Consider the following 72089-nt stretch of genomic DNA (forward strand, 5'->3'; position numbering starts at 1 on the left):
GGCTTATCTTTATAAAGAAGCTGTTCCATGGGAAATTCTAAGCACGCTAAGGTTATTTAAATGCTTTGGGAAAGTATTATCAATACGGTAAAAAATGGTTTAAAAGAGCTCTGTTTTACCACAAGAATAATGTTTCAATAGTATCAAATATCTTTTACAGCTCCCATTGCTCCTTCAGTCTGAACTTCTACCAGCTTAGAGCAGAAGTACCTCACACACACTTACAAATGGAGGATGTTGGCGATGCCTCCTCTTTCCTGAGTTTCCAAGTAACTTTTCAGATTGGAATACACTGATCTATATTTGCTTAGTACAGTATCAATTATCCAACCTTTGCTAATCTGACCATCTGGCCTGACAGACCCTCCCAGTGATGTCATTGCATTTAAAAATCTTTGCTTTAAGAGCAATTTTTGAAAACCGGGAACTCTAATCAGTGGCGTTCCTGGGGGGGGGGGCGATGCCGCGCGCGCCTGCCCTCCGTTGTTCCATGCTTCTTCTCTGCCCCAGAACAGGTTACTTCCTGTTCCGGGGCAGAGAAGAAGCATGGAACAACGGAGGACAGGCGTGAGCGGCACACCCCCCCCCCCCCCCCCCCGGGCGGCGTGCACCCGGCCGGGGGGGGGGGGGGCGGGGCGAATCGGCGATCCGCCCCGGGTGGCCAGCCCCCCTAGGAACGCCACTGACTCTAATGCCTTTGTTTAGGCATTGTTTTGAGGGCCTTTTGAAGTGTATTCCACATTAATCCAACTTTTCAGGTCAGTTCTGTTTATGTCCAGTAATTGAGACTGTACTGTATCTAGTTACTTTTTTTATATTTAGACTTTTTCCGCTTTATTTTTACTTCCAAATTTCCGCTTTATTTTACTTCCAAATTTGGATGAACTGAACCCCTACAGGCCATTATTAAGTAGGATTTCCAGCTTAAATCCTGTCAACTAATAACAGTTGTTTTTTTAGTCTGGCAAAACAATTCTACCACACAGTTTTACCTGGCTAAGCTGTGGCCTAAAGAAAATGCATAAATTAACTTTTTTTTCAGCTAGAATATCACCAGCTTTACTAAAAGTGTACGGAAGTCCTGGAACAGCAATCGGTTCAGGAAAATCACAAGAATCCTCCCCCCCTCCCCTCAGAACAAAGTCCCTCTTTGGTCTGTGTCAGGTCTGGACAGTTCTCCATCCAACTCCTTTAAAGTCAGAACAGCCCCCATCGCCCCCCGCCCCTCCTGAGAAAATCTATCCCAACTCCCCCAGCAGGACAACAATCCGCTTTCTTACACAGACTGGTTGTCTTGTGGGGTGTCCAAACCCCCTCCTGGACCACTGATGTTACTGAGTGATTAGAAGGCTTAGGGGGTCCTTTAACTACGTGGGCTTAGAGCGCGCCAATCTAGAGCTACCACTGGCCCGAGGGCACCAGTGGAAGTTCCACCCCCAGTGGAAATATTCAGAAAATATTTCTGCAGGGTTTAGCCGGCAGTAATCGAACAGCGCCGCATGGTGCGGGAGCCCTTACCGCTACCTCAATGGGTGGATTAAGTGCTCTGCCCCTGGCAATGCGGGACAGAGCAATCTTACCACACGGCCATGTGTTTTGTTAGTGTTTTTACTCACAGCGGTAAAAAGGGCCTCAGCGAGCAGGCAAACACAGCCCCACCTTTTTTTACTGCAGGTTAGTAAAAAGGGCCCCTTAGAAAAGCTGAATGCCTATCCAGCAGCTGTGGTATAGTGGTCTAAGAATAAATCCACTATTTCTGGGATAAGCAGTATAAAATGTTTTGTACATTTTTGGGATCTTGCCGGGTATTTGTGACCTGGATTGGCCACTGTTGGAAACAGGATGCTGGGCTCGATGGACCTTTGGTCTTTCCCAGTGTGGCAATACTTATGTACTTGGGATTCTGAATGGAATCTTGCTATTCTTTGGGGTTCCAAATGGAATGTTGCTACGATTTGAAATTCTGCATGGAATGTTGCTATTCTTTAGAATTCTAGAATCTTGCTACTCTTTGGGGTTCTACACTGAATGTTACTATTGTTTGGGTTTCTGCCAGGTACTTGTGACCTGGATTGGCCACTGTTGGAAACAGGATGCTGGGCTTGGTGGACCTTTGGTCTTTCCCAGTATGGCAATACTTATGTACTTACGTAACCCATTGAAAATCCATCCTGGAAAAGCTGAAGCTACACTAACTGGGAAAACAAGATACCTTTCAAAATTAAACCCCTACAGGCACAGTCAAGTTGAAAGCGTAGAATCATACATGACTCACAATCATTTTCCGGCAATCACCCTTTTAACTCTAAGGCAGCTGCACTGCTACTTGATTAACACCTCTTTAGCTAACTACTATAGGCCAATACTCAAAAGGGCTGGCTAACACTTACCAATGCTATCCATTTTTTTTCTTTTATTTATTTCTCTCACTTATAGCCCATTTATGGGTTAAGGAATAGATTCGGTCTATGAGGAAAGGCTGAAGCGTCTAGGGCTCTTCAGCTTGGAGAAAAGACGGCTGAGGGGAGATAAGATAGAGGTCTATAAAATGATGAGTGGAGTGAGATGTGAATCGTTTACTCTTTCCAAAAATAATAGGACTAGGGGGCATGTGATGAAGCTACAAAGTAGTAATTTAATACGAATCGGAGAAATGTTTCTTCACTCAATGTGTAATTAAACTCTGGAATTCATTGCCAGAGAATGTGATAAAGGCGGTTAGCTTAGTGGGGTTTAAAAAAGGTCTGGACAGCTTCCTAAAGAAAAAGTCCATAGGCCATTATTAAATTGACTTGGGGAAAATCCACTGCTTATTTCTGGGCTAAGCAGCATAAAATGTATTGAACTTTTATGGGATCTTGCCAGGTATTTGTGACCTGGATTGGCCACTTATGTACTTATAGCAGTGCTGAAAAGACGGTGCCAAGTGCTAGTCTATAAATGTTGCTCAGAGTTGTGCACCAAATTCCTGTACCAAATTTTGGTCACAAGGATTTACACTCCTGGCATGTAAGTTAGGTGTGGATCCCCCAAATTCTACAACACTGCATGCATCTTTTGAGAATGCCCATGCCCCCCCTTTTGGGGGAGGGCACTGTTTGATGGTGGTGTGTTTATATCAGACTTTAAACAGCACAAGGGATTTACAAGTCCAGCTGAAGTTCAGACTCCTGAGGCAGGAGAACTGCACGATGAAACTCAGGACTGCATCAAGTCTTGGTATCATTTTTATAGATCTCTATGGGCTGTATGTTTTTCTTTTTTTTTTTTTACTTGATCTTTGTTTGTGACCTTTTTAATAAATATCCCTTCGTTGGCACTTTGGTCGCTCCCCCTTTCATTTTGTTTTTTCTCATTTAATTCTGCAAAGGAGTGGCTTTTTTTTGTTGTAATTGTTATGCTATTCATTTACCTCCCTGTTATGCTGTTTGATTTTGGTTATTTCTAATCCTAATGCTTGTAAACCGTTTTGATACTGTCCTTGACAGGAACTATACCAAATAATTTTAAACTAAAATTTGCCCCTCTTACCTCTACAACCCAATGTTTAAATCTTCAAAACCTCTTCATCTAGCTTCCTAACTCCACTGTTAGGAACGAGAGGACTTTGAAATTTTACCTCTATGTATGTGCCAGATTAACTGTTGCAGTCATGCTAGAGGGCTGGATTAGATTCTGGCTTGTAATCATCAGGTCACGGCAGATGATGTGGTGGAGACATTATCCAAGGAAGGGAATTCCAGCCATTACACAATTACAACCCTTAACTAGCTAGACTCAGCGTGCATATGAATCAGCTTTCCTGAGGGAGATGAAATGTGTGGCCCATGGCCAAGGACCGTTTATACAATGGTACAATGCTAAACCCTCCCCCCCCCCCCCCCCCACCCCCAAAAAAAAAGAGAGAAAAAAAGCCCAAAGGTATAGAGCAATTAAGAATCAAGATCTGTTCAAAAAGGCACCAATTAAAGTCAAAATGATATGCAATATACACCCACCCCTCTGATTCACACCGACTCTGCAGGGGTATGACGAACTGCTAGGGAGAGAGAATTCCTGTATGTTATGAGCTGTAATATGCTGCATAAAGCAACCTGCAGAATACCAAAATAAGCAGCTACTAGGCATCTGCATTTGTTTGAACATTAAAAGCTAAATGTGATGAGTGAGGTCTTTTGGTGTGTTCCCTTTAAGAGGATCAAATGTAGATGAGGCTCAAATGACCAACAAATATCCATTTGTTTTCAAGGACATCACAGTTTATGAAAGTGGTTCCCAAGTCATTCCTTGGGGTACACCTAGGAATATCCTGAAAACCTGACTGGCTACAGACTCGGGAGTTGTACAATTCTAAATAGAAGCCAGTGAACAGATATCCACTTGGCAGCGGCAGCCTGAGACACCTCCCCCCCACCCCAAAAGAATCCACTAGACCAGCATTTGGTTTCTAATCAAGGACAACACCCATCCTGGTCCAATGTACTCCTCTGGGGAAAGGGTGTCTCCTTCTCGCTGCCAAGTGGACATCTGTTGACTGGCTTCTACCTTGACTGTACAGCCCTGGCTTTAAGGCTGATGAGCCTGACAGACGGTAGCCGCCTTGAAAGAAATAAGGAACTAAGAGTCACTCAGGTTTTACCATGCTGATTTTTTCTTCACAAGCAGACACACACGCCTATTTTCCACCCTCACCACGGGTCCCAAGATTCATGACATTTCTCTCATGGAATTCAGGGAGATAAGCTTGCATCAGGAAAGTGTAGGCTTCAGAAGAGTGAAAATTATCAGGTGTAGAAACACGGAATGCAAAGCACACATAAATGGCTCCGGTACAGCGGGGCTAGGCACTGACAGTCTGTTTCAAGTTTACACACCAAATGAATTGGTGCACGAGACACCATCCGAATTGGTATGACAGTCAAAGTTTGGCACACACTATGGGCCCACAACAACTACAAAATTAACTAGCTGTGCTATAGTATCCACTGTATCTCTAATACCAGGTATGGTGTGTACACTATGCTGTATATTAACAGTAAAATTCTTACATGTTACAAAATATATAGAAACTTTCTCTCACTGAGAAATAGCAATGGTTGATAGAGGGAGGGCATGGGAATGGTGGGGAGAAGCAGCAGGATAAGAATGACTAGGAGGGATATTTTCAAAGCACTTTGGGAGGCTAAGTTCCATAGGTTTCTATGGAACTTTGGGAGGCTAAGTGCTTTGAAAATGAGCCTATAGGTCTCTCTGGAGAATCAGAGCCAGAACAACGTTAGGGGTGGTGATCACAAAACTGGCTCTTACAATCCCTGAAGTCCACCAGCCAAGATAAAGAGAATTTTTGCAGGTTTCAGTGAAACTCTGAAATACCAGCTGTCTCTAACCCTCTCCACACAGGAACAAAATCATTGCAGAGGTAACAGAGGGCGGGGCAGGTGGCCAGCAAGCAAAAGCCAGCAGAGTGCAATAGTAAGCACACCCCGATCCTTCCTGACAAGTGTATGGAGAAGGTTTGGGAAAAAGATACTGACTGAACTGAATGAATCATGAGAGATTTCTCAATCAGAAGACATTAGCAGGTTTAACAACTAAAGAGGGTTTGGATAAGCTACTTGCTAGCATGATAGCACCCCTCAGGGAGAGCTAGAGAATGAGGGACGTCCCTGGCATAGCCTTAGCACCCATTCTAGCAGCATCAGCCAAGAATGGATTGTACAGCACTTGAGGAACAGCATTTGCTGAACCCATTTACTGTTGTTGTTGTTGTTGTTATTATTTATTTTATTGAATTTGATATACCTTCCTCTCTGGTAACACCAATCAGAACAGTTTACAATGTTAATTAAAACCTATACTGCAAAAATATACATGACATTAAATAAATCTACAATGAAAACTGCAGTACACAAGACAATTTGGAAACAACTATCTAGTCAGAGTTGTCTGAACCTGGAAATACTAAGTAAAAAAAAAAAAAAAAAAAATTATATATATACTAGTAACAAAGGCCCATTTCCAAACGGAATGAAACAGGCGCTAGCAAGGGTCCTCTCCGTTCCTTCGTGTCTCCCTCCATGCCTCCCGAGTTGTAGACTCCCCTTCCTCCGATTACAACCCCCTCCGTTGGCATTACTGGCTGCCCCCCGTGGAGAGCACCCTTACGTCCGGAGAAGCTGGCCCGAAGCCTCAGCGTGCGTGTGGTGAGTGTGACAGAGGTGAACTTCTTTTCAGGGCTGCGGGGCGTTCCTTGTTGAAGGAGCATCTGTTGACGTGTCTGTGCGCGCGTCTGACGTCAGACGTGCGCACAGAGACGACAGATACTCCTTCATGAAGGCACGCCCCGCAGGCGAGAAGAGAAGTTGTTCGTCGTGAGGAGAGGTAGGCGAAGGGTTTGGGGGAGGGTTTTCGGAGGGAAGGGTGGTGTGCAGAGGGTCGCGGAGGGGGTGTGTTGGAATCGGAGGGAGGGGGGAGTGAGTAAATGGTTCTTAGGGGTGTGACAGGCGTCAAAGTGGGAGGGATGGAGGGAGTGACGTGTGTGGTTGGGGGCGGGTGTGTTGCTGGTCGTCTGTGTTGCGCCCTCGACGTCATCACGTTTGACGCGAGGGCGGGGAACACAGACATGGTGAGTTTCATGGCTTCACCACCATGAACTAACGAACCCTTGAGGGAGTGTGCAGTTGGCTTCAGGAGCTTTTGTCCTCAGAACGTTGAGGTAGCGTTTTATGTACGGATGGGACGTGGCTGAGGGCGGGTCTATGACTGAGGGTGACAGGTCCTGATACCCTAGCCTACCAAGACTACAGGAGTGCAGTGCTTCAGTGCCTAGCAGTGAGCTTCAGAACGTTCGAGGTGGGATTTATTTATATAGATATACACACAAATTTTTTTTTTTAAATAGCAGTTTTAGTACCCTGTAATATTTTTTTTACTGATCTTTTCTTTCAGTAATCTACATTTTACTTTTACTGCTTGTAAAGTCTGATATCCAAACAGTTATAAAGGCCAGCAGTACAGGAAAGCTACTAGGCCATCCGTCCAAACGGCAGCCTCTATCATTTCCACAACCACTATCCATTAGAACTGATTTTATTTCATCACTAAAGCTGGCCTCCTCTACTTTCGACCCCCCCCCCCCCCCCCCCGCCAGGTACCTTTGGGACCCCCGCCACGTTCGTGCAGGATGTCAGGAGTCAAGACTCACAAAAACAGATCAGCGAACGCACTGGAGACCAGCGCTGAAGAGGACTTCGGCTGGCGGGGGTTGGGCGTTCAAATGGCAGATGAAGTTCAACGTTGACAAGTGCAAAGTGATGCATGTGGGAAGGAGGAACCCGAATTACAGCTATGTTATGCAAGGTTCCGCTTTAGGAGTTACGGACCGAGAAAGGGATCTGGGAGTCATCGTGGATAGGACGTTGAAATCTTCGGCTCAATGTGCTTCGGTGGCTAAGAAGGCGAACAGAATGTTGAGTATTATTAGAAAAGGGATGGAAAACAAGCATGAGGATGTTATAATGCCGCTATATCGCTCCATGGTGCGACCGCACCTGGAGTATTGTGTTCAGTTCTGGTCGCCTCATCTCAAAAAAAAGATATAAAGGAATTGGAGAAGGTGCAGAGAAGGGCAACAAAAATGATAAAAGGGATGGGATGACTACCCTATGAGGAGAGGTTAAGACAGTTAGGACTCTTTAGCCTGGCAAAAAGGCGGCTGAGGGGTAATGAGTGGGGTAGAGCGGACAGATGTGAAGCATTTGTTCACGCTTTCTAACAATAATAGAACCAGGGGACACAAGATGAAATTAGAATGTGGTAGGTTTAAAACAAATCGGAGAAAGCTTTTCTTTACTCAGCACGTAGTTAGACTCTGGAACTCATTGCCGGAGAAGGTAGTGATGGCAACTGGCCTTGCTGAGTTTAAAGGGGGTCTGGACAGATTCCTGAAGGAAAAGTCCACTGATCGTTATTAAATTTTGGGGTTTTGCCAGGTTCTTGGGGCCTGGATTGGCCGCTGTCGGAGACAGAGTGCTGGGCTTGATGGACCTTTGGTCTTTTCCCAGCGTGGCAGTGCTTATGTACTTATGTACTAAGTTAACTGACAAATTAGCCATTAATTAGAACCACCACTTGTGATAATTGCATTAACATGCTAAATGTCATTAATTTGCAGCTATGCATGTACCTGCACTTGGTATTCTATTATGTACCAAGGGGCCCCTTTTACTAAAGGATTGCTGCATGGTAAAGGGCTTGCCATACGGCAAAATTTGAACTACCGCAGGCCTAACGCAGCCTCTAGCTGTCATTCCACCCCCAGAGTGCGGCATTTCTAGCACTGCTGGAAATTCCAGAAAAATAAATACCAGAGAGGGCTACCCGGCGGTAATGGGGCAGCACCACACACTGCTCAGTTACCGCCGGGTTAGTGCAGAAGCCCTTACTGCCACCTCAATGGGCTACGGTAAGTGCTCCCCCTGAAATGGCTATGCAAGTAAGTGCAAACTCAGCGTAAGGCCATTCCTTTTTTCAGGCTTTTCACTCGCTGCAGTACAAAGGGCCTCAAAGCGTGGCCCCTTTTACCATACCTTAGTAAAAGGGCCCCTAAAATATTTGCATGCTAACTGCAAAGGGGGTATGGACATAGGAGGGGCATGGGCAGGTCAGGGGTGTGACCAGCACTTAGGCACCAAGAGAATGGTATGGGACTTGCGTTACAAGACGTATGAGGAGAGACTTGCTGACCTGAACATGTATACCCTGGAGGAAAGGAGAAAAAGGGGTGATATGATACAAATGTTCAACTATTTGAAAGGTATTAATCCGCAAACGAACCTTCTCCGGAGATGGGAAGGCGGTAGAACTAGAGGACATGAAATGAGATTGAAGGGGGGCAGACTCCAGAAAAATTTCAGGAAGTATTTTTTCACAGAGAGAGTGGTGGATGCTTGGAATGCCCTCCCTCGGGAGGTGGTGGAGATGAAAACAGTAATGGAATTCAAACATGCGTGGGATAAACATAAAGGAATCCTGTTCGGAAGGAATGGATCCTCAGGAGCTTAGCCGAGGTTGGATGGCAGAGCCAGTGGTGGGAGGCGGGGCAAGTGCAGGGCAGACTTCTACGGTCTGTGCCCTGAAAAAGACAGATACAAATCAAGGTAAGGTATACACAAAAAGTAGCACATATATTGTTGAGCAGACTGGATGGACCGTGCAGGTCTTTTTCTGCCGTCATCTACTATGTTACTATATTATAAGCATACCAACAGCTAACATTTAGGCCAGTGGTTCCCAAACCTGTCACATTTTCAGGGTATCCACAATGAATATTCATGAGAAAGATTTCCATGAACTTCTACTACATGCAGACCTATCTCATGAATATTCATTGTGGATACCCTAACAACATGACTGGCTGGGTGTTTCCTCAGGACAGATTTGGGAACCCCACTAATTTAGACACAGACATTTACAGCAGCCATCGACATGGTGGAAGCAGATATGGAATTTGCGCTTGGCATGCAGCATCCCTTCACCTAAATTTAGGCAATCTGTACTGAATTGCCTCCCTTTGGGGGGGGGGGGGGGGATGGCACTCCTGAGTAGGCGCTGAGAAGATCAGCACTAAATAGCATTCTGCAAAGGGCGCTCTGCACAGAGCTTCCTTAATCTTGCACCTAATTTTGGGCTTGCTTGCTGAAATCTGATGTAAATGCTGGTGAGCAACTAATGCCAGCTGGATGCATAAATGACCCTAATCTATAACATCGCATCCACTTCTGAGGATGTCCTGACCCACCCATGCCCCTCCCTTGGCCACACCCCTCTCTGGCTGCATTTCATAGAATAGGTGCAGGACAGATCTGTGCCTAAACCCAAATGACTAGCAATGAATACCAATTATTGACTGTCAATGTCTCGTTCAGAGATGTTGGGGGTGGGGGTGGGGGGGCAAGATTCCCCAGGCCCGGCCTCCATGGAAGGTCCAGCACTAGTACTGGTCGATTTGTTTTGTAAAAATAAATAAAAACAACAAAAATATTGAGGACCCCCACGTACCTTTTAAAAACAGCAGTTCTTCGCCAGCAGCGAACACGAGCATCCAGTGACTGATACACACTGCTCGCACCAGCTGCATGGCCTCCCCTGTGACACAATTTCCTGTTTCTCCATAGGCCGGAACATGCCAGAGGGAAGGCTGTGGGGCTGGAGGGAGCAGTGAGTATCCGTCACTGGCTGCTTGTGCTTGCTGCTAGTGAAGATACCGGAGGAGGGGCAACGGGGGTAGGGGAGGGCTCCTTGTTTGCTCTGGGCCCGACCGTCTCTTGGCAGCCCCGGTCTCATTAACCTTGGCTATCTATAGAGAATCTGGGGATTAATGTCTTGTAGATTAATGTCTCTGGCAGATGCCTGCCAAAAAGATTTTAAACACATTTCATTGAAATGGATAGAAAATACCATTATTATTATTAACAGTACAAAATTACTTGCCCCACTAACTAACGGAAATTAATGAAACAAAATTCAAAAGCTGAAAAACTTTTTTTTTTATTTTACTGTGCACATTCCCAAAGGTCACTATAAGCTCTTAAGTACAAAATGCTAAAATCTCAAACATCTATAGATATATGGAAACCAATCACTGAAGTATTAGATTCTGAAAATAAACGTATGGCGTAATCTAGTGGAAGACAATACATTTACCTTCATCTGGCTTCTTCACAAAAGTTACTTCTAATTCTTCAAACCTCTTACAAGCTGCATGGACATCAGGGACTGCCAGGCCAATGTGACCTGAACAAGTAGAAAACAGTGAGGTGATGTCAAGATGCATAAAATGTGTCACTGTACTAATACAAGGTACTGGCAAAAATATACTCAAATCTGTAAAACAGGAAGCGATGTTAGCAAATGCTTGTGATGGAATAAAGAGTATCATGCCCTAAATAATCCCAGAGAAAGTAGGGAAGCCAGCGACAGAAACAAATGGGGTGCTCAAGGAGACAGACATAGACAAGAGGCAAATCCATTCACTAATGTTCTAGTCAGGGGCGTAGCCAGACAACAGATTTTGGGTGGGCCTAGGCAAGAGGTGGGTGGGCACCAAGTGTGCCCCTCCCCCCTCCCTCCCCCCCACCAACCACCCAAAAAAATATCTCAGCTGGCGGGGAAAATGCTTCTTTCCAGCTTGGCAGTCTGCAGCAGGCATGCCCTGAAAACTCAGCATGCACAGGTGCCGGTATCATGGAGAGTAGCGTTTTCGTTACCATCAGGGGGAAGTCTTCAGCTGGTGGAGCTTGGGATTCCCCACCAGATACCACTAAACGTGTGCTCCTGTTGGGTGGGCCTGAGCCCTAAATGGATGGGCCCTGGCCCACCCAAGCCCACCCGTGGCTACGCCACTGGTTCTAGTCAATGGATTCATTCACATTGATTTGTATTCTTTCCAACCCAATGGGGACTACCGCCGTGCTCCTGCGGTAACCCGGTAGTAGTACTGGATTGGCATGCACCAACCCTTTAGTAAAAGGGCCACTTAATGCCAGGGGAGCCAACTTTTCAAAATTATTAGGGGTGCTAAACCGAATAGAAATGACCTCTCCTTGGACACAATCAAGGAATTTGCTCAATATTGGGGGTGCTCAAGCACCCACAGAGCCGGCTCCAATGCTTAATGCGTAGAAGTGCAAACCTTTACTATACTTCAATAAAAGCGCCCCTAAGGGCTGAATTCTATCTCCCCTTATTCTCTAACCATGCCCCTGTTCCACACATGACCCTCCCATTTCAGTGCCCCCTTCTTTTTACTCCCACCTAAATGAATGCACATAAGTTCTAATTAAATCTAATCAGTGCCAATTGCTTGTTAAAAAGCCAACTGGCACTATTTAGCTCATTATTCAATTAAAATGCACGCACCAATTGTGCACAAGTTTTGGCGACTGTTACAGAATTAGGGGGCAAATGTATAACTCGGCCATTCACTGCAGTGGTGGTTATTGATGCCTTCTGTACACCTATGTACACAAAGGTAAACGCACTCTACATAAAAAAAGTACTATACACAATTAAACTTCACACATAAAATGCAAATTAGCACATTTTCAGTTTCTTATGAAAACCAAGCAGGTCACCAAACGTCCTCAATTCATTAGATAATGCATTCCAAGAACCAGAAGACACAGAAAGGCTTTGTGGTTTGAGTGATCTGTGAGCAACCAAAAGTTCAAAGGAGGCACCATCAGCGAGGTCTGTAAATATGACATTCCAGAACAATCAGAGGTATTACATTTGACACAAGCAATTAAAGGGTGTTAAATACTGCAGTTATCATGGCTTAATGTAAAAAAGTAACACACAAGAGCTGCAAATCTAACTGTCAGGAGCATGTCCAATCATTTTCCTTTGCAGGTTGTGCGTTAAAGTTGTATTAGCATCAGGCACTTAGAGCTCGATTCTATGTATGGTGCCTAAAAAAAAACACAAAAAGTTCCTCACGCACTTTCTTAAACCTCCATTACCCCAACTGTAGAGGACTTAAATACAAATCATTATATGCATCCAGCTTCTCCTACATCTGCACGCAACTATGGAACGCACTACCGAACGCCATAAAAACAACGCACGATCTGACAGCCTTCCAGAAGTTACTGAAGACTAACTTGTTCAATGAGACTTATAAAAAGAATCCTTCATAAAAGACTTACCATCAAAACTGTACCAGAACTAGTCAACATTGAACTCTTTAATCTGGTTACTTTAATCACATTGCTATTATTGAACGTTATACTTTATCCTAGATCTCACGTATCTGATATGATTCCTTTACTTCTAATTTACTTGATATTTTATGTACCTTAATTGTAATAATACTCTGTACTCCTCATTCCGTTAATGGCGATTGCCATTGCGGCATAATGTAAGCCACATTGAGCCTTACATTATGCAAAGAGGTGGGAAAATGTGGGATACAAATGTAGCAAATAAATAAATAAAGTTAACGCATGTGATTATGTCTAAGCGTATTATAAATACCGCGCAGAAATCTACGCACGGTATTTAGAATACGCTTAGACGTAGTTCGTGTGTGTAAATCTACGCCCATCCATTACACCAACAAAAAGCTGATGTAAATCCCTGCATGTAGATTTCCGTGCACTGGCCCATATTTTATAACACGCATAGATTTTGGAATACCCACAAAACGACCATTTCCATGCCCCTAAACACGGCCCTTTTTGCCTGCACGCATTAGAATTCAGGCACAGTACATTACAGAATAGGCTTAACAATGTACGCACGTAAATTCTAATTTTTGCCAATTAGTGCTCGTTGTTGCTTAAGAGCTGTTAACAGCTTGTTAAAACAATTAATCTACATGCGTATAGAATACGCCTAGACTTATGCGCAGAACCACACGTAACTCTAGGCGTGCTATACGGAATCCAGGGGTTAAGGGGAAATTCTATAAGCTACCCTCAAAAATTGGCACCAGGAAAAAAAACACAGCACTAAGCGCAGTTCTATAAGGGAAGGCAACCTTTATAGAATCACAGTTAGTGCCCATTCCTCTGCCCAATTTTTGTCGCCTGCTGAAACCTGGGATAAATGCTGGGACCCAAGTTAGGCGCGCTGAGGCAGTGTTCTGTAAGAGAATGCATTACTTTTCAGAATGCACCCGACATGCCAATGCCGCTCCCCCTTTTCAGTTACAGCCATTAGAATTAGACACTATGCTTTATAGAATAGCATGAAGCTAGATGTGTAAATGTTAATGCATGCCAATTATCAATAATGGTTGTTAGCACTCATCACTCTTTATTCCCTGTACTAGGAGTTACATTATGGAAATCTTTACCTATTACTGTTAGAACAGTCAATAGCTACCTTAACTTCAGAAGGAGCCTAAAAGCCTCTCTTCCCAAAGACCGTTTAATACACTATCCATATCAACCTCTGTTTCATTTGACATTCTCTGTTTTTGTCTCACCTAGAATGTAAACCGCACTAAACTCTGGAAAGGGGATATTAGCAGTATACAAGAATTGATTTGAATTTGAAATATTAACATTCATTGGCTTGTTAGCCAATTAATTTGCATGCCCACATCTCGGGACCACGCCCAAATTTTGACGCACAAATCTAGGCGCCATATATAGAATCCAGGGGTTAGTGCCTACTATTTAGGAGACTTAAGTGGTCCTTTGTTAACTGCGCTTATCAGAGCACAGTAAGTACAGTTCATTAATTGCTGTGCACTTTCCTTTCCTATTTTGTGCCTAGTTCTGCCCCAGAAACAAAAATTCCTTAACACATGACATAGCGTATGGTAACCTTAAAAATACCGCAAAAGCAGTTAGCGTATGTGTGTTAGTTGTTATCATATGCTAAACTATAAATTAATAGTCTAATGCACCTCAGTGAAAGGGCCCCTAAATTAATTGAATATAAATTCACAATACGTGCAAGCAACAGATTTACAGGTCTTTTGCTATCTTTTGTCAAACTCAGTGCTTGCTTTGAGAATTAATAGGAAACTACCACGTTAGAAGAAGAAAACTCTGGTAATTGCATTTTATGGAGTAAATAGGTTCAGGTTTAGATTCAGTTTATTTGTTATACCGAACCCGAATCTATTTAATTCAGTCTAGTACATGATATTTCTCAACACAGTGCAAATAAAACTTGTTCACTACAGCTTGGACCACATACCAAATCCTCGGGGGTCGGAGTTACCATTATGGTATCCTTTCTCTTCGTTTTCTGTACCCCAATTGCTTTCAAAGGGAAAAAGATTAAAAAAAAAAAAACATCAATGCAATACAACAAAGTAAAACTAAATACATGAAGAATAAATTCTGAAAGTATATTGGTTTAATTACCGAACTACCATTTATTTTAAATTTTACTCATGCCATACAAAATGCAATGCTACTAACCAAATATAAAGCATCTCATATACAAAACCTTGCTCAACTTGTTTTTAGCTCAGCATTTTTCACCAACCCCTCTGTACTAGCCTCTACCAGAGGTATAGAACCAGATTTATTTCATTTCATTTATTCGGTTTTATTGTATCCCACATTTTCCAAAACATGTTTGGTTCAATGCAGCTTACATCACAATAATTGGATTATTACAACAAATTACTTTCTTTTGCATTATTGTTTGTTATGTATCCTGTATTGTTTGTTTATTGTAAGCTACATTGAACTCAAAAATTGTTTGGAATAATGTGGGATATAAATGTCAGAAATAAATAAATAACAGTTACTTAGACTTTCTTCCATTTTATATTTTTATGGTCTACTTTTTAGCCCTGTCATCACAATAACAGTCCTCAGCTAAGAGAAAAGAACATGGATCCCGCTGGAACTTGGCAGTAAGGGCCCAACCCCTATCACCCCCACCTTCAGGGTGTGAAGACTATGCTCCGATTGATAAAACAAACAAAAGGAGCCAGTTTTTGATAGTGAACTCCTCAACCAAGCTCAGCTGTCTAAAGAGTAGAGTGATTGTGAAAAGATTTCATTTACATATTTTCCTTGCTCTGGCCAGAGAAGGAGCTGACAATGTGAATACCCCACTGCATGGTGGAAAAGCTGTTCTTGGTTGTAAGAAACGGGAGAATATACTTCATCCACACATAAAGTACACGAGGAAGTAGTGGTTGTAACACTCTCAAAAAGTACTGCTCCATATTGGAGATCATTACCAATGTATCTTTTTCACCCCAAGTGTAAAAGATACAAGGAAGAAGGACCTGGCCATTATTGAGACTTGTTTGTATGGATCATGACACTATTTAAAGACGTGGGATTCTCTTTTCTCAAGTTACCACATGAAGCTGCAGTCTCAATTGGCACAACACCTCACTGGAAACTTTGGTGTGACAAACCCCTAGTTTGATCTAGCCTATTTCAACCATTCCTTTCCATTCTTTCCATTATTGTTCGAAGGTCTGAGTATCATGGACATATCATATATATATCTATACACAATTTATGCAAAATACAGCCATAAAACGCAATCAGTGCAAGGAAATGCGATCATGTGACTTCTTTACTCAAGAGTACATTGGTTGCCACCTTCCCAAAAGGATCACATATAAAAAACATTACTACTTGTATACAAGGTCCACCATTCATGTCTTCCACACACTTTTTAATCCCCTAGTCTCCTACACAAGAATTTAGATCAACCAACCAAGATTGCCTGATAATCCCCTCCTTTAGAAAAGATCAGATACGGTACCACTCAGAACTCCATTTTAAGTGTGGAACGCCCTCCCACTATACCTGTGACTTAAGACCTCCCTAGACAAATTAAAGCCGATCTAAAGACTTTCCTTTTCAGTGACGCCTCCAAGTAGGTGCATCACCATTCATTTATCGGGCTTCTCAACAAATGTTAGGCTTCTGCAATCACTACTCATTTCAAAATATCTGTGGGTAATCATAAGACACTTACTTGAGTGAAGTCTTGAAATCCCCCACTACGCTATCCCTCCCCTTTGCTATCCTGTACTATCAAAGATTGTAGGGGGTTTTTTTGTTTTTTTTTTACTCTCTTTAGCTTCTCCATTTACTTTTAGTGTAAACAGATAGGAAGTACAACAAGTACTGATTCAAAAGTTTTAGGGCTTAAAAACACTACAGGAACATGCTTATGTCCCAGTTTTGCCCACTCACTCATGCACATACAGTGCAGTGGATAAACTCTGCTACAATAATTTTCTCCCTCCCATGCAGTATAGTTTTGCATTGTTGTGAGGGTGCTAGAGGGGTTCTCTTCACCCCAACTCTGCATTGGAAAGTGGTGTGGTTGGAATTGTGGAGTGGCTGCTATTAGAAGGAGGGAGGAGTGGAAGGAATAGTGTAAGTAGGAGGTCTGTGGCCAGCAGTAGTGAAGGGAGTTTGAAGGAACTCCACAGGAAATGTGAGGTCCCTTAAAAATTTTATGCTAATGTCAACATGAATGAAGACATTGTGGCTCACAAGGACGGGATTGTGACTGCAAAGCAGCTGGGACCTAATGATATACATCAGAGGGTACTCAAGGAACTCAGATCTGGCAGCTCCACTTTCTGGCCTCTTCGATGCTTTCTTAGCGTCTGAAGTGGTCCTAGAAGACTGGAAGTGAATATATTCCCTCTACACAAGAACAGAAGGAGGAGGTTGTGAATTACAGACCGGTCAGTCTGACCTCAATGGTGAGTAAACTAATGGAAACGCTTTTGAAGCAGAGGATTGTGAGGTTTCTCAAATCGAATGGACTGCAGGACCCAAGGCAGCATGGTTTCACGAGAGGCAGATCTTGTCAGACAAATCTGATTGACTTCTTTGACTGGGTGACCAAACAGTTGGATGAGGGAGGGGAACTAGATGTGGTGTACTTGATTTTAGCAAAGCCTTTGACATGGTTCCTCACAGGCAACTGATAAATAAACTGAATGCCCTTGGTATGAGACCTAAAGTGACTGACTGGATTAAGAACTGGTTAAGTGGAAAGAGACAGAGGGTAGTGGTAAATGGAGTTTGCTCTGAGGAAAAGGTGTACCGTAAGAATCGGTCCTTGGGCTGGATCTTTTTAACATCTTTGTGAGTGATATTACAGAAGGACTGTCTGCTAACGCTTACCTCTTTGCGGATGATACCAAACTCTGTAATACAGTGGACACCCCAGAAGATGTGAATACCATCAGGAAGGATCTAGCGAAGATTGAAGAATGGTCCAAAAATTTGCAACTAAGATTTCATGCTAATAAATGCAAGGTCATGCATTTGGGTCACAAAAGTACAGTATAGGGGGTGAAGTGCTTCTGTGTACGAAAAAAGAGCGAGACTTGGTGGGGTGATTGTTTCTCATGAACTTAAGCCAGACGAATGCTTGGGTGCATAAGGAGAGGGATAACCAACAGGGAAAGAAAAAAAATATGATAGTGGCCTTGTACAAGTCTAGTGAGGCCCCATTTGTGCAACTCTGGAGACTGCACCAACAGAAAGATTTAAAACAGGATGGACTCGGCCCAGAGGACGGCTACAAAATTGGTCAGCGGTCTATGTCATAAAGCATATAGGGACAGGCTTAAGAACCTCAACATGTATACGCTGGAAGAGAGGTGGGAGAGAGGAGATATGATAGAGATGTTTAAATACCAAGGGCATAGGATTAAGTTAAGAGGAAATAGGCTTTCGCGGAATCTGAGAAAATACTCTTTCATAGAAAGGGTGGTTGATGCATGGAATGGCCTCCCGGTGGAGGTCGCAGAGACTAGGACTGTCAGAATTTAAGAAAACAAGGGACAGACACATGGGATCTCTTAGGAAAAGGAAGAGTTAGTGGTTCCTGAGGATGGGCCATTCGGCCCTTATCTGCCATCATGTTTCTATCACTCATTAGCCTGCCAAGCCAACTGACAGTAAGGCAGGATGATCCCTCAGGAAGTTATTCAGTTGGGTCTGACCCTCTACGCTGGTTAGCCCAAAGTTCATTGCCCAGCTAACTTCATGTCAGGCTGGACAAGAGTATGGCCTAGGTGGTCTCACAGTGGGTCAGGAAATATAAGGTACAACAAACATTTTGCCTTGTGGGTTGTGCTGTGAACTTTACAATAAACCATAGTCCAGCCTTTATATCACCAAATTCTTGTCCACGATAACTGTATGACATATTGTATTCTTTCCAAGCTTCACAAGAAGATATACTGACTGCTTATGTTATTACCAAAGCAAGGAATCACAGCAGCTTTCATTGAACCATCAAAGGAAGAAAGTTTATTATATCCTAATCAGTCAGGGTTTAGAAGGAGTTATAGTACAGAGACTTTACTGGGTACTCTAACAAGTGAGATTAGAAAATATATGACTTTGGGTCAACATACATTGATATTGCAATTTGACTTATCCAGCGCACTTGATGCGGTGGATCATCAAATTCTTTTGGAGCTTTTGAGCTCCTTTGGTATTGGTGACCATGTGCTAGATTGGATGAGAGGCTTTCTTAGGTATAGATCCTCAAGTATGACTGGGGCTGTATCAGATGAATGGAAAGTAGATAGCAGGGTGCCACAAGGTTCCACCCTATCCCCAATATTATTTAATGTCCTTAATGTCTACCCTGGGTTTTTTTCTGGAAAAGGAGGATATTTTTTCTCTTATGTGGATGATATTACATTATATTTTCTTGGGTTTTTTTTTTTAAGACAAGGATGATGTTAAATTAATTTATTAATCAAAGTATTGTTTTAGTAGAAAGATGGGCAGTCTGCTTATGTGCCAAGCTAAATCGGGATAAAACAAAATATTTTAATTATAACTGCTCCCCATATTGATATTTCTAAATTATGACTATGTTTTGATAGTATTTATTTTAAAGTAGAATCAGAATTAAAAATATTGGGTGTTGTAATGGATAAGCATTTGTCCCTGGAAAAAGTCTCAGGTTGCGGTTAAAAGAGCATTTAGTGTGCTAAACAAATTGAGACAAGTACATCATTGTTTTAATAAGGATCATTTTAGAACGTTGGTACAATCTTAGATTTATCGCAGAGAAGATTTGTAATGTTTTATACGTGGGTTGTAGTACTTTAGTAAAGAAGAGATTACAAACTGTGCAAAATGTAGCTACTAGACTGATTCTATCCAAAACTAAATATGAAAGACTGACCCCCTTTGTATGTTGAATTACACTGGCTTCCAGTGGAGGCAAGGAGAATTTTTAAAGTTATGTACTTTGGTTTACTCAGTATTTGAATAGCTGCATTTTATTTCCTAAGTATAAGAATAGGAGGTTAGCGGGTAATTATCTGAACTTACATTTCCATCACCAAGAGGTTTTTGGAATCAGATATAAGACATTGCAGCAATCGAAGTAAAATAAAACATAGAAAATAAAATAAAAGACGATACCTTTCTTATTGGACTAACAATCCAATAAAAAAAAAAGGTATCATCTTATTTTCTTTTCTATGTTTTATTTTACTTCTAGTGATTACCTTTAAAAGTGGACTAACGCGGCTACCACATCATTCTTCTCAAGACATTACATGAAATTACTCTACCATATTTATCAGCAAAATGGTGGAACACTTTACCAACTCAAATAAGGGATCATCTCCTGCTACTGAATGTTTTGCAAGACTTATTTGCTTTCAAAATATGTATTAGGTAAAGATAGGGTATGAGCCGTTTCTTTTATTCTTATCTGTGTTATAATTTAATCTTTTGATATATTCAATTTTCTTTACAAATCGCACTGAATTCTTTTTGGATATGTTTGCGATTAATAAGAACTAAAGTAAAGGAAAAGTAGCCATCCCCATCATTTACTTAACAATAGGTTTACTCTCTTCCTACACTATTGTTTAATTTTAATACGCAATCCATGTTCAATATGTGATACCATTTGGGTTTTTTTTTTCTTTTTATTTCGACTGTTATTTAGCATTCATGTTCTTTATATATTACCAATTGTATTCTGAAATGACATGTCATGACAGATAAATTGTAAGCCACATTGAGCCTGCAAATAGGTGGGAAAATGTGGGATACAAATGTAACAAATAAATAAATAAATGTAGCCCAATAAGCAAGTCAGCACAAAAATCAGAATTCTCACTCACTGTGTCAGTTCAATTGTAGCTTTTCTGGAAAATGTCCAAGCAGTTCGTTCTTTTACATCTTTCGGGATATCCTTCTTATCCTCATAAGCCAGGAAATAAAGGGAAAATTTCATTGACGGAAAGTCCAACTTTTGAAGCAGTCTAAACAAAAAAAAGGAACAATTAGAACGGAATGATCCATTTTACAGTAATAGATTATATACTGCAATTTAATCAAAGTGTCAAACTAGCTACCGTAAATACATGACGGTTTTTAGGCCATGCATTTTACAGTGAAATAGTTGAGGGCTGTAGAGTCAGTATACCAAACCTTCAGCTCAGGCTCAGACTCCTATTTTTCTACTGTGTGACCTAACTCAGACTACGTATAGCAAATCCTAAGAGAAATGTGATTAGTTACAGAAACATAGAATATACAAAATTAGGACTAATAGACCACAAAATATACTTGTTTGAACTAAGAACCTGAACAAAAAAAATATATATCTATAGCCCTCAACTATTTCACTGTACATCTAAGCAACTTTTGCAAATCTCTGAAGACACATCTCTTCAATAGAGCCTACAAAAAGAACCCTTAAAGACACAAATCACCTCCTAAACTATCCAATTCTAACACCATCTTCTCTAATTCCTCATCCATCTTCTGCTTACTATTGATTGTATCCAATATCCTGTCATGACTCTGTCATAACAACACTCTGTAAGCCACATTGAGCCTGCAAATAGGTGGGAAAATGTGGGGTACAAATGCAATAAATAATAATTATATATATATATTTTTTATTAAATACACTGTTGTCAGTTTTTATTTTGAAGCTGGAGTTGGTGTTGGTACATTTTTACTGATTTCACCCAACTCCACCGCCCTGGTTAAACAACTGTTAGTACATAAGTATTGCCAAACTGGGATAGACCGAAGGTCCATCGAGCCCAGCATCCTGTCTCCAACAGCAGGCCAATCCAGGTCACAAGTGTCAGGATGGATGAAACCAGCTCCTGATAACTCCCCCCTCCCTCAGGAAGCCCTGAGGATGGCAAAGGGACCAAATGGTGCCCAGCTGCCTGCTAGCCCTGTGTTTTCTTGATTACCCCTAATTAACATACCTTTGTCCTCTCTGGGCATCTGGGAGCAGGGCTCTCTGAGAATAATAAAGCCAGACAGAGAGGCTCCAAAACTAGAGACTTCAAAGAGTCTGTGAAAATGCTCACCTTCCTTACATCAGGAAATTAAACTGGAGGTTGCAAAGGAAAGTGCTGATAACAAAAGGCTGGGAAGGAGAAGTTACTTGATCCCTCTCTGGGCCTGTTAGGTATATAAAAGTCAGAGCACATGGCTCTGGGGTGGCTGCTTCTCTTTCTTTCTTTCTTTCTCTCTCTGCACACACACATATCCAGCCACCAGAGCCCCTGGCACTGGCCCCCCTTTCTCCTTCAGCCTACTCCAAAGCTTTCTCTCTCAGAGCACATGGCTCTGCTTTCTTAGGCTCTTTCTCTGCACACACACATCTTCAGCCCTACCCCAAGGCTTCTCTCTTTCTCTACACCCCCCCCCCCCATTCTTACTTTTCTCTCATTGATTCTCATCTAAACACACCCAGATACAGCACTGTAATATTTACCTGACAGCACTGTAATATTTACCTGACAGCACTGTAATATTCACCTGTACTAAGTGCTGTGAGCCTATATATGTAAATACAATATACTTTCTATATATATATCCAAACCCGTGTGGATTGTGTATTCTTTGGAAACCCACTGCCTCTACGGACTGGACCCGGGACCATACCTAGACAACGAATGCTGACAACAAGTACCTGGTAAGATCTCAAAAAATTACAATACATTTTATGCTGCTTATCCTAAAAATAACAGTGGATTTTCACCAAGTCCATTTTAATAATAATGTTAGCATTCAGTGTATAAATCAGAAAACTAGTTAAAGAAAATCAAGATAGATATTTGCTTTGGAGGTATGGAGATTGAAAAGGGGGGGAGGGGGAAGACTAGCACTTTAGGTCAAGAATGATATCAAAGCTGTGAAATGGAGTGGGGTCATGGGGGCAGCAACGTGAGGAAAGGGGAGCAAACAGTGTGGACCATGTGGGTGTTGTCCACATATTTCAATTTCAGATGGAAGAAGAGCTAGAAAGAGATCTGGTCATAAATATCCATAAGTTGGGAGTGAAGGGGGTGGTGCTACTGCTACTAATATTTAGCATTTCTATAGCGCTACAAAGCATACGCAGCGCTGTTAGGAGACTTCAACCCATTCAATGTAGATTAGAGCATCCTATCTACATAACTTAAAAGAAGCAGGGAGATCATGAATGCCTTTCAAGGAACACAACTTGAGCAAATGGTGATAGAATTAATCCACGAGGGAAGGGGAAATGCTGATTCTAGTGCTCATAAATGAAGAGTGTGTGTCTAATGTCTGCATAGGGGCCCACCTGAGCAGCAGTGATCATCATATGGTCTGTCTTTTGCAATTTCGTGTAGTGCGTCCTCCGCTATGCCCACTCGTTTCTGGACATCTTGCAGTTCAGTGGTAAGGGTATTAAATCTTTGTTCCATGATATCTAATTTGTCAATCGTTTTTAATTGTTTTCTGATGGTGTGCTCCATTGTTGACCTCACCTCTGCAGTGATTTTTGCCTTCCATTCTGAGCTCGGGGTAAAGGAAGGAGACGCTGGCCGGTCCGACATTTTGGCCTCTCCCACAAGGCTATTCTCATGCTCCTTTTTTTGGAGTTTAGATGCCATACACCAAAGGTGAGGACAGAAACTGCAACAGGCAGGTCAGAAGTGCTACAGTAGCAATGTAAATAGGTCTGTTTTAGGGGATCTGAGAATGCAGATTATATGCCGATATCCACAGGAGAGTCCAGAGCCTCTTTTCTTCCCTTCTCACTGCTAGTCCCCAAAAAAGTTCACTTTTAAAGATTCAATAAGAGGATCTGGGAGAATCCCGAGGATCCTGCAGTATCCTTCATTTACCTTTTGACACTCTACTGACAAAAAACATTAACCCTCCCCCCCTTCACAGACCCCTCAAAAACTCCCCAACCCCCCCACACACACACTCCCCTTACATCCCTCCTCCTCGATCCCCTCCTACCAGAGAGAATGCAAAACCTCAGAGATTTAATAAAACAATATAAAGTTCACAAGTTTGCTATTGTGTTGGACAATATGGCAGCAAACTCCACCTACTAGCTTCAGCCCAGATAGGCTCATGCCGCCTCCTGTCATTAAACCTCCTTGGTACGTTCAATGCTGCTCTCTCTTCTTAAGATCTTCAATGTTACTACAGGTACTTCCTGTTTCGGTGTGTAACCCTTACTTTCAGAGCATTGTTTATAGTCAAACATGTTAACTACAGCCATTCCTGCTGAATGTGAAATTTTTTTTCTCCTAGTGGTCACTCCTTTGCACATGACCTCTTCTTTCATCTCCTCAAACAACCTATAGGTCAGTCCTTGGCAGATGCATATGACCCTCTCCTTCACTGTGACCCAGTCTCAGGCTCCGACCCTACTGGTCCCCTTTCTTTGTCCTGTGGCCTTGAGGGTGCTTCTTGCCTCCTCCATCTTGTCTCAAGAGCACAGTTCTCTCTCTCGCTCTCATCCTAAAGTTGAACTCTTTTCACTCCATTTTCATTAACCCAACACTCTACTTCACAGCAACTTCAATTCATCTACTGCTTATCTCCACCTCTGCAATAAACAACTTCTTCAGGACATCACCCTCACTTCCCATGCTACTTAGAATGCTAGAACTCCTAAAAGAAAGTCTACTGTGGGCTTGTGGCACATTATAAACTAACATTTACTGATGCAGAGGCTTTCAAGCACAGCAGACATCAAAATAAGTGGAATTAAAATTTATGTCTATAGGTGAGCAAAGCATAAAAAAGTGATTAGAACAGGCAGCGACATTGAAAAAGGAGTGAATAGGAGGGGCATTTTGTTAAGGATTGCTTCCAACAGACAGTACTGAGAAAAAAAAATGTTTGTGAATCTCCAAGTATAACAATAAGAATTGCAAGTTCTTACCATAAAAGTAATAAATAGAAATAAATAAAATAAGATGATAGTTCAATAAAAAAAATTTTCTTTCCTTTATTTTGTTTCTATTTATTACTATGTTACCCTTGTTTAATAAGGAATAGTATAGTATATTCTTCTTAAATAGCAAAACAATTCCACATTTCTGATACAGAACGTATAAATAGGAACAATGGGATCAATATTCAGCTGGCACGGTCGCCTGGTTAACTTGAACTCCAGTGCTCAGTTTAACCTGCATAGTAAGAACCACTATCCACACAGCTAGCAGTGAAGACTATACATAGTGCCCACTGACTGCACTAGCACCATCCGTTTAGCAGCTAAATACAGCCATTATCGGAATTATTTTTAAGGACGTCCTTACTGAGACCACAATTATATGGATAGTACTGGGCCACTGAATAATCCAGAGGGCCAATATTATCCATTTCAATCTTGAAATTCTACAGATTAGCTAATTATGTTCAGAAACAAATGCATAATTGGCTCTGAATATCGGCCCAAACAAGACTAATCTAGAATAAGTTTGTAAAATAGTAAGTGAACCCTGAGTCTTCTTAGAACAATTGGCTAAAGAGAACCAGGTGCTTAAGTTATTGGGACCCAAATAAACCATCCACAGAGAATCTACCCGACCGATAAAGCATCCTCTCTTACATAAGGTCCAAAATGTTTCTGAGTTAGGAAAAATCATAGTCAGTGGAAGCTCATCATGCCACAATCAAAGAAATGTCAGAGGACCTACAATGTTACAAGATCGCTTCTAAACATTTAGGGCTCCATCCACTCACTGTCAGTGTACAAATTAAAATGTTATGTCTGACAATTCGGGCAACATAGGCCAAATAAACTGGGTCAATCTGAGATCAAGTCAAGCACTTCATATGACACTTCAGAAGGTTTTAGATTAAAGAGGTCTCAGATCGAACACTTTCAGGTATGATCCCCGGAAAGTGAAACCAATTCGCCTTGAAAAATAAGAGGTGACGGAAAATGTCCGATTCTGGAAGACATTGAATACTTGATTGAAGAGTGGAAGGAAATTTATGCTATGTATAATAGAAAAGGAAGCTGGTACAAGATGTATAGATATGTATGTTTATGAACCGGGGGGCAGTGGAGAAATAGGAACTGAACTGCAGGAAGCTGGATAAAGGATTTAGCTATAATTTCAAGCATATGTTTTGATGCTAGTATTGCAATCCACCTTGTACTCTTCTTGCTATGAAAAGGTTGACGGTAAGTCTTCAAAAGTTGGAAGATTCCAGTGACTCTACCTAGGAGTAGTCTTGGCAGGATCATCTCAACACAAATAGAACAAACAAAACAAACAGTCACAAAGCAGTCCAGACCAACAACTAAAGATTTCCACATCTATCTTGCTCCAGTTGATGCAAAAGGTTCATGCCTAAACAGAGCGGGAAAATAAATGGGAATGGTGTTAATGAGAGGACAGCTAGAAGAAACCCCTGCTCTCTTAATAGAACGTTGCTACCCAGCTTAGGATGAGCCACATGACTTCAGGAACAATGTTCTCTGGATAGGTAAGTCAAATTTTTAAGTTCTTAGTTACAATAACATTTTGGTTAGCATAAACAAACAGTGCCTTTCAAAGTTAAGAGCCTTGTCCTAAGAGTCAAGCCTGGCAGTGGAAATACAGTGTGAGTGGGGCTGCTTTTCTCACCATGATCTGGATGGTTTGTCATCATTGACTGAAAACAGGAATCTGCTTTATATCAGAACATTTTAGAGAAAAAATATCACGCCATCTATCCACGAGATGAAGAAGGGCAAACAATGGGTCATGCAGCAAAATAATGTCCCTCAACATTAACCTAAATTATTACAGAATGGATGAAGAAAAAGATGAGACTGATATTAAAAGGATCTACAAGCCTAAGAGAGACAGGTTCCCGAACTGGACTCTTCAAAAAATTATGCTCCTAGTTTCTCTAGGCTCCTCAACTAAGAAGCCTAAAATAGGGCACAGTGGAAGTGCTTAAGCCCAGATTTTCAGCACTAGGCTCCTGTTAGGTCACTGAATGGCACTCATATTTAGGAGACTTAACATTTGGATCCCCATTCTGGGTGGATTTTCAGCCCTACGTTCAGCTGAAAATATAAGGGCACATTTAGGATCTTAAATATTGGCCTCTTAGTATTCTGGTTTGGCAAAGTCAGAGTCCCAAGCTACACCCTACTGAAATGCTGTATCAGACCTGGAGAAAGTTATTCATGCAAGGAAACCCTTAAGAGGCACAGAGTTGAAGCTGCTCCATATGAAGAATGGGCCCAAATTCCTCAAGAGGAATGGGAGTAACAGATAATGGTCACAGGAAACATTTAGGTGAAGTTACTACTGCTCACGACTATGCCATCAGTTAATGCATAAAAGGTTCGTACACTTCTTCACACAGAGATACTTACTAATGTGCATCTTTTCTTGAATAACCAAAAATACTGCCCCCACTGAATAAGTAAAACTATAAAGGGTATCATCCTCAGTTACCATATGTTTTGAGTAAAGTACAGACTACTCTATCGTTTATTAATCTGATATACCACCTCTTTCATGCACGAGTCGAGGCAGTTTACATCAAAATTCTAAAATTGAACATTAAAACATAGTAAAAAGCTTATTAAAAGAACACTAGGACAGAATAGAGTTGACAAGCTCTTTTATGTGTTTAAACAATTTTATTGAAAAATCAGTATGTGCCACTGAGCAAATTTCAGACAAAAACATATTGCATAACTCCCACGCATTACAGAACAACATGCCAAACTTTTGAATATTTTCCCCCTAACCTCGAGATCCCCTTTATCTCCCCAAATGTTACTTCAACATATATTCTCTATAAATAACAAATCAAACAAAATATACATTTGCCACAATGGAGGAGTGGCCCAGTGGTTAGGGTGGTGGACTTTGGTCCTGAGGAACTGAGTTCGATTCCCGGCACAGGCAGCTCCTTGTGACTCTGGGCAAGTCACTTAACCCTCCATTGCCCCATGTAAGCCGCATTGAGCCTGCCATGAGTGGGAAAGCGCGGGGTACAAATGTAACAAAAATAAAATAGATACTATTGGAGATTCTACATGGAATGTTGCTATTCCACTAGCAACATTCCATGTAGAAGCCTGCGCGGCCACATTGGTGACCTGCAAGGGCCGACTTCTGCTAGTGGAATAGCAACATTCCATGTAGAATCTCAAATAGTAGCAACAGTGGAGGAGTGGCCTAGTGTTTGGGGTGGTGGACTTTGGTCCTGAGGAACTGAGTTTGATTCCCGGCACAGGCAGCTCCTTGTGACTCTGGGCAAGTCGCTTAACCCTCCATTGCCTGCCACATAGAGCCTGCCATGAGTGGGAAAGCGTGGGGTACAAATGTAACAAAAAAAAAAAAAAAAACCTTACTGTCAAATACAAACTATCTTCAGTAACAGATCAATAGGTTATCTATCTCAACACCAAGATCTTACCTAACCAGGCCAACCCCCCCTCCCCAACATTCCCTACCCCATCTCACCCCTACCCCCCAGTATCTCCCCTCCTCCCCCCCCTCCCAAGAACCAAAGGGAGCCATAATTATCCTGGTGGACAGTTCACCCGTCATTAAGGAGTAACCTACGTGCTCTGGGACTTAGGTGTTGCAAATAAGGCCCCCAAATTGCCAGAAAGGTAGTTTGTCTCCTCTGGGAAAGCCTACAGTCTCTAGCCTCCCAGGATATCAACTGGTGTAGCTGATTCCTCCAATGCCAGTAAGCCGGGGAGTCTGCAACAGTCCAATATTGAAGGATACATTTCCTAGCTACTAAGCACATCTTGCGAAGCAATAATATCTCAAATCAAGCTCTTTTATTGGGATCCTATAGTCCTTGATCTTAGTCCTAACTGAGAACATCATACTACAGCTAAACGTAACTTACCTTGAGCTATAACTGAAAAAGGTGTGAGCCAAAATATATTACATACCTTTTTGTATGGGAAAATGCAAGTTTTGGGAAGAAAAGGTTTAGATTTCTCTTAAAGACTCAACTACAACTTGTAAGCCAAATGTTTGTTCTAGGTCATTTTACTACAGTACAGCATATCTGACAGACCCCCAATGATGTCACCACATTTCTTTCTTTCTTTTTTTTAATATTTTTATTATTGCATGAAGACAGAAACAATCAATTGTGAACAAAAACCACTCAACTTCAAGTCTGTAACAAACCAGTACAGTAACACAGAAATGTCCTTCTCTTCACCATTCTGATTTTCATATCTTTTCTCCCCCATTTATACCCTCCCCCCTCCCTTCCCCAAAGGTTGCTCCTACCTTATTACATGCAGACCCCTTTTAAGTACCTATTACTGGGCCCGGTGGTGAGAGTATTATAAATCTTTAATTTATAACTTTTTTTTTTAATCAAGAACTTTGTGCCTTTATTTATGCATTGTTTTCCATATTATCCAAAAAATGGGTCGGTCCTATTTAGGCCAGATAATCGAGACTGTACTGTATTTATAATTTGTTGTGGAAAAACGGAAATGCATAAATCATAAGATTTTGTGCATCTTGGTTGCCAAAACTAAAATGTTAAAGAAGTAAACTATGTTGTACACCCTCCCCACCCCAAATGAGTGAATGTTTCATTCAACAGTATAAACCACATTCTTGTGAGTTCAATTTAAAAAAAAAAATCTCTCTATATAAAAGGCAACACCAACGTTCTATGAAGCGTCCAGCCGGAAGTGTGAAGGGGGAGAGATATCCGGTTTCCCCATGAGTGTCTGCCCCGCCCTCTCTGTAACACAGTCAGTGAAGGAAAACAGCAGAGCACGAAATCAAATCGCTGGCTCTGTAACAGTGAAGGACTCAGAGGGGGGAGGGGAGAGAGGCCAGAGGGCAGGGACAAACACTCCCACATGCACACAGAAGAAAACATTGCTAGCCCCCGTTTCATTTGCATCAGAAACGGGGCTTTTTTTACTATCTCTCTATATAAAAGGCAAAACCAACGTTCTATGAAGCCTCCAGCCGGAAGTGTGAAGGGGGCGAGATATCCGGTTTCCCTATGAGTGTCTGCCCCGCCCTCTCTGTAACACAAACAGTCAGTGAAGGAAAACAGCAGAGCACGAAATCAAATCGCTGGCTCTGTAACAGTGAAGGACTCAGAGGGGGGGAGGGGAGAGAGGGCAGGGACACACACACTCCCACATGCACACAGAAGAAAACATTGCTAGCCCCCGTTTCATTTGCATCAGAAACGGGGCTTTTTTACTAGTAAGAACATAATTACAAAATAAGTAAATAATTAAAACAAATAAAAGGAAAAGAACAACGGAATAGCAACTGATGAGCTGGTAGCAGAAACAAGATAAGGAAACTTTGTAGATAAGCATGATGCCTACATTTTCAGACTTCTGGCCAACTGGCTGTTACAGGAATAGGCAGCACTGTGGCAGTATTCAAGTCAAGATGTATGCAATAATATACAGTGGTGATTGCACTCAAAACAAAGTGTAGCAGTTCAAAATATTGTGCTTACGTCATTCCAAGAACTTTTGTATAAAATTCCAGAGACTTTTTGGGATCTTTAATTCGAAACATGGTTTGCTGCATCATGAAGTCCTGAAAATGTAAAGACGTGTATTTGTAACGTTATAAAATTAGACCATCCAAAAAATATACAACTTCAGTGTGTGAAGCAGAGTGATAGCTATTCTTCATTCACACCCAACCACCAGTTTAATGCACAGTGCAAAGTAAGCTGATTCATTATGGGGCCCTTTTAGTAAGCCACATAAGTGTCTACGAGTGCCAAAATGGAGCTACCGCGTAGCTCTTGCGGTAATTTCATTTTGCCACACGTCCGATACCCGCGGCCGGTAAATAATTTTTATTTTGTGCTGCGCATATCGGACGCTTGCCAAGTGGCATTTGGCGCATATAGGTCATTACCACTTGGTTACTGCGTGAGACTACCGCTAGGTCAATGGCTGGCGGTAAGGTCTCATACTCAAAATTAATGGACGCGTTGCAATTTTCATTTTTCCATATGACCATTTTCGGCAAAAATTTAAAAAAGCCCTTTTTTACAGGTGCACTGAAAAATTATTCTGCGCATGCCCAAAACCCGCGCCTACACTACCGCAGGCCATTTTTCGTCGCACCTTAGTAAAAGGACCCCTTATTCCAACTTGGTATTCTACTTAATGAACCTGAAAAGATAGCAGGTTAGCTATATCTGGTCATCCAAGTATTGCTGGAAATCTTTTTTTGCAGAAATTACTACCTTAAGCACTCTTTAAACATCATACTATATCCTTCCTTCTAAATGTCTCCTTTTATTAATACCTTGAAGAATAAGATGTACATTTCCTAACAACTATATCGTTATTTACTTAAAGGCAAAAACATTTCAAAACAAGTCTCTTTCTCAGTAAGGGTCAGCTCTTGGGAAAACTACATCATGCAACCAACTGTCCCAAAGGGCATTCGCTGTACTGAAGATCCCCAAACCCTTGATTTCACATTGAATATTTTAAAGAAAAACAAAATCATATATGACCTGGAAGCAATGCAGTCATTTTTGCATTAGCAAGTCACAGTACAGTAGATATTCAGACCACAGTGAATAATCGACTCTCTTATATCTACATGAGGAACTCAAGTTTCAGGCAGGGTTACCAAGTAACAAGAGAAGAAAACAATATGACACAGATAATACAACAGAAATCTACGAGACTCTTGGCCGTCATTCATCCTTTCCAGTTCCCCTGTGCTGAACCTCCAGTATTTGACTAAGGGCAATTAACACCTTTTTGGTTTGTTTGGCCCCTCCAACCTTCTCCAGACCCATCCCCAGTTTTTAGTTGCTATAGGGTCCCATCCCACTCTGCCGACAGTGGAAAGGAAACAAGCTACATCACTTTCTCCTCTACACAGCATGTGCTGTACAACCAGGTAAAGCAGGAAAAGAAATAATAATTGATTGGAGGAGTGGCCTAGTGGTTAGGGTGGTGGACTTTGGTCCTCCTGGGGAACCGAGGAACTGAGTTCGATTCCCGACACAGGCAGCTCCTTGTGACTCTGGGCAAGTCACTTAACCCTCCATTGCCTACCGCATTGAGCATGCCATGAGTGGGAAAGCGCGGGGTACAAAATGTAACAAAAATAAAATAAAAATAATCATAGGTAAAAGTAGATTACAGTGTGGAAGACACAGAGAATGCCAAAGATGGGGACTTGAGATTGCTAATGTCAAAAGAGATAACATACATGTATGGTAACATAGAAGGACATTTTCTAAAGAAACATTGGGATTTTGACGTCTTTGACTTTCGGCAATTTTCAAAACCAAATACGTCCAAATGCAAGCCATTTGGATGTGGGAGGAGCCAGCATTTGTAGTGGTCCACCTGACATGCCAGGACACCAATCGGGCACCCTAGGGGGCACTGCAGTGGACTTCATAAAATGCTCCAAGGTACATAGCTCCCTTGCCTTGTGTGCTGAGACCCCCAAAACCCACTACCATAGCCCTTACGGGTGAAGGGGGACACCTACATGTGGGTACAGAGGGTTTCTGTTGGGTTTTGGAGGGCTCACTGTTTCCTCCACAAATGTAACAGGTGTGGGGGGGGGGTATGGGCCTGGGTCCACCTGTCTGAAGTGCACTGCACCCACTAAACTGCTCCAGGGACCTGCATGCACTGTCATAGACCTGAGTATGACATCTGAGGCTGGCAAGTAACACTTTTAATAATGTTTTTTGAGTGTGGGAGGGGGGTTAGTGACCACTAGGGGAGTAAGGGGAGGTCATCTGGTCATTACGGGTCTGGGAACATTTTTGTGCCTTATTCGTAATAAAAACAGGTCCGGGTGAAAACATCCAAGTTGTTTTTCGATTATGGGTCAAAGACGTCCAAGTCTTAAGAACACCCAAGTCCCACCTTCACCATGCCTCCCATACGCCCCCTCAAAATTTGTACGTCCTTGCGACAGACCTCAGTTAGAGACGTCCAAAATCGGGTTTCAATTATACCTATTTAGACGTGTCTGAGTTCCTATTGCCCTTGCACCAGCCTTCTTAACAGCCCCAAAATTACGACCATTACAGGAACCTCATCAAGAATCCTAGTAAGCTTTGGAGTGCGACTATGACCAGACGACAAAACCAACTTATCCGATGTTACATATTTATTCTGAATCAGCAGTGCCTTAAACTGCTCAGGCATCCTCCCAAGTCCTTCCACAAATAGCACCACCAAGCAGCTAAATGCCAACAGCTCTCTATCAGCTACTGAAGGCGTCACCTCTCATACCCATGGCTATTCACCCCAACTAAAAGCGAGAGAGAGAGTCAAAGATTCCCAGATGAGAATAGGCAGCAGATAAAAATAAAATAAAATAAATCAGAAACAGAACCTGTACTATATCCTACCCCCGAGCATAAGTGCCAACATTTCAAAGCGATTAGGGAGGGATACCAATAATATGTTACCCCTCTTTTGCTCAACGCTGAGAGCTGACACCTGTACCACCAAACCAGAAACCTTGGCATCAACACAACTGAGAATGGTATTTATTTGCTGCATTTGTACCCCACATTATCCCACCTATTTGCATGACCTTTCCTACTACAATATTCGATCTTTACAGATTTTTTTCCAAGTCTAATTTTGCTTCCCCACAAAACAATTCGAAGTGCATAACAACGCCCAAAACGTGCCACGCACGCTCCCCAGGACCTAAGGGAAAGAGAGCGCTCCTGCCCCCTCACCTTGGTGCTGGGATCTGGATCCGTGCAGCACGCGGCAGCCGCCTGGTCAGACAGGCCACAGAGCGCCGGCTGATCAGACATTCTTGATGGGTAAACTCGAGTTAGGAAAGACGGGCAGCCAGCAGCTTCTACAGGAACAAGGAAAGCGTCAGGTCTCCGCCCAGGGGCGTGTCCGAAAGGAAAAGCAGAACAGATTACACCGCCCGGGGGCGTGTTCTCAAGGAGGAGCACAGCGGGTGTACCGCCCAGGGGCGTGTTCTCAAGGAGGAGCAGAGCGGGTGTACCGCCCAGGGGCGTGTTCTCAAGGAGGAGCAGAGCGGGTGTACCGCCCAGGGGCTGTTCTAAGGGAAGAAGCACAATCGGGTTCACAGAGGTGTGTCCTGAAGGAAAGCAGAGCAGGCCACTAGGAAGGCGAGTTCGAAGGCTTGGACCAAGAGGGTGGAGCTAGCTGGTTCAAGACCACCAAGTCCCAGACTCCCCACGCGCATGCGTCGTCTTCGGGACGGGTTAAGGTTACGTGAGTCTCCGCCCAGGGGCGTGTCCGAAAGGAAAGGCACGCCAGATTACACCGCCTGGGGGCGTGTTCTCAAGGTTAAGGTTACGTCACTACCTGAGTTTAGTTAGGGAGGTCAGATACAGCGCGCAGGAAAACATCATTTTCAGGGGCACATTTATTTTTCAATCCCATTCAAAGGGGCATCAAACGATACTGACATTTCCCCAGTCCCCAAATCTATATAAACCTTTTTTTTCCCTCTGTTTCAAACAAAAAAAACAACAACAAGGAAACAACTCAAGATACCTTGTGTCAGCAAACATTCGTTGTAATGCTGACACCTTGTAGCAAAGTTGCCCTACTAAGCCATGGCAAACAACCTTCCACCTACATGTGAAGAGGCAACATTGCAAATACAGAACAGATCCCTACACAGAAACTATATAGGAACCCTCATCTCTCAGTCACAGGCAGAACATAGATGCTCTCTTATTTGAGAATGATGCAGGGACAAAATTGTTTCTCCTCTGTCCCGTCCCTAGAAGCCTCAAACCAGTGGCGTAGCCAGACCTGACTTTTTGGGTGGGCCCAGAGCTAATATGGGTGGGCACAATGTATATAGGTATGAGTAGTGCAAAATAATGCCTTAGAGTGCTGCCCTGCATCAATATAAACCACATACATACTTAAAAAAACGATATTTGTAAATATAACTACATTATGCCACATCAAACTTGACCAGACATAAGTCTACTATAATGGCAAACATCTCAAAACACATGACAGGATCCTGCATTATAATTACAGCAATGACATATAACCATGTATTCAAATTCTGGTAGCACCTCAATAATAGCAACAAAATCCCGTCACTGCCAGGTACTTTGTGAAATAACACTAAATCCTTCAAAGAGGCTTCTTAGAGCCTATATTGCAAACCATAACACCAGTTCCAATAACAGTACCTTTAAAAAGGCAGCAGTGAATATACATAACAGTAATACGCATCCCATTGGAAAAGCCAGACAAGTCAGACTCATAGATCCCCATACAAACCACATGCCAGCAGAAACTCTCCCTTGCTCGGTCACAAGCAGACCACAGACCAACCCTCATCAATTACAGAATAAAGGACCAAAAATTAGAAATGTATTGATTTAATTTTCTAAATTTCTATGCCGATCTCTCCAGTTCTAAGCAGATCACAATTCAACACACATAATTTTAAAACATATAAAACATAAAGACCTTCCCTTCCCTAACCCCCCCCCCCCCCCAATCCATCCCAGCAGCCTGGCATCAACCTTCCCTACCTTACCCCCACCCCACCCCATCCATCCCTGTAGTCCAGTATCAATCCTTCCCTTCCCCACCATCCATCCCATAGCTAAGCACCAGCTCTATCCTACCACCCCACTCCTCCCTGTAGCCTACCATCAGCCTTCCCTATCCTCCCCCCATGGCATTAAATATAAGGCGTATTTTTAATGTCCTGGGCACTGCAGAGCCCACCTCCACCGCATCAGTCCACCCTGAGAAAACTGCCTGCACTTTTTTTTTTTTTTATTTAACCTAGGTACTGCAGAGACCATTCCCACCAAAAATCCCACCAACATGAGAAATAGACAGCTTTTTAAAAATTAACCTGGGCACTATTAACATTTATTGTTGGTGAATTTCTGGGTGGGGATGGGCTCTTCATTGCCTAGAGCAAAAGAAATATATTTAATGATTAAACATATCTTTTGTTTTTGCCCTAGGCAATGAACAATCCACTCCCCACCCAGAAGCCCACCACCAGAGCCATCATTTTGATTACTCTTGTATATAAATATACCTTTTTTGCCCTGTAGGCAGTGAAGTGCTTACTCCACCCAGAAGCCCACCACCATCAGCCAGTATTTTGAGTACAATTACACGTTAAAAATTTGTTAAAAATAAATATACGTTACCTGCTAGGCAGCTACTTGTAGTTGCACATGGTGCAGACTGCAGAGCACCCCCTGGCTCCAGTCCTGTACCAGTGTTGAGTGGCACTGGGCTGGGGAGTGTTGTTGTTGCTGCTGCTGTGATGATGATGATGTGTGATGATCAACTGGAGAACTGCACCAGCACTGACAGACTAAATCTAGAACTGGCCAGCAGGCAGGCACTGTGGAGGAGGTGAGCCTGTGGCATAGCTGGGCCAGCAGCACCATTTCCCATGCTGCACTGCGTGTGGCTGCATCACCATTGTGCCATGCGCATTGCAGGGAGTAGGCAGCATAGGCGGTCGGTGGCCCACCTGTTTGGGGAGGCTAAAGGGGGCAGGGGCAGGGCTTACATCCATAACTTATACAGAGATCCAAAACTAATTTTTATTTTCTCATTTCCATCTTCCAAAATTCCAGACAGCAGATGTACAGAGCAGGGCCCAAAAGCAGTCCAAAACAAGTAAAATCAGAAACGGCATAGTTTACACCTCATTGCTTAACCAACCTTAGGCTTTACCCTTACATTTAAAAAGCAAAACCATGTGCATGTAAGGACTGGATAAACAAAACTAAGTTTAAAGCAAGTGCCCTTAATATATAATACTTGATAGCAGTAATGAAACAGTGATGGAATATATACATAGCAAGCAACTTGAACCAACAGATTCTCATAACATTATATCTGTTTCAGAGGCCTTTTATTAAGTGAAAACATCTCTACAGGGAGTCCCTATAGCCAGCACCTCCAAATGACACAATGAATTAAAATTTAGAACAAATTGCATACTCTAACCAATAAAATACTTCCTCTATGTACATCCTCATACTACACAAGCTGCCTGGCATGTTTAAAAATATAAGTGAGATGCTACCAATGATGAAGAATGACAGTGGGGATAGAGCAGGCTCTCTCCCTCAGTTCCACGCCTTGCTCCTTCCTCCCTCCTTGATTCCAATCTCTCCCTCTGTCCCGCTCCTCCCCAACCCCTCCCCCAAGGAAGCAGTCGGGCTGACGGGCTCGCCGGATACTTGCCTTCGCTTTGTTTCTACGATCACGGCACCGGGTCCGTCCTGCCGCTACGCTGCTGCCCTCCGGCTCTGTTGTCATCTTTGTCTGTTCTACTGCTTATCTGCAGCGGAGCGGATCCGCGCGCTGCCAAGCCTGTCTGTATGCTGCGACTGCTTCCTTCCGGCCGGCCTCAACTTCTCCCATACTCTGAGAGGTGGGACTAGCGCAGAGGAAGCAATCGCAGGCAGCATACAGACAGCCCTGGCAGCGCGCGGATCCGCGCAGCAGAAGAACAGACAGAGATGACAACGGAGCCGGAGGTGCAGCTGCATAGCGGCAGGACGAACCCGGTGCCGTGCAGCGCTGCTCGAAGGGCAGGGAGGGGAAAGGCCTGCAGCGTGCCGGACCGGTGGCGGATCTTCTAATTCTTTTGGCGTCTCTGCGCCGTTGCTGGGTGGGCCTGAGCCCAAAGTGGGTGGGCCCAGGCCCGCCCAGGCCCACCCGTGGCTACGCCCCTGCCTCAAACGCTTTATTGTACATTTCAATCCTTTTACTACAGTATAGAAAGGAGTAAACAATAGTTTGAAATGTCATTTATAAAGCAAACATAGAAGATACATCACCTCCTATATTCCATTTCTCCTCCCCTTTCACAAACAGCTCCTCCCTGCCCCACTTACAACCATTCCAGAAACATTTCAGAAAGGGCCTGAGCTGTTATAGCCCCTCCAAGCATAGCCACAGCAAACAAAAATTATCTCATTCCATGAGCAACTGAAATAACCCACCACCCTCTACCCTTACAATCTCAGCACTATCTTTCTGAAATCCAAGCCAGAAACAACACAATTTATACCTATTTGTTCAACCACCCTTTCGATTCATAGGAGCCAACTTTTCAAAATTAATGGGGAGGGGGGGTGCTAAGCCCAATGGAAATAACCCTTCCCTGTACACATACAAGCAATTTTCTCAATATTGGGGGTGCTCAAGCATCCACAGCACCCACAGAGTCAGCTCCTATGTTTGGACTCACCTTTGGCTTTAAAAATCAAAACTATGTGCACATGAACTGAATAAACAAAAGCAATTTTTAAAGCAAATACCCTTAATATGTAATACTGGTAGCAATAATTAAACAGTGATGGACTATTCACATAGCAAACAGCCTGAGACAACAACCTCCACAGGTTGTTCTCTCCACTTTTAATAAGATTAAGAAGTGCAGTTTATTGTCTTGTTATCGCATTTGAATAAGACTGCGATAAGCATTTTTTCAGCTTATTATTAGTATTTTGCTGATCATATTGCTGAAAATTGGATCTAGTATCTACAAATTTAAAACATCCAGGAATGTTTTGAACTAGACCTGTTTTAATAACAACTAAACCACAAAAAAAGTGCCCTGAATGACCACTGTAGGAATAAAGGAAAGATCAGTGGTCAGTGACCCCCTCCCTCACCCCCAAAGATATAGAAGAGACTCAAAGGTTATAACCAGTTCCATTAGAGCAGCAAGCAGGTCTCTAGAGTAGCTTACTGGTCAGTGCAGTGGATTGTGGAGGAGACCCAGGCCCATAACCCACTGTAATTGTTACACTTGTGGTAGAATATGTCAGCTCTCCAAAGCTCACCAGAAACCTACAGTACCCACATATTGATGACCCCTTCACCCATACGGCTATTGTAGTGGTGTACAGTTGTGGGGGGGGGGGGGGGTTGGAGGGCTCAGCAGACAAGGGAGCAACAATGAGATATGTACCTGTGAGCATTTATATTAAGTCCACTGCAGTGCCCCCTAGGGTACCCCATTGCTCTCCTGGGATATATGTGTGCAGTGCTTTTTTTTTTTTTAGGACAAAAGGTATTGGTACTCATTGTGGGTGGGGTCACCATTTATGGCTCCACCCTATGTTAGCCACACCAACAGTAGCCACACCCCTTATACCAGCCATGGCGCATATAAGTAGGCATCATTCAAATTTTATACCAGTATAGGAGAAAAAAAACAACTTGTGATTTTTTTTTCATTATAAATAATTTCTGTAAGCTGTTACTGTTCCAGTATACCCTGTGCAAAATAATTCTCAACTTGGCATATTCCAAACACTAACATTTAAAATACAATTATTTATTTTCTACCTTTGTTGTCTGTTGACTTTGTTTTTCTGATCATGTTGGCCCCAGTCCCTGATTCTGCTGCTCTCTTACCTCCAGGGCTTCCTTTCCATTTATTTATTTTCTTTCCTTTTTTTCTTCTTATCTTCTTGCCCTACATCCATGAGTAAAAGCTGGGTGACCTGGGTCCTCCATGGAATTGACTGGAGGAGGTATAACATGGTTCCAACTTTTGCCTATTTTTCTCCATCCATGTCCAGTTTTCCTCCTCACTTCACTTTCCCTCATCTCCATCCATGTGCATATTAATCTTTTCTCTATCTTCCCCTCCATTCATGTCCAGCATTTCTCCTCTCTCACATCTCTTGCGTCCATTTCCAGCATTTCTCCTCTGTCCTCCGCTCCATCCATGTCCAGAATTACTCCTCTCCTCTCTTCCCTCCCCTGGGTCCATATCCAGCAATAATTCTCTCTCCCGTCTCCTCCATCCAAGTGCAGCATTTCTCCTCTCTCCTCTGCCCTGCCCTCCCCTCCATCCATCCATGTCCAGCAATTCTCCTCTGCCCCCTGTCCTCCCCTTTCATTCATGTCCAGTGATTCTCCTCTCTCCCCTCCCCTCCCCTCCCCTCTCATCTATGTCAAGTTATTTTCCTTCCCCTATCCTCCCCTGCTATCCATGTCCAGCGATTCTCTCTCCCTCCCTCCCGCCCATCCTCCTTCTCCCACTGCCTGCCTGCCTGGTTGACAGTCCGGACACCCAGCATCAGCCAATACAAGGCCTGGCACAAGCACTGACAAGCCTTTGCGCCAATGCCACACGCTTGGGAAGGCCCTGTTAGTTCCGCCCTCTCTGAAACGTCACATATGCGTTAGAGGGGCGGTACCAACAGGACCTCCACAAGCAGATAGGCTTGAAGGCTGAGTGTGCCGGCTGGGTCTTGTACTGCTTGAACAGGAACCCGGACTCAAGCAGGCTGTAAGGAACAAGGACGCAGGAGCAGTGAGAGGGGGACTCAAGAGCAGTGGCGTACCTAGGGTACTTGACACCCAGGGCCGGTCAGTTTTTTACAGCCCCCTCCAAAATCCAGTACTAGGCATATCGAGAATACAATACAATCAGGACCTATAGAACAATTCTACCATATCTAAGCAGTAATTTGTACGAGTTACATAAGGGTGTACATAGGAAAAGGAAGCATCTTAAACACTGCAGTTAGAACTAGAACATCAGTTCACCTATTGTAAAACAAAACCATCCAGAATAGTACAGATCCTACTACTACTATTTAACATTTCTAAAGCGCTACCAGGATTGCGCAGCGCTGTACAATTAACAAAGAAGGACAGTCCCTGCTCAAATGAGATTACAATCTAAAGGACAAAAAGTGCAGTCAATCAAGATTGAGGCAGTCTAGATTTCCTGGATAGAGGTACAATGGTTAGGTGCCAAAAGTGACATTGAAGAGGTGGGCTTTGAGCAAGGATTTGAATATGGGTAGGGAGGGGGCTTGGCGTATGGGCTCCTCAATCCTGTACAGTCGATGCCAACTGAAAGACGTGTCTTTCACAGACACAGATACATCGTCATCCAGTACAGAATAAGTAACCACAAATTTTATATTTAGACAAAAATTAAAGTGAACCCCCAAGATGCCAAATTCTGCATACAATGCAACACCACACCACAGAAACAGAAAATGTCCCCTAGCACTGTGCAAAATATAAAGATAGCAGATGTACATTTGAAAACAAAAGAAAACAATCACCTCTTTACAAATTAACAAATAGAAAATAACATTTTATTGGACTAATGCATTCAGCTTTCAGAAGCCAAAACCTCCTTCCTCAGGTCAATATAGTATATTGCTGTTAGAGCATCCTATCCTGACCTAAGGAAAGGATTTTTGTTCTCTGAAAGTTAGTCAAAATGTATTAAAATTAATCCAATCAAAAGATTACCTTATTTCCATTTTCTATTTATAAACATTTATTAACACAGCTTCAATACTACTTTATCATAAAGCAACAACATACAAATATATATTTTATTTACAGTTTGTTGTCTCTGGTTTCTGGCTTGGTCATCTTCTCTTCACTCTCTCCCTTCAATCCAGCATCTGCCTTCTCTCTCTCTCTGCCCCTTCCATCCACTGTCTGCTCTCTCTCTCCCTGCCCTCTCTGGGACGCAGACAGAGAGGGCAGGGAAGCCAAGCGGATGGAGAGGAGCGTGTCCGTCTACCCCTCTCTCTTCCTCCCTCCCTCCGGCGCAGGCAGCAGTCTTTTTCAGCGTTCCTGGCAGCGGTAGCGATGTACACGCTGCCTTCGGCTCTGCCCCAAAGCCTTCTCTTCAAGTTCCTGTTCCTGCATAGTTGGGAACAGGAACTTGAAGAGAAGGCTTCCGGGGCAGACCGAAGGCAGCGTGTACATCGCTACCGCTGTCAGGAACGCTGAAAAAGCTGAAGACTGTTGCCTGCACCGGAGGGAGGGAGGAAGAGAGGGGGTAAACGGAGTCATGATCTTGGACCTCGCCGGGGGGGGGGGGGGGGCAGTAGAAGGAAGATGGATGGAACTGGGAGGGGTGGGGAGCAGAGGGAAGATGGATGGTACTGGGAGGGGTGGGGAGCAGAGGGAAGGAGCAAGAGATGGATGGGACTGGGAGGGGTGGGGAGCAGAGGGATGGACCAGGAGATGGATGGGATTGGGAGAGGTCAGGCACAGCAGAAGGAAGGAGCAGAAGATGGATGGGACGGAGGGATGGTGAGCAGAGGGAAGGAACAGAAGATGGATTGGACTGGGAGGGGTGGGGAGCAGAGGGAAGGAGCAAGAGATGGTTGGGACTGGGAGGGGTGGGGAGCAGAGGGAAGGAGCAGGAGATGGTTGGGACTGGGAGGGGTGGGGAGCAGAGGGAAGGAGCAAGAGATGGATGTGACTGGGAGGGTGGGGAGCAGAGGGATGGACCAGGAGATGGATGGGACTGGCAGGGTGGGGAGCAGAGGGAAGGAGCAGAAGATGGATGGGACGGAGGGATGGTGAGCAGAGGGAAGGAACAGAAGATGGATGGGACTGGGAGGGGTGGGGAGCAGAGGGAAGGAGCAAGAGATGGATGTGACTGGGAGGGTGGGGAGCAGAGGGATGGACCAGGAGATGGATGGGACTGGCAGGGTGGGGAGCAGAGGGAAGGAGCAGAAGATGGATGGGACGGAGGGATGGTGAGCAGAGGGAAGGAACAGAAGATGGATGGGACTGGGAGGGGTGGGGAGCAGAGGGAAGGAGCAAGAGATGGATGTGACTGGGAGGGTGGGGAGCAGAGGGATGGACCAGGAGATGGATGGGACTGGCAGGGTGGGGAGCAGAGGGAAGGAGCAGAAGATGGATGGGACGGAGGGATGGTGAGCAGAGGGAAGGAACAGAAGATGGATGGGACTGGGAGGGGTGGGGAGCAGAGGGAAGGAGCAAGAGATGGATGGGACTGGGAGGGTGGGGAGCAGAGGGAAGCCTACTGGAAAGAAGACACTGCATAAAACAGAAGACACTGGGACCAAAGCGAATAGAAAAACTAAATGATCAGACAACAAAGGTAGATAAAAGTATTTTATTCATAAGTTATTAATTGAAATGTGTCAGCTTTTTGAAATGTGCATCTGTGATATTTTCCCTGTACATTTAAATTCCGTCCTCCTTATTAGCATATTCATTTGCATATGTATATATGCAAATGATATGCTAATATGCTCCGCCCATTCTTTGCCCCCCCCCCCCCCCCCAAAAAAAAAAAATGAAACAGTCAAATTACGCCTATGGAGTTGAGGGAAGGAAGGTGGAGACTGAGACTGGGGACTGTGGAGGAGAGGTAACAGTGGTACCAGTGGCCTGAAGGCTGCTGCAGCCCCGCTCTTGATTTTGTTGTTTGTGTTCGCTCCGGCCCAACAGAAGGAGCATTGTCCAGGAAATGGATACCAGGTGGAAGGGGGAACGGGAGGCAGGAGGTGATCAATGGAGAGAGTGGGGAGGAAATGATAGAGTGAAGACATTGGATGGAAGAGAGGGGTACAGAGAAAGAGAGAGATGAATGGAAACATGGGGAGAGAAAGAGGGGCAGTGGAAGAGGGGTAGAGAGAGAGAATGATGGGGAGAAAGGGGAGATCCTGGCTGGACAGATGTAAAGAGAAAGAGGGGAGATGCTGGATGAATGGAGTGAGAAAAAGGGGAAGACGCTGGAAGGATGGGAGCAGAAAGAGGGAAGACACTGGAAGGAAGGGTAGGGAGAGAAACAGGACAGACACTGGAAGGATGCGGAGAACCCTCATGATGAATAGAGAGAGAAACACTAGATGGAAAGAAGGAGATAGGGAGAGAGACAGTGGATGGAAGGATCACGAGAGGGGGTCTCTCTCTCTCTCTCTCACACTGGATGGAAGGATCGGGAGAGGGGGTAGTTGTGGGATGGAAGGATGAGGAGGAGAGAAAGAGGGAAGACGGATGAAAGGATGGGGAGAGAAAGAGAGAAGACTCTATATAGAAGGATAGGGAGAGAAAGAGTGGATATATATGAAAGGATGCAGAAAGAAAGGGTGAGACACTGGAAGGATGTGGAGAGAGAGAGGGGTCATGTTGAATAGAAAAGGGTAGAGAGATAGACACTGGATAGAAGGAAGGGGGAGAGAGGGAGACACTGGGTGGAAGTCTCAGGAGAGAGGGTAGATGGGTGTAAGGATGTGGAGAGAAAGGGATGGCGCAGGATGGAAGGGTAGGGATAGAAAGAGAGGAGACGCTGTATAGAATGATGCAGCAAGAAAGAGGGGAGACACTGGAAGGATGGGGAGAGAAAGAGGGGAGATGTTGGATGGAAAGGGGGAGAGGACAGAGTAGTAAAAGACTGGAGAATGAGGAAGGGGCATGGAGAGAACAAGGGTGAAGAAATGATGAAAAGCCATAGGTAGATTAAGTAATAAGAGGGAAATTAAAGTCTGGATAGAAAGAATTAATTAAACCAAGACAGAGTCAGAAAAATAAATTGAAGAAAACAAAGAAAAAGAAGAGAACAAAATTACAAATGGACAGGAAACTGTGTAAAGAGAGTTAAGAGAAGATAAAGGAGAGCAGAATCAATACACTGGGACCAACACAATCAGAAAAAGTATATGACTAGACAACAAACATACAGAAAATAATGTTATTTTTAATTTAGGATAAAGTGATGTGGTAGCTTTGTTAATAAAGGTTAATAAATGCAAATAAAACATAAAATAGAAATAAAGGTGATACCTTTATATTGGACTGATTTAACACTTGTTTCCTTGGGTCAGGATACCATAAGAGTATACCGACCTGACCTGAAGCAGGAAATGTTGGTCTTTGAAAGCTAATTGAAAAAGGTATTAGGCTAGTTGAATAAAAAGGTATTATCTTATTTTCTATTTTCAAGTGTCTGAACTGAGGATATGCGGTATCGCTGCCATCGGTGGTTGAAGAACAGTGTCAACTGTTGAACTGCTCAAATGGCACAGTATGGGGCTCATGCAGTGGACCTCTTCAGCTAGCGGTGCTTGGGTAGCTCTGCCAGTGATTCAACCAGTGCCATAATTTTGGAGTGGGTTTCAACTGAAGGGGGGGGGGGTCAAGGCCCCCTTGCGGTTATGTCCCTGGGTGGAACAGATGCTGGATAGTGGGTGGAAGAGAGTGAACTGAAACACTCCCTCGTACCATCTCTGCTGTCACTGGTGTAAACAAAATATTTTCTGGAATTGAGGTGTGTGAAGTGGGGGGGGGGGGGGAAGCCATGAGGTACAGTGGGCAAAACCAAGGCAGAGTGGGGTGGGGCTGGGGGGGGGGGGGCATGTACTAAAATATCCCTCTCAAAATTCAATTGGCAGCTCTGCCTGGGGGGGGGATAGAAACAAAGAAAATAAATTTCCCTTGTCTGCAGGGTTGCCAGATGGGCGGTTTTCCCGCCCAATTGGGCGGTTTTCCGCAACTCGCTGTGGGAAACTTTTGCCCGTGGCGGGTTGCGTTTTTTTTGGGCTTGGTTTTTTTTTCACGCGGGTTTTGGGCGGTTTTTTCGGCTGGCGGGAGGTGGGGCTAACGGCGACAGAGGCGGGGCGAGGTGACGTATGGGGTGGGGCTGATGACGGAAGGGGTGGGGCTAATGACAGCGGGGGCAGGGTTGATGACAGCGGGGGTGGGGGTGATGATGGAAGGGGCGGGGGTGATGTCGGGAGTGGGGTGTGTGTGGTTTTGGGCTGTTTTGGGTAGGAATTTTTTTTTTTATATGGCAACACTGCTTGTCTGTCCATTTTTAGATTTGTATGTTTACTTTATCAGGGGGTTGGTGGTTGAAAGGCTAGGATAGGGGAGGGCAGACTTATAAGGGGACTGTGCCAGAGCTGGTGATGGGAGGCGGGACTGGTGGTTGGGAGGCGGGAAATACTGCTGGACAGACTTATACGGTCTGTGCCCTGAAAAAGACAGGTACAAATCAAGGTAAGGTATACCCAAAAAGTAGCACATATGAGTTTATCGTGGGCAGACTAGATGGACCGTACAGGTCTTTTTCTGCCGTCATCTACTATGTTGTGAATGCTGGGGAACTGAGTTCAATTCCCACTTCAGGCACAGGCAGCTCCTTGTGACTCTGGACAAGTCACTTAACCCTCCATTGCCCCATGTAAGCCGCATTGAGCCTGCCATGAGTGGGAAAGCGGAAGTACAAATGGAATAAAAGAAATGCTAGGAAATAGAAAAGTTAGAGAAGACAATAATGTATCCCCCTCCAACAACTCCTATTATTACAAGTGTGAACTCGTAGTCTGTTTCGCTTTACTGCAGAGTTTATGTTCAAATTTTGTTTTAATTACAGGGTTAAATCAAATATTGCTGGTCTGCCTTTTTTTGTTGTAACCTCTGCTGAGTTTACAGACCATCTGCAGCAAGATATTTGTTGTAGGTTTCTGTAAAAAAACAAACAAACCCCAAAACGTGTTAGTAGTATGTAAATAAAATGATTATTGCTCTGCCTCCGAAAAGATATACGGTGTGTTGTTGTTGTTGTCGACGACGACGACGACATCATATATAGGCAAGCAGGTAACTAGACCTTTGAAAACCACCGAGTCAAATATACGCTCGAAGCAGGTTTCTCCTATCAGGGCAATGGCGACTGTGTTTAACCGTCACCAAGATTTTCAAGCAACAACAACAACATCAACATCAACATCATCATCGTCTGATGATGACGCGAGCGACGACTCCGTTCCCACACTTGACTCTAAACACCGTCGCGTGCTCAGCACGTGCGCCCTCAACTCTCGTCCATTGTAACCTTCCGCCTCGTTGTAGCCGATAACCAATACGAAATGTCTCCTGAGTTCAGAGCCTGGGAAAAAAAAAAGTAGAGGCTGGAACGTAAGACTGGAACAGTTCTTTTGTCCCAACAGTAAAGGAAGCGTTTGCAATTTGCGATGGATTCCTTTACGCCGACGTAGCGCAGTGATATCCCCGGCGGCGCGTGTTCTTTCTTTTGTGCCTTGCCTGAGCTGAAGGTTTCCAGAAGCTTCGATGGTAGTTGAAGACTGGAGCGCTCCGAATTCAAGGAATCCTCTCACGGGTTAATTGAATAGTATTAAAATCAAATCAGGTAGCGTTTGATCCAGTTTGTTTAAAATGTACATTATCCAGCAGCCACTATTTTATTGTCAACATATAAAAAAAATTTGAATCTTTAACTGTTATTTTTATTCTGCTAAATTTGAAAGATTGTACTTCTTGCATTGTAACTTACTACAATATTCTTGTAAGCCACTTTGAGCCTGCTATCAGTGGGAAAAGGTGCCATGCAAATGTGATAAATAAATAACATACCAATACACTCTATCATCCACACACACACACATTCTCATGTGTATGTGTGTGTGGATGATAGAGTGTATCGGTATGTTATCGATTTAATATGTAAAGATCCAATAAAGATTTGGTATGTTGACAATAAAATAGTGGCTGCTGGATAATGTACATTGTATGCTTGATGCAACCAGGATTTATTTTTGAACCTTGTTTATAAATATATATATATATTTTAGAAAGGCAGAGTCTGGCGTAAAAGAGGGAAATGCTTGCAAATATTTAAAGGTAGTTAGCAGTAGAAGAAGAAAGTGTTTGTATGTGCCATATAGAAAAAAGAAACAGAATATTCCAAGCTTTTAACTGGTAAGGGGGTCTGGGGTAAAAACCTCGGAGTACCACCTTAAAAACAAATTGCTATTTTATTGAGAGTGTTTAGAGTGCAGCAGCAGCTGTTCTTTTTCAGCACTCATACTCTTAATCCTGAAGCAGGGGCGTAGCTGCTATGGGGCCACGGGGTACAGTAGATTTGGCCCTGGACCCCCCTGCCAACGACCCTCTCGCCCCCCCCTTTCCCGCCGCCAACCCGCCGTCAACCTTCCGTCACCGTCTGTTTACCTTTGCTGGCGGGGGACCCCAACACCCACCAGCCGAAGTCTTCTTGCTTTGTTTGGTTTCTGAGTCAGTCTGACGTCCTGCATGTACAATGTGCAGGACGTTAGACTCACAGAAACAGAACAAAGCCTTGCGATCTGTGGGCGGGAGTCGTCTGCGGGCGGGCTACAGTTGTTGGAGGGTTCTGGCAGTGGCGGGCGGTGTCGGCAATGGCGGGGAGGGGGTTGGCTGCGGCGCCGGGGGGGGGGGGGTAAAATGTGCCCCCTCACCTCGGCTCTGGACCCCCCCTAACGGCGTAGTCCAGATACGCCCCTGTCCTGAAGGGCTAGAAGCACCTGGATCCAACACTGTTTTATCTCGGAAGAGCTGCATCTGCCTGGATCCAACACTCGCACACGCACTCTCTCTCTCTCTCTCTCTAATTAGACTTAATTTTACAGGTACTGGGAGGGAGGGAGGGACTGTCCCTAGTGGGCTCATGATCTAGTTAGTACATTGTTGGATCTGGGCCTAGCCAGTGTCAAGTGGAGCTGCAGAGGGTCTGTGCAACCCCTTACACACTCAATGTTATCTGGCAAAAATGTTTTCAGCACAAAACCTGCCCAAAAATAACACAAATTTAATGCAAATATGAATAAGGCAATTATGAATATTAATAAAGTATATATGAATATGAATGAGGTCAATCTAATATAATAATTTGCTCCTTCAACATTCAACGTCACTCTCCCGCAGTCAGTGATGACGGCTGTGAGAGAGAGAGTGGAAACAGAGATTAACCTAATTGGCTTCCTCGCTTACAGTGGACTACATAGGCTCACTTTCACTTCTGTCGATTAAACCTATTGGCTTTAGCAGCCAACAGAAGAGCTCCCGAGCCGGCCAACCTCCTGCTCTACTCTCCTCCCCCTCCTCATTCATAGCGCCTCTCCAAGTTACACGCCTACGCTCCCCTTCAAGTTCTAGGATGCCCCCCATGCTCCCCTTAAAGTTCCAGGACGCCCTCCCTCCCCTTCAAGTTGCAGGCCGCCACCGCCCCTTCCTTCCCCTTCCCTCTGAGTTCCATAATAAACAAAAAAAGCCACGAGCCTGCCTGATGCCACTAACGTGCTCAACAGTCGCCCTCCTGAAACAACCAACAGGCTTACAGAAAAAAAAACAAACAAACCAGCACGAGCCAGCCTAATGCCACTGCCCCTCGCAACTTCCTCCCTTCGGGCTTCCCGCTGTGGTTCAAGCCTGCCTGCCTGGCGAATTAGCCGCCCTCGCGAAAAGCAACAAAGAATAAATAAAAAACTTAAACGAAGCTCTTCTACGCTGCCACAACAACTGTTGGACAAGGTACAATTTACACAAAAAAAATCTACGTCCATAACACACAGTGACACACACACACACACACACACAGACACTCTCTCAAAATATCTCTCTCATACACTCTGTGACACACACACTCTCTCTCCACACATACCAGCGATAGGAAAAAACCCCCAGTTCTGCAAGCACCTGTGCCACCATAAAGACTGACTCCCCTATAAAGAAATTTAACTAAAAAAAAAAAAAAGAAAAGATGCCCTCACTCTCAATTTCTGTATCACTGACACCCTAGACAATAAAACATTCACTCTGTTTGTCATAGACACAGAGTCTAACAAGTCATACACACTATCTCTCTTTCTCTGACACACAGAGACACACAAGCCACCATCCATGCCTCCAACCCCCCCCCCCCCCCCCCGGGAGTTCCCAAGAAACACCTCTGTCACTAACACACACAGACACTCATTCAAACGCCCCTCCCAACCCCCCCCCCCCCCGCCACAAAAAATCCCCAACAAAACTCTGTCACACACACACACTCGCATATTCACTCTCTCTCTAGAGTCACTCTCACACACACTCTCTCAAACATACACACTTTGAGGAAAACCTTGGTAGCGCCCGTTTCATTTGTGTCAGAAACTGGCCTTTTTTACTAGTATGAATAGTAATAAGGTAACCACAATCATCATAAACAGAACCAGCAGCAGCAAAATCACAAATTAATAATCCATCCGTAAAAGGAGGAAGTTCCCACCACAAACCATATATCTGTTTTGATCTAGGCACATGAAAAAAAAAGATGTTTCTTCTCCCCCAGGTTTCAACTTAAAACATGTTTAATGTGGGATATAAATGTTGTAAATAACTAAATAGAAACTGAATGTTGAGGATCTGATTATCATAACATGTCTGTTTTAGTGGCCCTTTACCAGGAGAACCCCCCCATTTATTAAAGATACAACACGTGTCCCTATAACCAGCCTTTCCAAATGCCACACTGATAAGGATTTAATACAAACTACAAGTAACTCTATTACTTCCTCTGTGAATCCGTATGCTGCACAAACCGGAAAGTTTGAAAATATAAATCAGATTAAATAAAAATGCTACCAAGCACAACTTAGTTGTTTTTTTTTGTTTTAATTTTATTTAATCAATGTCATACAGAGCAAAGTTAAAACAGTCAGCACAATATCCATACGATTGTTGCGTAAATACTATGAACAAGAAGTGCCTCCATCTCAACAATTCAGTTACCAACTACAGTTCAGTATTTACTTTTTCCAAAAATAAATCCCCCCTCCCATTAACTCTTATGTACTACATTTACATCTCGCTCACACCCATTCTGTATTCACTCCATTCAGCCACACACCCTTCACCCTGCCACACCGGCTAGCCCCCCCCCCATTTTATGAAAGGGTAAACTATAACCCCCCCCCCCCCTTCCTTTGGTGTTCAACATCTCTAGGCAACTTGTCCAAAGCAGGGCATATTGTCTATTATCCAGTCGTTGAGATTTGGAGTATACCAGCTTCTCATACGTTCCCATTTCTCTAATTTTTATTGTCCAACAGTCATAGGGATGGTGTCCGATGTTGTCCAGAACTGCAAAATTGTCTTTTTGACCAACAGTGTTGACACATATACAAAACGTCTTAGTGGTTGTGTAAGGCCCTGTGCAACTAATAGGGCCAGATCTCCCAAAAGCAAAGTAGCATAATCCCACTCCATGTTCTTGCTTACCACCTTGTTTATCAGTTTAATCACCTCATTCCATATAGCTAGGCCTGGGCACTCCAGAAAGGCATGTAGTAGTGTCCCCCGCTCTTGTCGACACCTGCTACACCTATCTGATTCCCATAACCCCATCGCGTCCCCTTTTCCTTTCGATATGTACGCCCTATGAAGTTTTTTATATTGGGTTTCCTGTAAGTCTGTGGATTTGACCATTTCATATAGATTGGAAAAAAGTGCTCTAAACTGTGGGTAATCGTATTCCCTGCCAAGATCTTTGTTCCATTAGTGCAGCAACCTCTCCATATCTTCCCTGGGCAATGACATTTTTAGAATCTTATACCAGGTAGCCAATTTATTAATTGACCCGGGGACCCGCATGAGTAGGAGATCCAACTCACAATACTCCCATGACTGCCTAAAATGTTTCTTCAAGGTAGACAAATAGTGTCTCACCTGAAGAAAAGGTAACAGATGATTCCTTGTCATCAAGCAGATGAAGCCATTACGTATGGGTTATGTCCATCAACCAGCAGGGGAGATAGAGAGCACTCAAACTTTCACAGTGCCCTCTTGGCCAGCTAGCTCCACTGCCTCTTCAGTATTCTCTATCTCCCTTAGCAGGGTGGCTGCAGCTTGTTGGAGCTCCAGAAAAATCTGCCGGGAGGTGGTTCCTGGCTTGCCAGTTGTTAACCGGGGTGTTGGAGGCTATAGCAGCTTCACTTTAAAGGCACATAGGTTAGCCCTTTCCCTGCCTTACCCATACCTCTGTGGATGTGGACATATTGCCTTGCTTTCCCTGTCCTTACCCACCAACAGTGGATGCAGGCATATAGGTTCGCTCTTTCCATGCCTTTCCCACTCATCTGAGCCTCCGGAGTCTTCAATACCTCTGCTTTCCTCACAGCTTAAAAAAAAAAAAAGTCGCGTTGCGTTTTTAAACGCAGAGACGCTGGAACAGAAGTTTTTGACCTGATTTTCAGCAGGATCGTAGTTGTACACTAGATCCTTTGAGGTAAGAGTGTTTTCCAACTCCTCCGGGGTGGGCCCGCGATCGGGGCGATTTTGGTGCGAAACCGGCATTTTGGATTTTACCGCCGTTTTTCGGCGATGGCTGCGGACAGTGTAAAGCGCTGTTCCACTTGTGGAAATCAGCAACAGGGCTCTGTAAATCGTGCTGTACTGGCGTAGGAGCCGGCCCGAGCATGGCGAGCGATGTTTCTTCCCGCTCTGAGCTGGCAGCGGGCGCCATTTTGCTTACACCGCATGGCGCGGCCTCCGTGGACACGGAGAGACCTGAGCCGGGTGGGGCACCTCGAGATGAGGTTATTTCAGGAGTGGCTAGCACCGGACAGGATTTGGGTGCCCAGGGTGAGATTTTCTCTCCGGATTTTGTGCTTTTGCTGCATAAAGCATACATGATGAAAAGAGCCCTTCATCAAGGGTCGCCTGAGGCTCCTCTGATTGCCCCCCCGATGGATTCTGGCCTGGGACTGCCCAGTGAGGCTTTTTTCCCGGATGCTTGGCCTAAAGATAAGCGCAGAAGGGTTAATTCCCCTTCAGATTGTGGTGCACCTTTCCCCCCCCCCCCCCCCCCCCCCCCCCTGTGGTCGGGGTGTGAGGATTCGGAGAACTCTGACAGTCGTTCTTGGTCTGAGGAACCAGAGTCAGGTGTGGATTTACCACAGGATCTGGATGATCCCTCCGCGGTGAGGATTTTCCACGGTGATGAGCTGCCAGCGCTTATTTCAGATACCCTGCAGGCCCTCTCGATTGAAGATCCTGACAGTGGCATGGCCTCCTCGGGTAATCCCAGGATGGCTAGTACCAAGAAAGCTGCTCGGGCCTTCCCTTTGCATGACTCCATCCTAGAGCTTGTTTCGGCTCAGTGGGCTGACCCCGAGGGACCTTGAGAGTTTCCAGGGCTATGGGGCAGTTATACCCTCTGCGTGAGGGACATATGGCTCGTTTTCAAATGCCTACAGTGGATGCCCTAGTTACTGCGGTGACAAAGAGAACTACCCTCCCTGTTGAAGGAGGTGTTGCCCTGAAGGATGTTCAAGACCGTAGGCTGGAAACAGCATTGAAACGGTCCTTTGAAATTGCAGGTCTCACTGTTCGGGCGTCTGCATGCAGCTGTTATGCTGTGAGAGCCTGCCTAGCTTGGCTGCAACAGGCAGTGGCTCAGCCCGGAGATGGAGCGTAGCCCTTCTTGGATGTGGCTCCGCGGATGGAGGTGACCTTGTCCTTTCTGGCTGATGCCCTTTATGACCTTGCCAGAGCTTCGGCTAAACAAATGGCAGTAGCAGTGGCGGCTCGCCGTCGTCTGTGGCTACGACACTGGGCAGCGGACATGGCCTCTAAGCAAAGGTTGGTGAAATTGCCTTTTCAAGGACTTCTCCTATTTGGTGAGGAGTTGGAGAAAATTGTGAAAGGCCTGGGTGATCCAAAACCCCAGCGCTTGCCTGAAGATAGGCAGAGGCCTTCCTCTAAGGGCCAGGCGGTCCACTCCTCGAACAGACCTCGCTTCCGTGAAGCTAGAAGGTACCGCCCGGGGCGTTCTGCTGGGTTCACTTCACGTGCCCGTGGTCAGCAGAGGAACTCCTTTCGCTCGGACAAGCGTTCCGCAGCCGGTGGCTCAAGACCAGGAGTTCAGGGGCGACCCTCTCAATGATGGTGCGCCTGTCATCGGAGGATGGCTTTCCCTCTTTGTCGAGGAGTGGGCCAAGATTTCCTCAGATCAGTGGGTTCTGGACCTGATCAGAGATGGATACAGAATAGAATTTAACTCCCCAGTAAGAGACGTGTTTGTGGAGTCCCGATGCAGTTCTGCCGTCAAACGGGCGGCGGCAGTGGAGGAGACTTTACAAGGTCTGATTCAGTTAGGGGCAGTGACCCCGGTGCCTCCCGCCGAGCAAGGCTGCGGCCGATACTCCATCTACTTTGTGGTGCCGCGAAAAGGTGGGTCCTTTCGCCCTATTCTGGACTTAAAGAAGTGAACAAGTCCCTGAGAGTGCGGCATTTCCACATGGAATCCCTGCGCTCCGTCATTGCGGCGGTTCAGCCAGGAGAGTTTCTCACGTCTCTAGACCTGAAAGAAGCTTACTTGCACATACCGATTTGGCCCCCGCACCAGATGTTTCTGAGGTTTGCGGTGTTGGGAAAACATTTCCAGTTCAGGCCCTTGCCTTTTGGCCTCGCCACAGCTCCCCGAACCTTTTCGAAGGTAATGGTGGTAGTAGCTGCTTTTCTCAGGCGAGAAGGTATCAGGGTTCACCCGTACCTAGACGACTGGCTCATCAGAGCAGACTCTGCAACAGAGAGCTTACAAGCTACAGCCAGAGTGGTCTCAGTACTGCAATCTCTAGGCTGGGTCGTCAATATGGCCAAAAGTCACCTGTCCCCTTCACAATCTCTAGAGTTTTTGGGGGCCAGGTTCGACACAGTCTCGGGCTATGTGTTCCTACCCGAGCTAAAGCGGTGCAAGCTTCAGAATCAGGTCTGTCTGCTTCTGAGGATGCCCCGCCCGCGAGCTTGGGACTTTGTCCAGCTGCTGGGATCGATGACAGCCATGATGGAAGTGGTACCCTGGGCGAGAGCGCACCTGAGACCTCTACAGTATTCCCTACTCCGGAGATGGTCTCCTATTTCTCAGGATTACCAATGCAGACTTACTTGGCTCCCTGCGGCTCGTCTCAGCAGGAGTGGTGGCTCTCGGACAGCATGCTGCGGCGAGGAATGCCGCTGACGCTCCCCGTTTGGTGCCTAGTGGTAACAGATGCCAGCCTGAAGGGCTGGGGCGCACACTGTAAGGGGAAGCATGCCCAGGGTCTATGGACACCCGAGGAGTCGGAGTGGTCCATCAACCGCCTAGAGTTGAAAGCGGTGTTTCAGGCGCTTCTGGCCTTTCAAGTGACCCTGGAAGGATTGGCTGTCAGAGTGATGTCGGACAACACGACAACGGTGGCCTATATAAATCGACAAGGCGGAACAAGGTGCAGAGCACTAGCCGCGCAGGCCGAACTGATTTGCCACTGGGCCGAGCTGCATCTTCAGTGTCTGTCGGCAGCTCATATTGCAGGTCAGAGCAATGTGCAGGCCGATTATCTGAGCAGGCATCAGATCGATCCAGCAGAATGGAATCTGGCAGACGAAGTATTCCTGCATATCTGTGCCAAATGGGGCAAGCCCGTGATGGATCTAATGGCGACAAGTGCCAATACCAAAGTCCCGTGCTTCTTCAGCAGACGGAGAGATCCTCGCTCGGCGGGGTTGGCTGCCTTGGCTCAACCCTGGCCTCCGGGTCTACTTTATGTGTTTCCCCCATGGCCCTTGATAGGGTGCCTGCTCTTGCGGATTCGGCTGCACCCAGGAGAAGTGGTCCTCATCGCCCCGGATTGGCCAAGGAGACCTTGGTATGCAGACCTCCGACAGATGCTCCTGGAGGCTCCTCTGCCGTTACCTCTGGTACCGAACCTGTTGACTCAGGGACCGGTAGCCATGGAGGACGCCGGCCGCTTTGGTCTTACGGCATGGCTATTGAGAGGGCGCAATTGAGGGATAAAGGTTATTCCAATAAAGTTATTTCCACTCTCCTGCAAGCCCGCAAGCGGTCCACTTCCGTGGCTTATGCCAGGATTTGGTGCCTGTTTGAGTCTTGGTGTGCTTCCAGAGCCATTGCTCCAATGCGGGCTCCTGTCTCGCTGATTCTGGACTTTTTGCATGAAGGTGTACAAAAAGGCTTGGCTTATAATTCCCTGCGGGTGCAGGTGGCAGCGTTGGCCTCCCTTCGTGGTAAGGTGGAAGGCGTGTCTTTGGCTGCTCACCCAGATGTGGCACGGTTTCTTAGAGGGGTGCTTTGGCTCCGACCTCCAGTGCGAGCACCCTGTCCAGCTTGGAACCTGGGGCTAGTTTTGAAAACCCTGCAGGCATCTCCTTTTGAGCCGTTTCGGCGAGCATCGGAGAAAGATTTGACACTGAAGGCCGTTTTTTTGGTGGTCATTACCTCGGCGAGACGGGTGTCAGAGCTCCAGGCGCTGTCCTGTAGAGACCCATTTCTGCAATTTTCAGAGTCCGGAGTCACGGTTCGGACCGTGCCTTCCTTATGCCTAAGGTGGTTTCAGCCTTTCACCTAAACCAGCCTATTTTCTTGCCCTCTTTTTCAGAGGAAGAGTTTCCAGAATCTTTTGGGCAGCTGCACCTTTTGGATGTGCGCAGGACTCTGCTGCAGTATCTGCGAGTTACTAACTCTTTCAGGACTTCTGATCATCTGTTTGTTTTGCTATCCGGTTCTCGCAGAGGGTCTCCAGCATCTAAAGCCACCATTGCCCGCTGGCTGAAAGAAACTATCTTTTCAGCTTATCTGCTGGCCGGCAGGGTTCCGCCTGTAGCCTTTAAGGCACATTCTACTAGAGCGATTTCTTCCTCTTGTGCTGAAACTGGAGCACTCTCTCTTCAAGAGATATGCAGTGCAGCAACATGGGCTTCTAAGCTCTCTTTCGCCCGACATTAGAGGCTGGATGTGGCTGCCAGGAGGGATGGCGTTTTGGAGCACATGTGCTAGCACGTGGTGTGGCTTGTTCCCATCCTATTTAGGGATTGCTTTGTTACATCCCATACGTAATGGCTTCATCTGCTTGATGACAAGGAAGGGAAAATTAGGTTCTTACCATGATAATTTTCTTTCCTTTAGTCATAGCAGATGAAGCCATGAGCCCTCCCTGTATGATTGTCTGTATTGCAATGATTCTGATTTTAGGTGCTGTTCTTGTTTCCTGAAGTTATATTCCTTCCTTGGGGAGTCAGAAAACAGTCTTCAGGATTCTTGTTACAGTTATAGGAGGATGAGTTCATTCCCTCCAGTTCATGTTTTGGGAGGATGAGTTTATTCCCTCCTGGAGGATGCAAGTATTCCCTCCGTTTATACAAAGTGGAGGACGAGTTTATTCCCTCCAGGAGGATGAGTTCATTCCCTCCTTTTTTGAGTTTATGCCCTTGTTAAGGGGCCGTCGTTCGCTGTGAGGAAAGTTCATGTTATTCCCATTGCCGTTTGCCATACTGCTTTGGAAGCTTCAAATACTGAAGAGGCAGTGGAGCTAGCTGGTCATGAGTCACTGTGAAAAGTTGAGTGCTCTCTATCTCCCCCTGCTGGTTGATGGACACAACCCATACGTAATGGCTTCATCTGCTACGACTAAAGGAAAGAAAATTATCATGGTAAGAACCTAATTTTAATAATAAACATTAGGAAACTGGCATATCTGCAAGCTGTTATATATATATGTATGAATAGGAGGAAAAACCTCAAGAAGCACCTCTCTTCACTTAATTTAGCGAATGAAAGGGCTAGGGCTTCATCATTGGAAAAAAACTCCTATATTTCAAACAAATTATTTCATTTTATTTTTAGAATTACAAATGTTTTGACAAATATATATCTCTTGAAAACTCGAGAAGGAACTTAGCTTCTATCGGGCTCCTCTGTGATTAGAACCGTGGTTAACGTGAGCCTCCGTTTCGCCAGAGCTGCTTTACAACCTCCGGTCTAATATTCTGCCGAAAGAAGAAAATCGAGTTAAACAAAGCATTTCTTTTTTTCTTTTTTTTCAAAACAAACATCTTGTAACTTATTTCTTGACAGCTTACATTCTGTTCAGACTGCCGACGGACACATGAAGGGCAGCAAATAGATCAAACATGGCGGTATTTAAACATTTTCATGATGTCACACGCTGTTACAAATCCTCCAATAGAAGCTTAACAATAGGCGGAGTTAGCTTGGCATCTTGTCACAATCAATTCAATAAAAAAAAAAATCTCCATTCAAGTCAAAGAAAGTGGATCCATTCGATCTTACCATTCAATCCAAAAGGGAACATTGAATTCAACTTAAAAATCCACTGTTGTTCCTTTCTAAGCAGTCTCCGTCGTAAATCTTCTTCATTATAGAACTTATTAATCTGTTGCAATACAACCACTCTAAGAGATGCAAACGTATGAATTACTTCATTGCATTACGTTTGCTAGCTCATTATTATAAACCATAAAATTGTACTTCTTTGTCACCCTCTTATCTCTATGCATATCTTCCTGTCCCTTATCCACCCAGCTCTCCCTGTCTCTCACCTGACCCACCCTCATCCTATTAGACTGTCACTGAAATGCTTTGATGTTTCACTTACATATACTGTCATCTACCAACATTTGCTTATTTCCGATCTGATGAAGAAGGGCTACCTTCGAAAGCTGATAAAAAAATGTATTATGTTATGTCCAGTGAAAAAGGTATCATCTTATTTTCTTTTCCGTGTTTTATTTTGTTTTATTTCTATTGATTACCTTTAAAAGTGGGCTAACACGGCTACCACATCTCTCTACTCAAGATGGAAGCCTTTTAAGAAACCAAACCAAGCAGTATCATAGCGTCTGTGAGGGAAAAGTCTCAACTGTTACGGCAACAATCCCAGACTGTTTGTTGCACGTACAAAAAAGTCATCATCAACTTAAAAACCCCCATGTAACTTTTTAAATATAATTTTTTGTGTCTGATTATTGAAATTGTTCTCGTTTCAGTCAAATAACTGTAATAATCTATTCAATCACAGTTTCAAAGCACAAATGCACTTACCTTGCGGCTTTACACTCCAGCTTGCTAGATGATTCCAACGGTAATCTTCCTCAGGGAACCATACAGCAAGATATCTAATGTTAGCTAATGCTTGATGCTGGAGAATTCTTAGACTGACAAACCACAAGATATTGGTATTTAGCCTTTTAAGAAAGCAAATTGCTTTTAATTCTATATTTCTTCTTAATATGAAATTGATAAAGTTTTGTTGCTCCTTTTGTATGCGATTTATGCTGAGTCAACTTTGACCACCTCATGCCAGAGCTTATTTAGATTCACAATATACCTTTCCTGTTTTGCTTGGTAAATTTCCAGAGCTTTTCGGAGGCGTAGCCTAGTGGTTAGTGCAGTGGACTTTGATCCAGGGGAACTGGGTTCAGTTCCCACTGCAGCTCTTTGTGTTTCAGGGCAAGTCACTTAACCCTCCAATGCCCCAGGTACAAATATTTACCTGTATATACTATGTAAACCACTTTGGATGTAGTTGGAAAAACCACAGAAAGGCGGTTTATCAAGTCCCATTTCCCTTTCCCTTTTTATATGTTTAAACTGTTTTATTATTTTCAAATAATACATCATCATCAAATTATGTACAAGAATACAAACCCCCCTCATTCTTTCCACATACATGACATGAGATCCTAATCCCCCCTCCATCCCAAAGTCTCTCGTCACAGAAAAGCAAGGACAAATTGTTACCGGTATATCTTTTTATAGTCAGATCTGGGTTCTTATGACCTGGACAAACAGGGAAAAAGTGAACTACTCCTCTCCCCTCTTACAGTTGAAAGATGTTATTGTACGAGAGGACACCTTTAATTGAACTAGTTTGTTCAAAATTTAAACTCCTTCCTACTGGAGATAGGGTTTGTATGTGCAGTCCCATATAAGCAAAAAATCTCTTCTTGATTTCGGGGATGGTATGTGCCTCCCTTGCTTGCTTTTTGTTTATATTCAAATAGTATGCATATACCTTGTAAAACATTTGTTTTTCTGTATGTTTAAATTCCAGGTATCAAAATGGACAGTGTAATAGAAGAGAATGAATCTTTGCCACCAGACTCAAGGGAGATCCCATCATCACAAAATATGGAGGAGATTGTTACTTCTTTGGCACAAGCACACACTGAGGCTCAATCAGTGGCATCTGATACTGGTATCGCTCCTCAGATAGCACCCAGTGGGCTTGTTTCTTCCCGCCGTCCTTCTGTATCTTCTGGTGGGTCAGCTAGAGTCCTTTTGCCACCTATGACCTCTTCAAGGACACCATCTCTGTCTGAAGGTGGTTCACTTGCTGAACGCAGAATTTCCAAGTTTCAGCGTAGAGTTAGTGGAGTTCCAGGCATGCAGGAAGCACTGAAAGAAAAACAGGTTATTGTTCAATTATAACATTATTTTTTTTTTGTTGGCTGTGCAATTTATTTATTTAAAATATGTATTTCCAGCCGAAGTTAGAGTAGCCGGACCTCTGAGTAGGTATTAGTTATGCTTGTTATCTTTTGGTATAATCAAGGTATGCAAGGTGAACGTTATTAGTTGTATCTTCATTGAAACTGTTGGAAGCCAAAATATGGGAGGGGGGTGATGGGGGGAATGATGACGGTCTTTATCATGTTATTTCTACTTTGTATGTTTTGCTGATGGCATTCTGTTGCTTCTGTGTATAAATCCGTTTGTCATCAATAAAAATAGTTGGAACATAAAATATTTATTTCCTTAGCACTAGCAGCAGATGAATCCAGAAACTAGTGGGTTGTGATCATCTACCAGCAGTTGGTGATAGAGAACACTGAGCTCATAGCTACTGGTCATTCAGTATTTTCTATCTCCAGCAGGTGAGTAGATGGATCTTTCCCAGCTCTTGATTTCTTCTGCTGTTAGCTCCTGGCCTTTGGGGTTCAGTGTAGCTTGAGTGTGCAGCTGAATGGCACTGCCTTTTGGGGCTACATCTGGTCACTCCAGGTCCCTCCTCAACACAGCACCGTTTACTCTCCTTGCCTCTCACTTAAAAACAAACAAACAAAAAATCAGCCACAGCCAAGCCGGTTGATTGGGTTCACTCTAGGTCCCAGCTGTTGGTAGAGGCATTGATAGCTTGTAGTCGCGTTGGAGAGAGAAATGATTTCAACAGCTTTCTGATGTCAGGCAGGATCTCCAGGGGCTCCCCTTTCAGTGAGTGAACATTACTGTGTCAGTGGTCTTGTTCCCGGAGCGCTGTTGGGATTGAGGCAGTGCTTCTTCTGGTTGCAGAGCTTGTTGAGCGCTGCTCCTGCTGTGGGAAGCGGTGAGCAGCGTTGGGTCTTTGTCTTGGGGGCTGCACGGCTCTTGCAGAGCCAGAGGGAGCTGGTTCCTCAGAGGCTGTGGGGATTTCCCAAGCACCTGAAATGCGTTCCATTTCCCCTTCTACGGGTGGCATGTTGGCAGCCATTTTGAGCCAGGGGAGGAAATGATGTCACGATCCAAGGTGGAGGTCTAATTGAGGAGCTCCGCCGGGGCCGAAAATAAGTGGTGCTAAAAAGCTTACCCTCACGGCGAGTAAAGGATCGGGAGTGAAGAAGGACGTTCCTCTGGGCTATGCCACCAAAAAAACCATTGGAGTGCTTTCGCTACACGTCGAACTGGCGCAAAACAGCGGGCGAAGGGAAAGCGGGACCAGAGCTGAAGGGAACCAAGATGGCGACCTGCGGTAAGGGGCGAAGAAACGGCAGTGGCAGCCTGCATGCTGCAATCTGATGTAGCCGGGCTGCTCCAGGATTTAAAAGCAAACTTTGAGGGGATCAGGTTGGATGTCCAGAATGCCCTTAAAGAAATAAGAGCAGAGGTGCATGACTTAGGGTCCCGCGTGGGAGAAGTGGAAGAGGGGATGGTGGCCCTCCAGTCAGAAGTGGATTCGATGCGCAGGAAAGCAGCAGAGAAACGGGGAGCTGAGCCAGCTTAGAGACCAAGTGGAGGACCTCGAAAATAGGTCACGGCGTAACAACCTCAGGTTTAAGGGTATCCCTGAATTAGACATTTTTACCAACTGCGAGATTGTAATTAAAGAACTTTGCCAACATATCTTGTCTCTTGGGTCAGAAGCACATCCCCCGGAGATATGCATACAGCGGGCGCATAGAGCATTGGGACCCCGTGTAGCCCTTCAACCGAGAGATGTGGTGGTGTGCTTTCTGGATTTCCCGTTAAAAGAACAGATCCTGCGGCAAGCCAGGATGAGCAAGGAGATCGTATGGAAAAACTATAAAATAGAGGTTTTTCAGGACCTGGCCCGCTCCACGTTGGTGAATCGGGGAACATTTAAAGAAGTTACCCGATTTATGTGTGCTAGGGGGATCAAATATCGATGGCTGTTCCCCTTTGCAGTTTGGATCACTGTTGACGGCAAGTCTGTAAGCTCTTTGAGCAGGGACTGTCTTTCTTCTATGTTTGTTCAGCGCTGCGTATGCCTTGTAGCGCTATAGAAATGCTAAATAGTAGTAGTAGTAGTAGTAGTAGCAAGGTCACAACACCGGAGGAAGCGTGGTCGGCGTTGAGGGCCCTGGGCTGCAAAGAAGTTCCGGCACAGAGTCCAGACACGCGGGCTCAAGCAGTTCCTCGACGGGACTCTGCATGGCAAGTGGTGGTCGAGAGAGGCAAGAGTAAAGACAAACAAGCCTCCTAAAAGGTACACTGTTGGTGCCGTCACGCATATCAGGGAGAACATTGGTACACCATGTTCGACTATGGGACAAATTAAGATATAGAGTAAATTGGGACCAGCAAGCAAGGTGTGGAGATGGAGTGATAGAACTCTATGGAGGCATAGAACTCTCTCTTCTCCCTTGCTTTTGGCACCTAACCACCTTCCCCATTCCTGCTACCTACACTGACTACGTAGTCTGTTACCGTTAGATTGTAAGCTCTCTTGAGCAGGGACTGTCCCTCCCCGTGTTTAAACTTGTACAGCGCTGCGTAACCCTGGCAGCGCTATAGAAATGCTAAGTAGTAGTAGTAGTAGTAGGCATGAGCACTTCTTTTTCCTCTGAGGTGGAGGCAATAAAATTGTACGTTGTCACGGAATACAATGGCCTTTAGTGGGGGCGAAGAAGAAGATAGCAGAATGGAGGCAGTGGAAGACCTGTGGTGCTGCGGACGAAAGACCGTCCAGATGAGGAGGAGTTGGCCAGTCTCGAATTGAACTATAAAATGCTTGCTAAGGACTTGGAGTAAGACACAATGTGGTTACAAGTTGGGATGTTTTAGGGGGGACAGTAGATTGGTTTAGAGGGGAGTAGAGCTTGATAGGGGCAAGGGTGGTTTGAGGGAGGGAGGGATTAAAGGTATATTGGGAGGAGCGAGGAAGAGGGTGGGTAGTTCTAGGATAATATTGATTTAGGCCTCAGGGACAGTACGTCTAATTTCCTACTGTGGCTGATCTACTGTTTCAGGGATCAGCAAGGGGAGGGGGAGAGGGGAGGGAGGGTCGGGAGAGGGGTGGGACTTGGGGAAACATTAGAGGTGGGTTCTTGGAACGTAAATGGGCTTAACCATCAGGAGAAAATATGCAGAGTATTTAAAGAACTGAATAGGTTAAAATGGGATGTAACATTGCTTCAGGAGACGCACCTGAGACCGAGGGATGCGCATCTGTTACAGCGCAGGCCCTTTGGGGTGGTATTGATGCATCAGGGACGGGAACCCAGAAGGACTGGGGGGGGGGGGGGGTAGCTATCATGGTGCGACACACCTGCGGGCTGAACATACAGGAAGAATTTCGGGATTCGAGTGGTAGATGCGTGGGAATCAGGGGATTCTTACAAGATAAGGAAATTACTTTTATTAATATCTATGCTCCGAATGAAGGTCAGAAGCAGTTTTTTGACTTATTAAAGGGAGAACTTCAGGGTTTCATCAAAGGTCAAGTGATCATAGGGGGCGATTTCAATATTGCCCCTGATGCAGATCTGGATCACTCCAGAGGACGGGGTGGCGCAGGGGGTTCAGGATGTAAGGCTTTGCTGTCATTTCTGAAAGAATGCGAGGTGGTGGATGGATGGAGATTGTTACATGGGACACAAAGAAATTATACACACTATTCGCATGCTGCACAGTCATATGCCAGATTGGACAGTATCTGGGTGCATCGCAACAGTTGGCACATGTTAGAGGAGGCAGAGATAGAAACTTGCCAGGTATCTGATCATGCTCCTGTCTGGATTAGGCTCAAGGGGCTGGTAGGATGGAAGAGGGGAGGGATTTGGAAGCTAAATGAAACCCTATTTGGGGATGAAACAGTGAGAGAAGACGTCAGGAGAGCAATAAAGGAATATTACCAGTTTAATGATAATGGGGAAGTTTCGGATGGGTCTTTATGGGATGCAATGAAGGCAGTGGTGAGAGGAAAGTTTATTAAATGGGGGGCTCGGAAAAAGAGGGAAAGAGGTGGGAAGTCTCTGGAATTGCATACACGCTTAGTGCGCCTGGAGAAACAGCATAAAAGGCAGCCCACAAAGAAGGTGGGGGAAGAACTCAGGGAGGTACGGGGGGCACTGGCACAGTTGCAAATGATAGAGATCGAACACATGCAAACCAAATGGAAGCAGAAGATCTTTGAGTTTGCGAACAAATCCAGTGCGCTTCTGGCTCGTAGGTTAAGGGCGAAGCGGGTTAAGACTCTTATACAAAAATCTAACGGATGGAAGGGGTAGTTGGTATTATGCAGACACAGATATAGCTAAAAGCTTTAGGTCTTATATTTCAGTTTGTTTATTAATTTTCACTTTTAACAAGAATACACTTGTTTTGAAATACAGCAATAGTTGGTTAATCAGAAGTTAATAACTCTTCATATAAACAGTAAAGCAAGAGAAAGTATTAACATACTTTTCAAAATCTTATCAAACAGAATCTTCATGCTTCCTTAGACCCCATTTAAAATCATGAGGCAATCAGAGTTAGGGAAGAATTTTTCATATCTATACACAAAAGAAACTAGGTGGCGTAAATACTCCCATTTACTTTAACTATTTACAATTGCTTAGAATCTAGAAATGATTTTAGACTTTCTGGTGAATAAAAGGTATATTTAACCTGACCCAACCTAACTAAACATTTACACGGGTAAGCGAGGAAAAACAACCCACCTATCTCTAACGTTCTTACTTTCAGTGCTAAAAAAGCTTTCCTTCTCTGTTGGGTTGATTTTGTAACATCAGGGAAGATTTGTACTTTCACCCCACCAAAACGAATTTGTAAGTTTTTAAAATAGAGTCTCATAATATTGTTCAAGTCCTGTTCAAAAATGAAAGAAACTATCAAAGTTGACCGCTCTGCTTTTTCATCCACTGAAGACTCTAATATTGCTGAGATATTCTCAAGGTCTAAATTGGCGTGTAATTCATCTTGTTTTTTCCCTTTCTCTCCTTTGGGACTTGGGATATAATAAATCTTGTTTACAGGCGGCATTGCTTCCAGGGGCATTTTTAAGACTTCATTTAAGTATCTTTTAAACAAATCATAAGGATTAATCCCCGGGAGTTTGGGAAAATGCAATAAACGCAAGTTTAATCTTCTATTAAAGTTCTCAATTTGTTCCAACTTTCTTCGAATATCTGCATTGTCTTTAACCACACCAAATTTAAATTCTTGAAAAGAGTCTACTTTATTCTGGAGATCAGTTACTTTTTCAGCAATATCTGTTTTTAACTGGTCAACTTTAAAATTCAATTCTTGAAATTTTTTTTCAAAAGCACTCACTTCTCCTGATGTTCGTTGTAATGTCGCGTCCATTTTATTCAGCATTGTCCATATCATTGCCAGGTTTACCTCTTTCGATGTTCCTATTGATCTTTCTTCTGCTTTCGGCGACTGCTCCGACGTTTCCCGCCTCTCACTAGCAGTTTCGCCCGCAACACTTCCGGTAGGGCGTCCCTGTTCATCGGGCTCTGTCATAGACGCAGGGCATGGAGGTTTCACAATTGCAGGTGGAGAGAGAGATATTTTTTCGCCTTGCAGGGCTTCCGCTTCCCCAGAGAACCCTGCTAAAGGCTCCGTATCTCCTGTTGTATGGGAGACTGGCACAAAAAAGCGTTCGATAGCTTTAGGTCTTATTACGAACAGTTATATAAGGCGGGGGAGGATACGGATAGGGCAGGGATGGAGTCATTTCTCGACCAAGCCTTGAGGCAGCTGAGCGAGCGAGACTGGAATAGCCGATCAGATGGGGGGAAATGAAGGGGTAATCAAGAATCTCCCGAATGGGAAGGCCCCGGGATTGGACGGCTTCACCGCGCGATTCTATAAATGTTATACTGAAGAATTGGGACCCCAGCTCATTAGGCTAGGGAACGGGGTTTTGGAGGGACAGGATTTTGCGAATTCAATGATGGAGGCAGGGATTTCAGTGCTGTTAAAACCAGGTAAAGATCCCACTATTTGTGGTTCTTACCGCCCCATTTCTTTATTAAATATCGACGAAAAGATAGTGGCCAAAGTTCTGGCCAATAGGCTAGGACGGGTTTTACCGGGACTGATAGGAGAGGACCAGTCAGGATTCATTCCGGGTCGACAGGTGGGAGATAACATATGCCGTACCCTTCACCTACAGTGAGAGGCACAACAGAGACTCCTGGGGGCCCTGTTGCTAGCAATAGATGCTGAAAAAGCGTTTGATAGGGTAGATTGGGAGTTTCTGAGAGAGGTGATGCGGCGTATGGGTATCGGAGGGAACTTTTGCAGGTGGATAGCAGCCTTGTATAGAGCCCCAAGAGCTTGCATTCAGATTAATGGCCAATATACACCATTTTGAGCCAGGGATCAGAGCTGTCCGTGAAATGTTCTGACGCTTCTAGCACAGCCAGCCTATCTTCCACTTCTGCTATCCTGACATCGGGACGTGGAGGGAAGGGTTGGAGCCCTTTTCCTCCGAATTCATCTTGTCTTTGTACCGCACCTATCTTTTGAAGGTGTCGTGTTTACCTGTAGCCCTGGTGGGTGATCTTGCAGGGTTTCGGGGGGGAGGGGGATTCCGCTGCTAAAGGCAGCATTGTGACTCTGTTGGAAGCAGGTTTGGTAGTTCCCCTTCTCCCTCCCTATACCAAAAGGGCTCATTCAGACCCTTATATTTCCTCCCAGTCAGATGGAGACTTGGAGGAGGAGGACATTCTCCAAGAGGAGGTAGATGATCCGTTTGCGGTGCAGGCCTTCCAACGGGAGGAATTTGCATCTTTTATTACTAAGACCCTCCAGGTTTTATGGTTAAATCTTTTTATTGATAATAACATGACTTGTGCACAACTCAAACAAAATCACAATAACAACATGGCAGCACTTCAACTTGCATCACCTTACTCATTTACCTTTTTTCCCTCCCCTCCCCTTCCCTCCCCCCTCCCTTCTTAACCTCCCAGTCCAGTGGTATATTGTTCTATAAATCCTTGTGTACTGTACCATTGTTTACAGAATTACATATTTAGTATGGGTCCCTTTGCCGCTGCAGGCAGTGTCATTCAGAATGGAGTCCAAATCTTGCAATAGTCCTCCTCCTTAAAGCTAGACGTATGGTCTACCACTCTCCTCTCAAATCTCATTAAACAAATCATGTGGCACCTCCATTGTGATATTGCTGGTGTTTTATTTGTAATCCATTCGGCAGGTATTACTTTTTTGGCTATCATAGTTGCTCGAGTCACAAATCCCCGGTATCCCTCTGGGATTGGGGAAGCCAATCTGGGGCTCCCAAATAGCAAATGTATGTTATATCTCCATTCGTCTCCCCACATGCTAGAAACAGTCTATAATAGGGTTTTCCAAAATTTCACTATTTTAGGACAATGCCAAAACATATGCCCCAAAAGTACTCCAGGCGTTCCGCACTTGGGGCATGCCCCATCAGATGAAACTCCTAAGTGGAACGCTGTCTGTGGTGCAATAAAGAGGCGCATTACAAATTTATATTGTTGTTCCCAGAGGGCTGTCATTTTGCAGATTCCTCGTAGGGACAATATGTGAGTCTTAAGTAATTGACTGGAGATTTCACTCCCCAAATCCAAACTACAAACACGTGCCAGCTTATTATAGTCCGGTTCTTGCACCGTATCTCTAATATGTCTATGATGCATTTTTAACGGCACTTTATTTCGTGAATTCAAGGAGAAGGCGGAAGATATCTCTTCTTGTGCATCCTCAGTTAAGTCCTCCCATGCCAAGGTAGATAATGCTTCAGTTGGAGGTAATAATAAAAGTCTGATTGTGGGAGTGCAAAGGTGGTCCTAATATGTTGAAATGATTGAATGCGGCTGTCTTCTGTCAGTATCTGCAGTAAGTAAGTCAAGCCTTTTTTTTGCCAGCGCTGGAAGGCACTATGCAACTGCCCCGGAGGAAAGTGCGGGTTGCCACATAATGCTAAAAATGGAGTTGCCCGTGAGGAAAAATGATGTTGCTTGCAAACCCATCTCCATACTGCCTTTGCTGTTGGCAAGATATGCGTGCGTGCCAGCACTGGGGGTATCTGACCACCTCCGGTATGTAATAAACAACTAAAGTGCGTACCCGTCGTGAGTTTCTGTGCCTGTTGCCATGAACGCTGATGTTTTGCGGTACCAATCCATGATATGTCTCATACCACAGGCAATCGTAAGGTATCGTATACTCAAAAGTCCTAATCCGCCATACTCCTCTGAGATCTGGAGACCTTCAATTGACATTCGAGCTTTCCGCCCTTTCCACAGAAACCATTGCAATTGCTTATTCAGTTTTTTCTCATCTTCTGACTTAAGGAAGAGTGGTAGTGTCTGAAAAATATATAGCCATTTGGGCACAATCACCATATTATATAATGCAATCCTACCCATCAAAGATAATGGATAGTCTTGACACATTCGTAATTGTAACCGTGTTTTATGTAATAATGGAGCCACATTATTATTATATAGCTGTGTTAAATCCTGTGATAAATAGGTACCCAAATATTTAAGCTTCTTTTCTTCCCATGTCAAAGGAAAATCACTGCTCTCTGGGTCTCCTTCCCCCAGGTATACCACCAACCCGATTGATTTCTGTATATTTAATGAAAAGCCAGAAAGCTTGCCATAGTGTTCGATTACTTGTAAGATTTTCCCTAGTGCGACCTGGGGGTTGGCTGTAATCACTGCTAGGTCGTCTGCGAAGGCTAAGGTTTTAATCACCTCTCCTCCCACTTCTACCCCTGGGATCTCCCTCGCTAATTTCAAAGCTCGCAGCAATGGGTCTATAGATATCATGAATAGTAAAGGGGATAGGGGACATCCCTGTCTCGTGCCTCTCTTAATAGTAAACTTGGTTGTTTTGACACCATTCACTAGAATGGAAGCCTCCGGGTTTTTATACAGCGCTAGTATGGCTTGGTAAAAACAACCCTGGAACCCCATATATTTAAGTGTTGTGAATAGATATGTCCAACCTACTTTATCGAATGCTTTTTCAGCATCCAAGCTGTAAAGGCATGTCGGGATTTCTTGCTGTTGACTAGTTGCCATTGCCAATAGCAATTGTCTGACATTCTTTACCGTTTGACGATTCCTGACAAATCCCACTTGTTCTTCCCCAATCACCCTCGGGAGTATTGTAGCTAACCTATTGGCTAACAGCTTAGCTAATATTTTTATATCTACATTTGGTAGAGATATTGGTCTATATGACGCCGCTTGATCTTCGGGGCGTCTCGGCTTGGGGATTAGAGAGATTAGTGCAGTGTTTGCATATTGTGGAAATATACCTTCTTTGACAACTTGCTCGTAATAGTCGTGTATAGGCCCCAGGAATGAAACTGGCAATAATTTATAGAATTCTCCCGTATAGCCATCTGGGCCAGGCGCCGAACCCAGGGGTAGGGACTTGATAACCTCCTGGATCTCTTTTCCTTTTAATGGGCTAGCTAATTCCTTACTTTCCTGCTCTGTGAGTTTGGGGGCCCCTACCTGTGTTAGGAACTGCTCGATGGCTACTGGATGTGGGTTGCTCGGGCTATCATACATCTGTTTAAAGTATCTTCTAAAAATTTGGGCTATGTCCTCACTGTTTTTGCATAATTTCCCTGTGTCATCTCTAACCGTTGTTATGGGTTTCCATGTCCCCCAGGCAGTGGCGTAGCCAGACAGCCAACTTTGGGTGGGCCTGAGCACAAAGTGGGTAGGCACAAAATTTTCTCTCTCCCCCCTCTCCCCAAAATTGGCTGTCTGGCTATGCCACTGCCCCGACCCCCCCCCCCCCCAAACCACCCGCCAGCATGCTGCATGTTTTTCCCCTCCTTTTCCCTAGCCACCACTGGCATGCTGCAGATATTTCTCTTCCCTCCCTCCCCCCCTCCCCGCCACCTGCTGATTCCTTCCCCCAGGCACCACCTACCGGCATGCTGCAGGCTTTTTTCTCTTCCACCTCCCAGCCACCCGCCGGCACGCTGCAGGCCTTCTTTCCCCTCCCTCCCTCCCCTTCCATCTCTGTCGGGCAGCGCCAGCCTAACTCTACAGCAAAGCTGCACGGCACCAGGTCCGTCAGCATGCTGCCGCTACGCTGCTGCCCTCCCTTGTCATCTTTTGGCAGAGGTGTTAGTTCTGCAGCTGATCCACACAGCGCTAGGGCTGTCTGTACGCTGCTGCGACGTGCGACTGCTTCCTCTGCGCTGGCCCCGCCTCCTCAGAAAGAGTATCGGTGATATGTCGATATGACGAGATATTGATCACATTCAATTCTGTTTTCGTGTCATTCTTTTGGGACGAGCTCCTGACGTTATGTTGGCCACCTGTGTGGCCAATATGATTGGAGTGTCTAAAAAAGTAGCGCTACTGGCTCCGCTGGAATCTTGCCATGGTTCATCCCTAACTCTAGTAGATGTATCTATTTCTCCCTCCGAGGAGTCACTAGACGAATTGATAAAATTGACCCACCTGTTCTTTCTGCTTCTTCTAGTTTTATGCGTCTTATCCATCCATGGGTACACATATCTACGGGTGTAATCTTGTTCGTCCCTTTTAAATTTGGAGATCCAGAACAAATAGGATTATTTAAGAGAAGCATATCGACAACTAGAAGATCAAACTTTCTATCGGGAACTAACAGTAGATCCCACGATAGAGTTGTCGAAAGAGATTCATAGTTTATTGACCAAGGCACATTTGAAGGGTATCATTAATAACAAACAATATCGTTATTTGGACAGACAATTCCCTACGGTACCCGGTATATATTTTGTGCCCAAAATACATAAGGATTCTCTAAATCCCCCAGGTAGGCCAATAGTTAACGGTAGAGGTTCAGTTCTAGAGCCCCTATCTCAGTATTTAGATTGTCATCTTAATATGGAAGTACCCAAAATGAAATCCTACATTAGGGATTCTACTCACCTATTGCAGAAATTGGAATCAATGCAGATAGAAAGGGGGGAGCAGATCATACTAGCGACCTTAGACTTAGCAGCTCTGTATACAAACATTCCGCAGAGAGAAGCTGTTCAACTTATTAAACATCAAATATCATGTATGCAGTACTCCAATGTCAAAAGTGAATTTTTGATAAAAATAGCTGAGAAAGTAATTTTGAGCAATTATTTCACTTTTGAACAAAATTTTTTTATGCAAATTAAGGGAGTAGCTATGGGGGCCACGGTAGCCCCCTCAATAGCCAATTTATATATGGCCCAGTTTGAAAACCGACATGTGTTCCAGAGTAATTTTATGCCTTGTATCATTCAGTGGGTTCGATATAGATGATGTGCTGCTCATCTGGAAAGGTAACATTAATCAGAAGAGTTTTTGGTTCATGTAAACAGGTGTGATCACAACAACAAATTTACAGCACATATAGGGGTACACCAAGTGGATTTTTTGGATGTACGTATCCAATGGTGTAATGATACTTTTAGTACACAGGTGTTCCGTAAACCTACTGATCGGATTACCTTACTCCACTATACTAGCCATCATCCCACTTCTTTAAAGAATGGTATTCCCATTGGCCAATTTCTACAGATTTGTAGAAATTGTTCTGAAAAACAGGAATTTATAAAACAAGCAGGAGATATGAAAGAAAGATTCAGAGCCAGGGGCTATCTGAGTAAGGTGGTGCACAGAGCATTTAAAAGAGCATGCAACGTGCAGAGACAGTGGCTATTTGAAAAAGGTATTGATAGCCAAGATAGATGCATTACTTGCATTTTGCCATTTGTAACACAGTCTCATCAAGTAACACAAGCTATACGTAAACATTGGGGAATATCAGATATACATAAGATCTTTGAACAAGTTCCTCGCTTTACATATAAACGTGGCCAAAACCTGGGGAAAATTGAAACAACATAGATTGATTAGAGATACGACCCCTAGGGGGCATCATAAGTGTAAGGGTTGCACGTATTGTAAGTATGCTCTGGAGATTCAACAGATTGAGGTTCCTAATCAGAAGAGATTTAAATTATATCAGTTATGGTCCTATACGGACAGTGAATCAGCCTTTGTCATATATGTCATCAAATGTCCGTGCAACTTATTATATACTAGGAAAAAAGGCCCGTTTCTGAAACTAATGAAACGGGCGCTAGCAAGGTGTTTCCTCAGAGTGTGTATGTCTGAAACAGTGTGTGTGAGAGTGACTGTATGAGAGAGAGAGAGAGAGAGAGAGAGAGAGAGAGAGAGTGAATATGCGAGTGTGTGTGTGTGTGTGTGAGAGAGAGAGAGAGAGAAAGTGAGACTGAGTGTGTGTGTGAGAGAGAGAGAGTGTGTGTGAGAATGAGAGTGTGTGCCGGCAGGTCCCCCCTCCCCTCCCCTCACTCCCTCCCAGTTCCAGGGCCGTCCATCCGTCCGAGTTCCAGGGTCGTCGTCACCCCCCTCCCCCCCTCTTCCAGGGTCGTCCCTACCTCCCAGTTCCAGGTTTGGTC

The 72089-nt window shown here is 44.4% G+C and overlaps 1 protein-coding gene across 1 annotated transcript; it reads right to left on the reverse strand.

The window, feature by feature from the left end:
• Window positions 1-10681: 10681 nt before the first annotated feature.
• GLO1 (glyoxalase I) lies at window positions 10682-33602 on the reverse strand. Its single transcript, XM_030199254.1, has 5 exons — window positions 33474-33602; window positions 30237-30319; window positions 20624-20764; window positions 14713-14777; window positions 10682-10794 (listed from the first exon to the last, which is right to left on the reverse strand). Exons 1-5 carry the CDS (start codon window positions 33552-33554, stop codon window positions 10682-10684), a joined length of 483 nt encoding a protein of 160 aa, XP_030055114.1. The 5' UTR covers window positions 33555-33602.
• Window positions 33603-72089: the final 38487 nt, after the last annotated feature.

Source organism: Microcaecilia unicolor, chromosome 3 (genome assembly GCF_901765095.1).
Source record: "Microcaecilia unicolor chromosome 3, aMicUni1.1, whole genome shotgun sequence".
NCBI classification, from domain to species: Eukaryota; Metazoa; Chordata; class Amphibia; order Gymnophiona; family Siphonopidae; genus Microcaecilia; species Microcaecilia unicolor.

What these genes read in the sequence shown, in the direction of transcription:
- GLO1 (XM_030199254.1), bottom strand. Translation starts at nt 33,554, where the DNA reads ATGTCTGATCAGCCGGCGCTCTGTGGCCTGTCTGACCAGGCGGCTGCC. An exon ending in ATCCAGATCCCAGCACCAAG is followed by an intron (nt 30,320 to 33,473) that starts GTGAGGGGGCAG and finishes TTACATTTTCAG; the next exon opens with GACTTCATGATGCAGCAAAC. An exon ending in GCTACAATTGAACTGACACA is followed by an intron (nt 14,778 to 20,623) that starts GTGAGTGAGAAT and finishes TCCCTTTGAAAG; the next exon opens with CAATTGGGGTACAGAAAACG.